This window comes from Malurus melanocephalus, unplaced genomic scaffold (assembly GCF_030028575.1).
Source record: "Malurus melanocephalus ecotype Western Australia unplaced genomic scaffold, MMel_1.1 scaffold_1222, whole genome shotgun sequence".
Classification (NCBI taxonomy): domain Eukaryota; kingdom Metazoa; phylum Chordata; class Aves; order Passeriformes; family Maluridae; genus Malurus; species Malurus melanocephalus.
Window position 1 is genome coordinate 1 of NW_026624454.1, and position 65,738 is coordinate 65,738.

At 43.0% G+C, this 65,738-nt stretch overlaps 2 protein-coding genes across 4 annotated transcripts; both read left to right on the plus strand.

Moving 5' to 3' along the window:
• The first annotated feature begins 710 nt into the window (after window positions 1-710).
• On the plus strand, window positions 711-23,708 carry LOC130586609 (M-phase phosphoprotein 9-like). 3 transcript variants are annotated; one of them, XM_057387478.1, is made up of 25 exons: window positions 1,099-1,163; window positions 2,346-2,431; window positions 3,091-3,223; window positions 3,462-3,612; window positions 4,787-4,876; window positions 7,794-8,290; window positions 8,538-8,661; window positions 9,306-9,396; window positions 10,555-10,661; window positions 11,071-11,196; window positions 11,966-12,402; window positions 12,967-13,125; window positions 13,525-13,612; window positions 14,432-14,647; window positions 15,488-15,535; window positions 15,888-15,952; window positions 16,385-16,486; window positions 18,014-18,151; window positions 18,790-18,965; window positions 19,683-19,847; window positions 20,163-20,283; window positions 20,593-20,696; window positions 21,503-21,708; window positions 22,087-22,155; window positions 22,732-23,708. In XM_057387478.1, the coding sequence occupies exons 3-25, from the start codon at window positions 3,117-3,119 to the stop codon at window positions 22,831-22,833; spliced, it is 3,489 nt and encodes a 1,162-aa protein (XP_057243461.1). In that variant the 5' UTR covers window positions 1,099-1,163; window positions 2,346-2,431; window positions 3,091-3,116; the 3' UTR covers window positions 22,834-23,708. The 3 variants fall into 3 exon arrangements, with proteins under 3 accessions (XP_057243460.1, XP_057243461.1, XP_057243462.1); XM_057387477.1 differs by lacking the exons at window positions 1,099-1,163; window positions 2,346-2,431 and adding an exon at window positions 711-856; XM_057387479.1 differs by lacking the exon at window positions 2,346-2,431 and having other exon boundaries at window positions 1,101-1,163.
• A 1,601-nt stretch (window positions 23,709-25,309) lies between these two features.
• LOC130586610 (atherin-like) lies at window positions 25,310-40,754 on the plus strand. The gene is made up of 4 exons (XM_057387480.1): window positions 25,310-25,355; window positions 25,538-25,588; window positions 25,911-26,331; window positions 40,660-40,754. The coding sequence occupies exons 1-4, from the start codon at window positions 25,310-25,312 to the stop codon at window positions 40,685-40,687; spliced, it is 546 nt and encodes a 181-aa protein (XP_057243463.1). The 3' UTR covers window positions 40,688-40,754.
• Window positions 40,755-65,738: the final 24,984 nt, after the last annotated feature.

Consider the following 65,738-nt stretch of genomic DNA (forward strand, 5'->3'; position numbering starts at 1 on the left):
AAATATTAAACATATAAAAAGCCAAAACAGAGGGGAAGAAAAGTTATTTCAGCCTTGCAGTCTGACCTTGCAGTATAGTTTCACTGGGAACATGATTTTTCCCTGCTTAATTCTCAACRAGCCTTAATTTAAYAGGTTTCRYACARCTCTACGCATKTATAGGAGCCCGTTTTGAAACCAGGACTGAAAACTCTTGATAAGGTTAAAAAAATCACAACCCCTCTCAGCCTATTCTTGCCGTTCGACACAACAACTCTAAAATAGGAGTAAACACAGAAGATACTGGAGAATTTACTCAATTTCCCTCAGCGCTGCGTCCGACCGCGGCCTCCCCCGGCTGCCGGGAACCCTGGAGGCTGGAGTCAGGCTCGCAGCGCGGCTCCCGGCGGGGCGGAGCGGCCCGGGGGAAGCCAAGAACCGAAAATTGAGAATCGAACGCCGAACAGACCCCACCGAGCCCCGCTCACCTCTGCCGGGCCGCCCACACTGCGCATGCGCACGCCGTGAGGGGAGGGCGGTACCGCCGGTTGATTGGCATGTGGAACAACCAATCGCTGAGCGAATCGGCGCGGGAGCCGCGCGCTTCGTCCAATCGGCTTTCTCGGGACGCGGCGCGGCGGCGCGCGGGCTTTGCCGCGCAGCGAATCAGCGCGGGAGGCGCGGGCTGGCGCGCGCTGGAGGCGGCCAATCAGCGGGCCGGGCTCACTGAGGAGCGCCCTCTAGCCCCCGTCCCCGCGTTCGAAACTCTCGGCCGCCAATCGCCGGGCGGGCGGGCGGCGCAGGGCCGCGCCTGTTCGTCGCCACACGGCCGTGGGAGGAGGCGGCTGCCGGGCACCGTGAGCTCCCAGCCATGCGGGTAGGAACCGGACGGGCCCGCGGGCAGCCGGCGGGGACAGCGCCGCTGCGCTTGGCCGGGTCCCGGAGCCGAGTCCCGGAGCCGCGAGGCCGCTCCCGGTGCTTCGCCCCTTTCCCCGCAGAGTGGCGGGCGCTGCAGCCAATCAGAGGCGGCGGCGCTGTCAACATCGCGGAGCGCGAGGGGTGACTGACCAATGGGAGCGCGGGGGCGTGGCTTGACCTGATCGGGGCGGTGTGGGCGGAGCCGCCGGGGGGCGCTGGTGAAGGGACGGGACCGTGAAGGGGCCGCGCCGAGTGAGGGGTGACAAGTGAGGGGTGACAAGTGAGGGGACAGCGCGGGGAGCGCGGCGCTTGTGTGCGGAGGGGACCACAGGGAGCCGGGGAAGGCGTCACGGACTGACCGGAGGCGGCCCCGAGGGTGCAGACGTGGCGAGAGGGGTCCCTGCGGGGGCTGAGCTCTTGGGGCGCGGGCGGCTCTTGAGGACACCTTGGGGCGCTGCCACCCCGGGGCTCGTTGTGCCTTCTGGGGGTCCCTCAGGGTTCGTGGGGAGATGGGGGCCTGGCGGCGGGGGGGACCGAGGCGCCCTGTCACCGCTTAGGGATCGGAAGGAATCGGGTCTGCCTCAGGAAGCGATGCAGAACCTCACGGGCTGTGTGTCTGCGCTGGCGCCGGCGTTTGCATCCACATCAGCGCCGATATTTCCCACTTAAAAACACCTCGCAGCTTGTTTTTGTCCAAACGTGCCCCTTTCTGCAGCGGCGTGGCCGTATAAGGTCCGTGCTGTGCTGTGGGGTCGATGGATGACAGCGCTCCCGCAGCACAGTTACAGCTCCCTAATATATTTTTTTTTTATTGCGAACAGACTTCTAATGAGGTTATGAAACGAGCCTGTGTCACAGCTAAGTCCCACCCATTTGCTGTGCTGCCGAGATAGGCCACCCATGATTCCATCCTGGGGATCCGGGGGTGACTGCTGCAACCCCCATTCCCAACCTCAGCTTTATCTGTCGGCTTAAATGCCTGACAACCTCCAAGTTTTGCAGGCGTCTGAAAGAAAAAGAGCCGTGTTTTTCTTCTTTTCTTTATCCCAAGATGCTCTGCCAGCGGGTTATGTGTGTCTTTGATAATTCCTTCCAATTCTGGCATTTTCAGCCCTACGTGGAGGAGATGGTGTGAGGGAATACCTGCAAAACATTTCTGCTAAAGCCAAGCAGGCTCCAGTAAAACAGGGAAAAATCAGACAGTTGTCCGTTCGTTTCCTTCTGGTGAAAATRTTTTATACTTCTGAAACTATTARAGATACATCTCAATGTACTTGTAAATAATGAAAACTTGAATCTGTAAAACCCATCAGAGTGCCTGTGTAAGCCCTGTAAAGAGGAATGGTCGTGCTTTGGAGGTTTTGTGCTTCTTTAAGGCAGCAGGAATTTATTCTTGGTGTTATCACAGGCTATCAAGATATTTCTTAATGTGTCTCTTTGCTCTCCAGCCATGAAATGATCATAAGGTTTTTCTTCAGTGTTGGAACACAGGCTGAATTCACCAGGGTGTAGAACATGCTGAAATAAGCCCTCTGTAAGAACTGATTAATTAATGGATTTCAAGTGTTTTCTTAGTGAAAGTATGCAAACTGGAAGAATATTTTAGTCTCTCTAAAACCAGTCTGCTTTTGAATGCTGTAAGACTATAGCAAAAGTATTGTATATTTATTTATTTATGATGCTTTCAGTTAACCAGCTGCTGGTTTTAACCACTGTGGGATTCCTGTTTGACTCCTTTTTTTTTGTTGTTTTATTAATTGGTCAGAAATGTAGCTCAAACCTATTTCAAAGCTTTCTGAATTAATGTTACATAATAACAATGAAACAAGTGATCTGCAAAAAAAGTAAGCCAAATATTACACACAGAAATAGCAGATTTGGTTGATTCAGTTGGTCTGAGTTTTATTATTTTTGGTGAGTTTCTTTCAGTGAAGGTTCAGATCCTCAATCATATTTAAATACATTGATAACAGGCTCTTTCACACCTTGCAAATGGTCTGTGGAGCCTCAGATTAAAAGAATTCAACCCAGTAGCACAGGAGAAGGAAAGGAGGGGGTCTGGCTGTGGAATATTTGCACTTTCTGGGATGGTTTGGCTGGAGCCTCTTCAACTCCCATTCTGTTTCTTCACGCAATAAAGTCAAATGCTTTTTTTAAAGAAAGAGGGTGATGCTTATTTCACTCTGTTTTCAGGGTGATGTCCTACTTGGGGCTGAGATATGGAAAACTGTGATGTGGTGAATTCTGTACAAGAAACGCCTTCATCTTCAGCAGACTCTGATGTCAGAAACACCCACAGCTCTGACTGTGACTTGAACTGCAGCAGGTATTGTGCTGAGGAATCACTAATATTTCTGTTATTTTGGTTTTGCTGAGTTAAAATGGCCTTACAGTAATCTTGGTATTAAGGTGAAATTTTTATTTCACCATGRTGAGAGTCCCAATGTAAATTGAGTGTGTAATTCTCTTCTGGCAGTCCAGCATATGTCACGTATTGTTTTGGCYGCTGTGTTGCACAACTGGCACAATGAATAATTGAACTTTTTTTCCTCGTGTTTCACTAGAAGTCCTTCATCCAGTGCCAATGGAGTTTCTGGTTACTCAGGGAATACCAGGTCCTCATTAAAGCCTGGTTCTGTTGAGCTGCTTGCCTCCTTTATGCAAGATATCCAGAACATTGGACATGCTCACTCGGAAAGTTTGAGGAACTGTGAGGTATTTGATGTTAAGGTTTCTTATTAAAAAATGATGTTAATGGATTTGCTTTGCATTTTGGAAGACAAATCTAATTATATAAATCAGCAACAAATCTGTATATGTGTTTATTTTTCATGGTGGGACAGATCCTTTTACTAAAAATGAACTAATCACCTGGCTGGATTTTACTAAAATTGTATCTTAGCATTTTACAGTATTTTATCTTTATATCTTAGTGTTTTGCAATACAGATCTGAATACTTTTTTTCCCAAATTACAATACTTAAAGATAGCAAGTTTTTGAACTGAAAAATTGAAATCGTGAAAATTGTATCGAATCAAACTGATCTGAAGAGATCCTAGAAATTAGTTTTTTTTCTATAAATGGTCCTGTTTTGCTTGATTTGTTTATGTATTCCATTTGTAAAGATGTGTAGATGATTAATTTGTTTCCAGATTTAAACTAATGCAAAAATAATGATGTAGTACCCATGAACTAATTCTTCCAAACACTTTTTTGAATGTTTTTTGTCCTTTTGTATTTTAAATTTTACCACTATTTTTAGTCATCATAAGGAACATCAGTTTTCCATACCATGGGTTTGTTCCTGCAGAATTTTTGAGCTTTCTGGCTGAGATCCATCCAAGTATCTGTTGACAGATGCTTAATTTGGGTTCTCTTTAACACCTCCAGGAACAGAATATTGATGTCTGTGTCCCGTGTCCTGTGCTTCGAGCACCAGGCTTCATAAACATCAGCATAAAACATTTTTTAAACATCAGATTTTTCCACATTTCAGGAATGTTGTATATTTGATTTTTTTTAAATGATCTCTTAGTTTTCACTGCATGATGATGCCTCATGGCCTTTAGCTGGATTTCTGAGGGGAAGAGTTCCTTATTGAAGTGAATGGACAAAGAGGTGTTTAATTCTCAATTTTGGGATTGCCTATAATTAATGGAACTGGAATCAACCTTTCCAGAATTTGACTGTTCTTTGCTGGCAGCTGTTTCTACTTTTAGTTTCCATTGATTGGCACAGTGGGGGCTGAATGTTGTGGGGTGGGCAACCACGGTGCTGTTACTCAACTTTGTGTTATGTCAACACCCAAAAAACCATTTGTATCCAGAGAAAAAGGTAAAAGGTGCAATGTGGCTGAGCTTTAATTATTTTTTTTTGGTGATTTAATAGGCAAGGTGGCTGCAGCTACTGAGACTGGCAGAAAAACAATGTCAGGAACAAATAGTTACCCAGCAAGAGCAGTTCCACCGTCAAATCCAAGTAAGTAATGACTTTTCATGGAGGTGGATGAGGCTGAATGTTTGTTTTCTACCCCACACTCCTCCAAAATAGTGCAGAGAGGCAGTTAATGGAAGTGGATGACTGGAGTGCTGTTTGGAGGATGCAAATTTGAGACAGCCTTGGCTAAATAACAAAGTAACTGGTGGGAACCATTTCAGAAGTGATTTGTGGATTATTTGTTTTCAACTGTTTTGTTTTCACAAACATTTGGTTCAGAATGCTCACGTGATAATGGGATTTTGTAGGTACAAGGTGGTTTTTATTAACTGTCAGACTGTGTAATTTCTAATTTTGAGACAATGTAGCTTTCTTTTCATTRAAAAATGTTAYACAAYTGATCATCCCYTCATCCAGGCAGTATATAGCCTAGGAAAACCATCACTGTAATAGCTGAACACTTACTTCACCTTCAGTTGAACAGCCTCCTTTCTAAGAATGAAGAATAACCATGTGAAGGTGGTTCCCATTTTTGCTGAACTGTATTTATCCATTAGAACAGGAGAAATGTGTATGTTTGTATAAGAGATAGTAATACTACAAATATATAATGCTTAATATCTTCATCATTTTGGTTGCTGTTTTTCCCTTCCCTTTCCTGATGCCCTCCACACTAGTAGTAACCAACAGTTCCTGAACTGAATTAACAAGAGGTACTGTCCTTTTATCCTATCTCCTGTTTCTCCTGCCTCACCTCCCCACCTTCCTCTCCTCCCTCCCATCTTGTTATTTTGTTATTAAGTGTTTCCTTACACCTGTATTTCCTTCCTTTCCTGTGGTGTTTTGATTCACTCGTTGCTGATCATGGTCTTTACTAATCCATTGTGTTGGCTTTGCTGGTTTTTGTCTTTTTTAATAGGAAAGGTTACCTCTGGAAGAGCTGGGGGTGTGGTTTCAGCAGGGATTTACTAACTGCATGGATTGCCACACTAAATAGAAAATCTACAGCTGTAACTGAGTTGTGTGAATGCATTAGATAAAATAGATGCAGCTATTCCAAACTTCAACTGGTGTGCCTGTGACCCAGTGAAAACACTGAAACGCAGGCTAGACACATTCTAGTGAGGATAATAAAAATACACAATAATAGTAATAATAATAATAATAATAATAATAATAATAATGATAGTCTACTATTTGTGGTAGAAAAGCAAGATGCTGACATGACTCTGAGATAGGGTTTGCTCTGTGCTGGGTTTTGAGACCAATTGTGCTTGTGAAAATCTTCATCCATGTGAGAACAGGGATCAAAAGACCTTGAGTTCATTTTGGATCAGTGGGGTCAGCCCTTGGCTTACATGATCTATGCAATAGAAGACAAGTGTGCCAAGGACAAGCTGTCACCACCTGTGGATGGTCTCAAGATCAGATTTTATCAAAGAGAATTTAAAAACAAAAGTTACCAGCCCAAAACGCCAAAAATCACATCTTACTTTCCTCTTTTTTTTTTTTAATCTCTTGCAATTATTTGTGAGTATTCAAAAATCAGTAAAAATGCAATTTAATTAGAATAGTAGCCTTTCACTTTTCCTGCACAGGGTATTAATGACAAAGATTAAATGTCAGCAGTGAATCTGATCTTCTTTCCCCCCACTCCAGTTCTGTTCTTTCCCTTCTCCCTTCCTTACCTTCCAGACTGAGTTGGATCACAGAATTGGAGCACAAATGATTGCTGCAGTCATGATTGAAATAGCAGAACACAAAATTTTGTAGTGGAAGGGAAACTTCATCCCAAGTTTTTTGTTTGTTTGTTATTTTTGGCAAGAAAGACTGAGCTGAAATTCAATTGTTAGTTCTATTGCAAGTTAATCAAAAATCTGAGGCTAGATCCTGACTAGCATTGCATATAGGTTCCTCTGAAATTAAGTTGTCTTTTTATTTCTTACTTTAGAAGAATAAATCATTTTTGTTCAATTTGTACTTTCCAATTGCTATTCACATGTGAGTAATGTTCTGTAGTTCTGTGAAAAAAACATGAGTTCCATGTTCTTAAAATTATTGCAAGTTTTCTTCTTGTTTCTTTCCTGAGGGAATTAGTTTGAAAAATGTTCTGGAATACAGCTTTATGCTCTCTCTTGTCATGTGCAAGAGTTGTGTGCTCCTGCAGTTCAGTAATCTCAGTTGAACTCTGCAGAAGTGCTGGCCATGGGCACAAGTGGGAATTCTCTTTGCAGCCCTTGGCAAAAGCATTAATTATTTCTCAGAGTTGCTTCAGTATTGCCAATGCACAGCTGTAAAATTTAGAACTTAAAAAAATTGCTCATCTAACATGCTGAAAAAACTCTTTTCAGACATTGCAGACTAAAGAGTAAGTGATCTGTTAAATTTAATGATCTGGTTATAGGTTTGCTGCACTCCATCAGACACCAAAACAATCAAAAGGTAGAACTTTGTGTCATGCAACCCTAATAACATAATATCTAAATTGGGTTTTTTAAAGTCGAGTTTTATGCAGTTAATCTTGCAGAGGTACATTATTCCTATTCTCATAATAGAGTAATGGTTAATTCTTTCATTAAAGCGTCCTTGCAATCTTTAAAAATGTATATCCAAGTGAAAAAGTGTTTCAGACTTAAATGTAGCAAAACAGCTGGGTAGTTTGTATTTCTTCAGCTGGGTGGTAGGTAACTATAGTTCTGAGGGCAATTAATGGATACATTCATGCATGGTTTTTACGTGAATAAATGACTACTGAGACTTGAAATTCACTGCATGGAATTAAGGATTGTTCCCATGGACATTTTACTGTTATGCACAGTATGTATTTAGCTACTTGATGCATGAGATGGCATAAACACTCTAAATCTCCCACTAACAACATGAATCCAAGATGCATCACAAGAGATGGATGTGATTTGTGGCAGGATGTGATGGGAATGGTGCCTTTTGCTCTCTGCAGCTGATTCAGGATGAGATAAGGCAGCTGCTGGGCTTGCAGAGCAGCACTTGGAGCCGGGGTTTGGTTGCTGAGCTCACAGACACTTCCTCAGCACCAATGGGGATGCGCTCAGAGCTCTTTGAGGAGCAGGAGAGCATCACCAGCCAGCTGAGATCCTGTGAATTGGAGTCCCAGGCCAACGCCTGCCATGTGCAGCAGGAATGTGCAGAGAGCGACGCCTCCATGAACAGCGGCTACGGCACCCTGTCCACCTCCGAGCTGAACCCTGCCACAGGCAGTGCCAGCAGGGACACAGACTGCATGGAGAACACTCCCCAGGGACTTGAAACCAGGCCAAGGCTGGACAGCCATGCAGGAGTGGATGATGTGCAAAATAAAAGAGAACTTTCACCAAAAAAAACAGAGGAAAATAGTTCGTCGGGAAGGAATGATGTTTTAGTTTTTCCTGCTGAATTTGAGCATAAAGGTGATGAAGATCAACGTGGGAAGAAACCCAGGTAAGTGATAAACTTTCCAAATACATTAATTTATTAGAGACAATTCCCATGCAGATAAAACTGGTGGTCACTGGGAACATGTATGGGTTGAATGGAACTTCTTGATGCTCAACTGCTTGATAGATAAATATATTTATTTAGCCTGATGTTTCTCAGTGATGCAGATCTGCATCTGCAGTGTTTAGCTGTTGTAGATACATTTGGTGAAAATACCCTAAGGTGTATGTGTGTGTTTCTTTCCATCCAGTAAATCTTTAACGTCATGGGCGCAAAAGTTGAGACAAACCCAACCAAAAAGAGTAACTGCAGATGAAGTATGTGCGACCTCTATGCAAGAAAATGAGAGAGTGAAGAGATTACCACTTGAGAATGTAAGTCTCTTCTTATTTCATTATGTTTTTTTCTTGTAACTGCTATTTTTTCAGAACTACAGCATGTTCTCATTCAGGATATACTTTCATATGTAACTTSAAGCATTTGAGTTCCCATTCACATATTTAAAGTTCATGTGGGCAAAGTTTACTTCTTGAATCATTCCATACTTAGGCACGTAGCTATTTTGGTTTCTTTTATTCATTGCCTGATTTTTGTCTTAACACTTCCCTGAGTGGCACATRTTCTTTSCTTGTAGAGAYAATGGCCACATTYTCAGCTGAGGCTTCAGGTCATGGYAATTCATTGTGCYCTGTAATTTTTGAAAGATCTTTGATTTCTGGTGATGCCTCTTTGGGCACACAGGATTCTTTATGTGTTAAGGCATTAACCACTTTGCTCAGAACAAAAAAAACAGGCATGCTTCATAGGAAATAGTTTAACTATGTGGCTTAGCTTAGTTCCCCTTTTGATTGTGATTACCCTCAATATAAATTGTGTAAGTTTGGATCATGCTGTATAATCTCTTTGCTTTAAAAGACTAATAACACTAAAATGCWGTTTTAAAAAACTATCCCCTTGCCTTTTTTCTTCCTTTCCTTGTGATTTTCTTTCTGAATTTGTTTTTCCCTTGTAATTTTAGACAAACCTTACTGATGCTGCTTTGCCACCGTCCACTTTTTACCTCAATCAACCGAAGGAAAGTCCAAATTCCATAGGGTCAGAAGCTTCAGGTGTAGTTAATTTCTTCTTTCTTAAATTCCCTTTCTTTTGAATTCTCATTTTTTAAAGCTCTTCCTGAAATGCATCTCCAATAACTTCAGGGAGGTGAGGAGGATTTAAGCACTGACAAGCTTTGCTATAGCATTAATTCTGCTTTTTGCTCCTGTTTTCAAACTGATGGCAGCTCCTGTGTATCYTGCTGGCAGATGTAGGACATGCAGCAGTTGGGGTTTTTTTTCAAAATTTCTCAGCATTTCAAAGCTGAACTTGGTGTTTAAAACTGTTTCATAATGGAATTACTGTTAATATCATGGTAGGGTATCAAATATTAGCATCAATGGTGTGGTAATAGAGGCAGAATTCCTGTAAGCCATGATTCAATAATTGTGTGGATAGACAGGAAAATAATGCTGTGTGTAATGTGATTCTTTCATTTTGGGGAGAGTTTTGTGTTTTGGTAAGGCTTGGCTTTGTTGTTTTGGGGGTCTAAATGAGGGGTGGTTGTCAGTTTTTTTTTACTTTTATGAAAGCCAAACAACTAATTCACATATTTTGATCATAACAGGGTGATTCATTTCAGTAACAAAGAGGGGCACAGAGATGCAGCCCTGCAAACTGTGTATAAATATTGCTTCTTCACAAGCCACTGAGAGAGGGACACATATAAGAAATTGRAGTGGGATTGAGGCTGTGTCTGTTCCTTTTGTCACATCCCTCTTAGTCCTGGTAGTTTTTATTTTTTTGCATGCTGCAGTGTGCTGCCCAAACTGAAGAGTTTGTAGCATCAAGTGGCTGCCTGGGATTATTCCTTGGGTGGTGCCAGTTTTGAGGTCTRTTAGAATTTTATTAGAAATATAAATTTGTGGTAAATGAGGATTTGCTCCTTGAACACCAAATCTGTGTGTTTTAACTGATTTGCAGCTTTTGTTGCTGGTGCTGTGTGATGTGATGCTGATTATGTTGCCTGTGCTTTGCATTGAGATTTTTGTAACTCCCGGCCTGGTAACAAATGCTCTAATGACATCCTAAAGCAGTAGATACAAATAATTAATACAGCATTCTTGTTACTGATGAAATAACATTTTACTAATGGATTTTGGATTCCTGTTCTATAGGTGTGAGATTAAAATCTGTAATTTTAATTTTCTTCTGGTGTTCCTTCTTAYCAGGACTTTCATACTGGAAGCTGGATGAAAAGGAGATGTATCACACTTTACCAGAGAATTTTAGAAGTGAGTTTCCTGATGTTTTCTCCACAAAAGTATCACCAGTTCAGGTAAACTTTGTACATGTTTAAAAGCTGTCATGTAGTTGCTTATCTTTGCTTTTTGCCTGTGATGGAAAGAACCATCCAGAAGTTCCATTCTCTGCGAGAAATCTTTTGTTATCTCAGTCTCTCATATCCTGGTTCTTCATTATTCCTGAACCCCCCTAACCTCAGCTGGAATTTACTGGCCTTCTTTTGTCATTCAAAAGAAACTGTATAGGAGATGAAAAGTGACTGACTAATATGCTAAAAGGTGTGTGTGCCTTTTTAGAGACCCTTTTTAAAGCTGGGTGCATTGAATAAAGCTGTCTGTTCTGAGCTGCTTTATCAGCTAAACCCACCCCAGAACTCGCTCATCTATATTGGGGGTGGAGGATTGTGTTCAGAAAAAGTAATGGAGCAATTTTTCCTGTTGAAGTTGTCCTCTGCTGATGAAAAGAAGTTGTCATCCCTGAAGGATATTTATCATAAAAGACAAAGGGAAAGCAAGCAGATGCCAGACCAGAGTTTTATGCCTTCTTGCCAGCCAAGTCACCCKCCAGAGGTAACACTGATTTCTTTACTTCACATCTGAGTTAAGGATATGTGGGGAGACAGGCTGCTTTCACATGGATTGGCCCCTGCTGCCACCTCCAGCGTTTTGCTGGAACAGCAATTTGAGCAGCCAGGGGATGAAGCAGCTCGGGAAAGGATCCAGCTTGAAAGAACCTCTAAGAACAGCCTGAGCACAGAGGAACCTTTGCTGCACAACCTTGAGGATGCTGCAGGGACGGATCTGCTGCTGCTGAGGCTGCACGTGGAGCTGCAGGGGCAGGAGCAGGGTTTGCTTAGTGCTTCCCAAAGGCAAGTTCATTCCACCTGTGAAACAGAACATGCACAGCTTGTGGAAATGATTCTTTATCGTTTCTATTTTTTTATACAGCTCTCAGTGCTGTACATTACYCAATAATGATGGCTACTCTGTGACTGTATTTAGATAACTGAAGTGGTTTTGTAACCCTGCAAAGTTACTGTTTCAACACACATAGTCCTTTAGTTTGCATAATTGAAACTTCAGAGGTTTTCTAGAAATACAGATGTTGGATATGGCCTTTATTAATTGGAACTTAGAAACTTAAGTTGCAATTGTTGGGAATGTGTATTGTCATTTCAGTGTTACAGGTGCCTTCGTTTTACTTGTCACTACCAAATGATTGTAATAATATTCAATAGAATGCCTGCAGTGTGCTGTCTGATTTACTGATGTCTGATAACTTTTGTTCTTGTAAATGAAGTTAAATCACARTTTTTTAGTGTTGCAATTTATTTCCTAGATCTTGACTCTGGACCCAACCCTGCACATGAAACCAGGTCAGCAGAACCAGGGACGCTGTTTTTTCAATACTCCTGAAGACTCTACTGCCTTTTCTCCAGACTCTATGGCAGAGCCMGGATTTCCAAGTCATTGTGGCACAGACTCTTTTTCACAGACAAGTAATTCATTTCAGTTCAATGATTCTCCAAAACTCCCTGSCAGCAGCAGAGCTGTGCACTTGGACCTGTGGAGAAATCACCCCTTCCAGAGTGAAAACAGGAGCAGCTCTCCCTTCCCAATGCCATTCAGGGATGCTGACAATGACAATTTAGTCAACACTGAGGAGGAAGAAACGCTGACTCTAACTCCATCTTCTGTTACTCAGTGTGCTGACAACAGTTTGCCAGATTACAGCCTTTCAGTGGCATCTGTTGAAGATCCTGTGGTAATGTCAAAGTAAGTGATTTTTTTCTTTTTTAAAAGGCATAGAGTTGGTACTTTSATAAAGAAATGAAAGAATARTAGTAAAGCAAACAAAATGTGTGAGTTCTCTTGCTCATGTCTATACATCAAAATAAAAATACATCCTTCCCTTAGAGGCTGTGTGAGGGAGTTCCTTTAGGCAGAGAATTTCAAAGTCCTGGGAGGGGGTTATGTTTTCCTTTTTAGAATCAAGTGGTGGGAGAAGCACAGAATTACTGTACTTAGGAAAAATAATTATCCTCCACTCACTATTGAAGCTCTAGGATTTGCACATGGACAAGCAGACAGGGCATATATTCCATGTATGAGGGCTTGGAAAAAAGTGGAGCTTTGTTTTATGTTTGTATATATTATTTGTACCCAATACTCATAATAACTCTTAATGTGAAGGCTTCTCTGCCTTAGATGACACAGCTGGTTTTGCTTTAGCTTGAATGCAAATWGAGTTTTATAAGAGACATTTATATGCTGAGTTCATTATGTGCAAATGATCATGTGGATGGCTGGAATTGTTAAAAATTCTTATTTTGAAAATAGGATTAGGCAGAACCTGAGGGAAAAACATGCTCGACACATTGCTGATCTGCGAGCCTACTATGACTCTGAGATACAGAGCCTGAAACAGCAGCTGGAGTCAAGCCATGGARCTGCTTCATCTGAGGAACTGAAGAAAATCAATCAAAATCTTGCTGACAGGTCCTGTTTGTCCTTATTTCTTGTCTTTCTCTTTACGTGGTGCTCTTTATGTTTTAAAGACTGAGTATCCTTGTTTGGAATATCTTGAGAAGTTTATGTCACTCTTCAATTCCAAAGATTCCATGCATCTGTGAATATTTCCCTGATAAATATAAATTTTGCATTATTTAATGCAGTTGCTAAGTTCTGGTTGCCCATCCCTACTCTTTATCCAGTGGAAGGTGTCCCTGYCTGTGGCAGAGGGGTTGGAACCCTGAAGTGCCTGAAAATTGTGGGAGGAGATCACAGGCTGGGCACCAAAATTCATGGGGATGCTTGAGGAAGAAAAAAAGGCTATAAAATGCAGATTTAATATTTGAAAATTTCAAGAGATTGGTGTAATTTGTATGTTCTAAATAGGTGTGACCAGTTAGATGCAGCTYTGAATGAAGCAAGTGCTCGCATAAAAACCCTTGAAAATAAGAATAATCTGCTAGAACAGCAAGTGGTAAGTGTATGTTCTTAAATCAAGTTGCTTTTTAAGTAAAAGGGTAAAATACATGAACTTTTTCATTAATAAGATGATCAGTGTTCCACACTGCTCTTTTTTAATTTTTGACCTTTTACCTTTCTCTTAATATATAACATCAGCCCACATTATCAGTGACTTTCCAATCTGAGTTTYTTAGGACTCCTTACTCAAGTCATCATCACTTTTGCTCATGCACTTYTTTCCAGGTTAGCAGGGACCAAACAGAGTCAAAGAGTGAAATACTGTGATGTRTTTATCAGGTTTCTCTTTAAATTTTCTTTATTTATTTTGTCTTAATTGCTTTCTTATTAGAGCTGTGATTAAAGWAATCTGACCTAGGCCTGGGGCAAAGATACTCTTTCTCTAGGTGTATTTGCAGTGTTTCCAGCTAGGCCAGACCTTTTTGTTTGTGCATAAATAAATGCACAGATAAATGCATTTATCAGTCAAGAAACAGGACACTGTCATGAAAGGTGAATGCTTTGTTGTCAAAGTCAGACACCTGCAGGGACTCTGTCCACCTTCTTTAGATATTTTTCTATGCTGGGAAATAATTTAATTAGATGGATTGGCAGCCTCACCTCTAGATAGTTTAAATCCTATGAAATAAATACATCTTTGGTGAGTTTAGTCTTCATTTTCATTATTTTTAAGTCAAACAAATGAGCAAAAACCTTGTTTAGTTCATGCATGGGTGTACCCTTGTTTTCTGTCTGGGTGATTTTTGATCATGCTTTCCACTGGAATAAATAATCTGCCAAGGAAAGGCTCTGAAGAACATTTTCTGTCCTGCAGGCAGATTGGAGGGAGCGTTTTTATGCCATCAGCAACACCTCCAAAGTGCTGCAGGAGCGGCTGGAGGAGACRCGCACGAGCCACAAGGAGAAGGACAACACCATCAGCCGCCTGAAATCCAGGCTGAGGGAGCTGGAGGAGGCTTTTGAGAAAGCTTACAAGTTATCTGACAATAAAAACACCAGGCTGCAGGAAGAAAACAAAATGTTTCAAAATGTGAGTAAGAAAATGAGCGATGGTGTTGGCACAACGCAGAGTGCTGGGTGTGAAAAATACTCTTGAGTTTACCACTGGAAAGTTTTAATGCACAACTGAGAAAACAGAAATTATTCAGCTGTCTGCTTACTAGGCTGGGTGTTGGGGCACACCACAGACCCAAAAGATATTTAAAAACAATTATTTAAGGCAGCAGGTGTGTACTTGATGTGGYGATGCTTGCAATACTCTCTCAAGAGTTTTATTATTCCACATGCTCCTAGTTGAATTTATTTTTGAAGATATTACATGAAATTATTTTTGAAAATAATTTTTCCTCTCTTAAGCTTGTTGGAGRTGGACTAAATTTTTCGTACCTCATGGCAACTTGTTAAAACAGTTTGTTGTGTATGATTTTAGACAAAGGAATTGTKCCTCTGATTCTGCAGGAAGAGCTTTATGGAATGTTTAAATGGATTGGCAGAATGGGTATTAGCTGGAAATGCTGCTTCATGCTTTAACTTCTTTTTCACAATGGAAATTTCAAAATACAAAGWCAATTTCAAAGCCACTGAGGAATTTTACTGGTTGATTCATTCAGTTTCTTTAGGGACAACTAATTTGAAAATTAGAAATACATTCTGTAAGTAGCTCTGTCTCCTCATCCTGTCCATAACTTTTTGTTCCAATTAGAAGATGATAAGAAGAATTTAACAAATACTATTAAAGTACATTTTGTATCCCCTGTAGTGCTCCTGCATGTGTTAGACAAGCTGTTGAGATGATTTTACAGCAGTCAACAAAACTGTTAATTGACTGTGGTCTCACTGTGGCTTTGTGTGTTCTTTTGTTTTGTTTTAGCTTTTAGGAGAATACGAATCCCTTGGAAAAGAACATGAAAGAGTAAAGGTAGGCACACATAGCTAATTAAAAAACCAAACCTGGAAACTTTTTGATAATGTGCCATGGAATTAGCTGAATTAACTTAAATGTTTTGAAAAAGCTCAAACAGAATGATCCATATTTATCTGTACTGATAACTTCCTTCCTCAGAGTCCTGGAGGGAAAAGGAAGGAAACTGGAATCTATTATTTTCCAGTTATAGACAGCAAAAATACTGCAAAGTCAAAGCCAAAGCAATTGAATGGACCCTTTGAAAGAGGAAGATGTATTTAATGTATTGGCTTTCAAGACTGATGTGGAGTTACTTGGGTTTTATTCAATATAATTTCTGGGTTTTTTACATTTTTCTTTCTTATAGGATACATTAAATACAACTGAAAACAAATTGCTTGATGCAAACACGGAGATTTCTGATTTGAAAAGGTAATTGTAAAACTTCTTAATGTTTTAACAATATGAAATACAAAACTGTGGCCTAAACATCTACCCCAGAGGGTGAGGGCTGTAGATTTTGCAAGCTTAATTACATTTTATGAAGCATTTCATGTTGCTTTATGTTATTGGCACAAACTAAAAATCTCATTAATTTAGGATATGCATTTTTTTCTACTTCATCTGCTTCCAAGGCAGCATCTCCTGGTCTTGTCTTTCTGGCCAGATTACCTGATTTATTTAACTTCAAATTCAAATACATATTTATATCCATATTTAGATAGAGATGCATAGACAGAAATGCAGCAGCTGCTCTTGTTCTTCTGCTTCATCCAGAATATCTGAATAAAAATGAGCAAACTCTTAAGAAAAATGATGTTTCTTCTATTCCATTTAAATCACCTCATAATGCATCTTTTTTAGGACAATTTTAAAACTTGAAGCTCAGCTCAAGCAGGTGGAACATGAAAATGCTCTGAAGCTTCGCCATATAAGYGAAAATCGTTTAAGAACCTCTTGTGCCAAGTAAGTGAAACCAGGTCATGTATTTTGGAATAGTTTTTAACATGTTTTGGCTAAAAATGGATCAAGATGAGGTCTCTCTGTGGGCTAAACTGGATTAAACACATGTGACATAATCCAGAGGCTTCACATGMCAAGAAATTATTAAACCCAAATAAATACTTTGGATAATGTATCCCTGACTTGGCAGACTTGGCCCTACTCTTCCCAAATGAACATTTGCTGGGTCTCAATTGCTCAGCTGAATTCCCACGAAGATTTTGGGAATACAATCTGATTAATAGTCCAATTAGACATTGGAGGTTTTTCTTTGTGTGTCATTGATTTGAAAGGCTTGGTGTGGTTCTAAATACAGTTTGTACAGGTGTCCTGAGAGTAGAGGGGAAGTTCAATTAGGATGAGCTCTGGTTTAAACTGGGAATTTATGTTAAAGAAATTGATCTGTGTTCTGGTTTTGTTTGTTTGTTGTTTRGGRATTTTTTTATGTTTTAAAGGCCTGAAAAGCTTTGTCCCCCTTTGGTTTTTATCACTCAGTTATGGCTTGTTCAGTGTCTTTCCCATTTCAGTACTGATGCTGTGAAGCCCAAAATGATAATTAATGTGATTTGTGGATGTCCATCTGGATGTAAATGAACAGGTGCATTTTGGGGAGATTTGAATKTTGATGATTACGAGGACAGGAATAATTTATGTATTAATATATTAGAGGGACAGATTTCTGTTTACAGYTCTTTTAATATTTATGAACCAGATCCCTCAGCAGGGAACAGAAAAAAGGAAGAGCTGGCCRTGGCAGACCATGTCCATCAGGGAGCAGGGTATAAGAGCCAATATGGATTTAGGAGTTAATCTGGCCCTAACTGATCCCAGAGGCTCAAGGAAAGCCTCGTTCCAATTGAATGCCCAGGGGATATATTTACAGAATAGTGCTTATAGTTCATAGCTTGGGTAAACAACACCCTTTGTTCCTAATCATTTGCTTTCCTGTGTATAGAAATCACATATTTCTTTTGATATTTCAAAATAATAATACACTAATTGATGCTTATTAGTTAATATTTATCGCTCTGGGGTCATTAGTTCTGGCTTTTTCTTGTTTTTTCTTTTTTTCTTTTTCTAATAATTGTTGTCCAAAGGAAAGCTGGGATCAGATGCTCTGAACTACTGCAGTAATCTCCACCAAATGTTTTCATTTAATTAGTTGAGATCTACTTGCAACCCAAACCTCRGTCTGAGTAAGCAGCATTAAATTACAGGATGATCTTTGTGGAGCTCTGCATTCTGAGCATATTGTGTTATTTAGACTGAAACCTCAACATATGATTTTCTTTTTCCAAATATTTTATTTTCACTTTACAAGMATGTTTTAAAAAGCAGTTATTTTTCCACAGTATTTACAAGTTTATTGTATATTTGTTTGTGTTTACTGGAATAAACGACAGGTTTTTCTTAAAAAACCAAACCAAAACCAAACAAAAAAAGCCCAAACTCCAAAGCCTTTCATAATTTTGAAGCTTTTTATTCCCACAGCAAGCTGGGAACTCCTGATGTCAGCAGGAGAAAGTGGTTGATACCAGGAGCTGAATATTCCATCTTCACTGGGCAGCCTTTGGAGGGTCAGGAAAGCCCCAAAGACAACAGGCTGGAAGAAACCTATATTCCTTCTAGGTGAGTTGGTTTCCTTCAGTACCCACCATGATGGAAAGTGGAACACTTTTAAAAATTTTATCCAGAATTGCCTGGATGCACGTTTCTAGATTTTKTACCTGTTAAATAGAGTTTTCAAAACAAATCTCAATGCTGTAGGTGCCATACAATTCCTTAAAACCAAATCACCACCTTCCTTCCCTCAGTTGCTCTGACACAAACAGGAGCAGCCTTCAGCACCTCCCTTGAAGGAGCAGAAATCCTGCCCTGCCTCCTGTGCTGCTGTTTCTGCTCTGTGTTTGTGTCCAAACCTGCTCTGGGTTTGTGCTGTAGCACTTCTGCTTGCCACCAGTGGGAAGTTGCAGGTGTAATTTGGGAGTTTGCCTTCTTAATCAGAAGTTTTTAAAGCCTCTGTCAGGACAAATTTAGTTTTAAGAACAGGTTGAGTCACCAAATTTAATTCACACTGTTCAGCTTTAGATTCCTGAGTTGACTATAGCACAACCCTATGGGGTTTTTGGCTGAAATGAAAAGTATCCTTATTGAAAATCTGAAACTAAAGTTCTCCAACTTTTGTTTATTCAGCTTGTGTTTAGTTATATGAAATAAAATTAAAAATTTGATCTTTTTTTTCCTTCTACTACCTCCCATTCTTTAAGGCACCATTCTCCTCCTCAAAAAGACTCCTCACAAGAAGATTCTTCAACAAACACAATTGAAAAGAAAGAAGATGAGATGTCAGAAGCACCAATTATAAAAGCCCTAAAAGAACTTGAAGAAGGAAAAGTATTTAAAGATTGGGGTACACAGACAGAAAAAGAAGATGCACCAGCTAGTAACTCTTATTTTTATATTCCTGAACATGTCTTTACTGGCTTTGCTTTKCTTGCATGTCTTTTGGCTTTGGGATTCTCAGCATTCAAGCCCATTAGGCTCCAGTGATGGGATAAAAACAGTTTTAGCATGCAAACTTGTGGAGTTCTCCTAAGAAAATTCAAAGTCGGCTAAGTGACTTGTTTAGAATAGGGGGAATGCAAAGGTTGTTGTTATGTCTCARCTGGAGACAGTTAATGTCCTGTTTTCTAAGAATATCTCAGTATTTATAAACAGTTAATGGAGTCCTGACAAAGCTCTGGCTGGCTGTTCATCCATTTGAGTTTCCATGGTGTTGGATGGGAATGGTGTTAAGGAAGTGGGACTGCCCTGAGCTGCTGTAAAAACACTGATTTAGAGAAAGCACTGAGTCTTTCTTTAAAGTTTATATTCTAGGCCTCAGGCCGGTATTCCAGCCTTCTTTCCCAAAAGATGCTTTTGTCCTGATTTCCACTGTATCTCTATTTAACAGTGTTACTCAGCATCATTTCTCCCTTACACTCACAAAGATCCTTTTTCATGAGTTAAACTGTCTGTTCCATGAGTGTGAAGAGAGACTTCAGCAAAACAGCACAAACACATTGATGTGAGGGAGAAAAAGCTGAGTTCAGGAGAATATTTKTGAGTTCTTGTGTTGAAAAGGGTTGATTAATAGAACAACTTTTTCTCTTTTAATTAGAACCATCGACTCGACGTCAGACTGTTGGCTTTGTTGAAACTTCTTTGGTCACAAACCGATCTCCAGAGAARGGGAAAGACCAGCACAGACCCAAACGGTTCAGCTCCCCCTCTGGCCAGAGGTCATCGTCCCTTCCTCCTGCAAACAGGAAATCCAGCACTCCCAGTCAGTGCTTTTCTCAACTTTGCTCTGTGTTACACAAAAAGTAGAATCAAACCACAAAAGGCTGCTCTAGAAGAAAGAAAAACAGAGACAGGATTTTTGCATTGTTCTGACAGTCTGAAAAAACRTTTCTGTAGTCACAGACTACATGAGAGTTCTAAGCTTATTTTCATTTTTCCATGTTGTGATGCACTTTTCATCTAATTTAGATAAACATGTAGACAGCTTTGAAGAGCATTCTTTTAAGCTGTAAGCACACGAGTGGGAGGTACTGCACCGGGAAGTTTAAGGTAGATAAACATGCTTTGTCTTTTGCAGCAAGAAGAGAGATAATGTTGGCACCAGTGTCTGTGACATACAGCCCTAAACGGTCTCCAAAAGAAAACCTCTCTCCTGGATTTAGCCATTTGCTTAGCAGAAATGAAAACACAGTGACAAGGTAAGATCTGGTGAACACAGTTGTGTTCTCATCGTTATTGGAGCAGCAGGGTGTTTATACAGACTCAGTGCTGCTGTTCCTTGCTCATTAAATGTCCTCAAAAATGAATCTGAAGATTTCTGAATATAAAGCTAAGTTGTGCTTCTTTTTAAATCCAGCAAGGAAAATGCAGAATGATCGAACAGGAATTACAATCTTCTTCTTAAAAAAAARTCGTTTATTGAACCAAAAGATGAAAAAGTAGAGAATAATGTATTGCTTGATATATGATTTCTAGTAAGTAATTGCTGTGTGCTTCTTGCTCTGTAGATTTGATATACTTCTAGATGACCTGGAAACTGGTCCTRCATCTACTTTACAGCACAATAATCCAAGGAAAAGGCTCCAGTTTCACTCACTAGATGATGTAGAAGGTAATGTGTCCAAGTGGAGGGAAGCTGTTCTTTATTTTTGCACCACAATTGTTTCCACAGTGGTAGAAGATTCCTTACTCTGTGAAGTCCAACTTTCAAAAATCCCCTAAATCTTGCCTTATTCCTGTAGGCAGAGAAATCCTGTTCATACAGTATTTTATTTTTATGTGTATGTGCACAAACACAACGGAACCAAAAAAATAATTAAATTGAGAGAGAAGGGTAATATATTCCCCTGTGCTTAACTCAATTACACAATGCATATCTTTGTGGGGTCTATATTAAGATRTACATACTGAGTCACACTAATAAAATTCTATTGCTAAACATTGCATTAAGGACAGCAAATAGTAACTGTAATAAAACCAGTTGTTTCAGATTTTTTTTAAATGATTGATCTTTTTTAAATGAMTGATCTTTTGCGATCCTTGTCCCAATGTTCTGCTGTTTTGGTTTTATTGATGCTCTTATTTAGACTGGTGTTTGCATGACAGCTGGTCAGCTTGGTCTTACTTAGAAATGTACCAGTGAAAGTAATTCCTAATTAGTCCAACACAGGAATCTGTTTGTTAACCAAAAAATATGCTGTGCTACAAAGATCACTTGACAGATGACCCATACAAATGTTTTGCATTCTTTTGGGAAGCTGTTTAAGGCAAGGGACTGAGGCTTTGCTCGTCCCTCTCTTAGTTCATGCACTGCCAAAACCAMACTGCTTGTGCTGTCATTAGCTTCTCTTTCTGTCCTATGCAACAATTTCCCAGATAATTCCAAAGCAAGTAAGAARAGCCCTGTTCTGTTGATAGGAAGGCAGCATTCGGGTGTCAGACACGGCCCTTGTGCCGAATCCGTCAATAATGGAACGAAGAAAACGGCAGCTTGGGATGAGAGGAGCCAGAGATACGAGGCAGTGCCATCACCTTGTGAGGAAGACTTCAAATATGCAACAAGGATTACAACTCTGGCTGAAACAGAGAGGCTTTTCGATGAGCTGACTCATGAAAAGCAACAGGCAAGTTGTTTTGGTTTTTTTTTTGTTTTCAAGTTGTGACAAATCGTAATTGTTGTATGAGAGGTGAGGGATGGAGCTTTGTGTCCATRCAATGCATGGCTGAAATTCATGCACGATTTAAGTGTCATGTATGGAATGAGCCATTATCCTTCCTTGCTCTATTTCCAGTCCTTCTCTGTTCCTAAATTGATTAAAGGAGAGTCCTTGTAACACGAACACAGCGTGAATGAGGGTTAGCACATTATTAAGGTGTTAAAGAACAAAACTCTGCATGTATCTGTAATCCATACACCTCACCTCTCTTTCTGTAAGAGGAGTTAGGAAGGCTTATATTGGCTCTTGGAACTAATTYACAGCTGAAGTGTTTTCTGTTACTAGATTGAGGCTGCACTGAGCCGAATCCCTTGTTCTGGTGGAAGAATGACCTTGCAAGCGAGACTAAATCAGGTGAGAAAGCTTCTCTGTGCTACTGTTCTCTTTTTATTTCCACAATTTGAGAATACATAATGTAGAGAAAAGATCCTCTGGGTAGTAAGTGTGATTACTGTGGGAATTTTTGTATTGTTTTTGGTTTTTACATTATGGTTTTCTGTTGTTTATGTCTTCTGGTTTTTGTACACGGGATGCATTTTGCCAMATTACTGCAAGAATGGTCTATTCTTGTGCTAACACTGGGAGGTGGATAAAGGCAATGCATTAACAAAATGCAGTGACTATGAAATAGATCCCTGAAGTGGCAGACAGGAAGGATATTGTGCTGTAGGAGAAATTGCAAAGTTTAGTTCTTGTTTGGTTGGGTTTTGTCTCCTTGAAAGTATAAAGAAGAAAGTAAGAAGGTAAAAATAATATGACAGGTTTGTGGGTCTGGCTCTGGTTTTTGGGTGATAACAGAATGCTGCTAAGGCCTCAAAAARGATACCAGGAACATAGGAATGATAGCAGTTTCTTAATTTTAGGAGGATCATTGGATTTTATGATATATTATTAATGYTTTTTGTTCTTTCTTTTAACTCTTCCTTTTAGGAAGCCCTGGAAGATCGTTTGGAAAGAATTAATAGAGATTTGGGGTTAATACGAATGACTCTGAAAAGATTTCATGTCTTACGAACCTCTGCGAATCTTTGACAGTTCCTTCTTGACTGCAAATATACTTTTTTTTGCACTAATGTATAATGATGCACTCAGTAAATGCAAATTGTTTTGTATTTTTATAAACCCTGAGAAGTAGTTTTACAACCATGTTACCCTTTACAAACAGCAATATTTTATACTTCAAACAGCCACCTCTATTTTAAACATATTTTTGTTACACCTGAGAAATCAATGTTTATCCTGTATTGTAATATTTTTAGAGATATTAATTATTTTTAAATAGTGATATTCAATTTATAAGAAGAAATTAAAAGGCAGCTTGTTTTCAGAAAATGATAGTGTTACCCTTTTGCACTTGGTTTTCCTCCACCATTTTATAAATATTTATGGTGTGATGTAAATATTAGCCAAGAGGATATTTTGGACTTTAATACAAAAAGCAACATGAGTTACCTGTATTGAAGAGAACTGCTGTTGTGTGGTAAATCCTTTTAATTTGAACCTTTAACATGGATGATTTTCCTTGTGACAGAACTGTGAGCAATACTTGCACTATGGCTGTGGCAGGAAAATACTGCTCTGACTTCTGAAGTGTCCCAGCAGTCACAGTGAGGGGTGTTTTGATACTGTGAGTACCAGGATTCACCTGACAGCAGCCTCTCTGTCTCCCAGTGAACAACTCCACTCCAGCTGATGCTCCAGGACTGGAACTCCTTACCTGGAAGTTACTGGTTCCATATGCCAGACTGGATTTCGTGCCAGTGTTCTGTTCGTGTACATTTCATGTATTTGTGAACATAAACGAATTTTTCTTGGTGAAAAATATGTATTTGCCAGTTGACATATTGTTGCATTACTGTCCAACATTGATATTTTGGTTTGTATTTTAATATTAAATAAATGTTTAATTAGATTCTTTCCTCCTGCCCAAGTACAATAATAGGCTCTGGGATATTACATCAGCGATAATGTAGGTTTTAATCATATTGTGTGTTTCAAATTCTGTCCTTGTTCGAGATGTTTAGCCACCAATGATGTGATTACAGGGCCAGAATAGCTGTCATAAAGGAAGCTTGAGAAGGTCTGATTCTAAAATTAGAGTGCTGTGGTTTAAGATATTTGATGAAAGACTGTCCTGCCCATGCACAGTCTTTTTGAAAATTTTGTGGTTTTTGCAACCCCTTCTGCCCTGTGGGTACATCCAGTGAGAGACCAGAGCTGGGGAGAAGTCAAGGCTGGGAGTTACTCATTTTCCCCTTTACTCTAAAAATGCAGAAATTGGGTCTGAATGCTTGGAGAGGACTTGCTCCAATGTATTTCCAGTCTCCCCATACAGATGTACAATTTTGAAGGCATTCCATGTTCTCACTTGGTAATTTTTACTTAGAAGGGGTTGGAGGAAGAGAAAAAGAATCTTTTCTTCCCTGCTTAGCTCTATTCAGCTGCAGTTTCCCCACCATTTTGTTATTAAAGGTACAATTTTAAAGCATTCTTCAGAAATATCAGTCAGCCAGCAGGATTTTTCCAAGGAATCCATCACAGGAAGATTTCATGAGTCCACTAATGGTCTTGTTTTCTTTCATCAGTGCTACAGCAAAACCAAAGAATTTTCCTGACAGACATTAGAGGCAAGTAGGTAAATCAGCTTCGCTCTTTCACTGCCTCTCCTCCTAACCTCCCTTCATCTCCACTCCATTCTTTCCAGCACTATTCATATTCATGGGACTCGTTTTTATTACATCCAGAAAACTGAATTGTGAGTCAGGATTTATTTTTTTAATCAAAAGTCCTCCTCCATCTGTTGGAGCTCTTTAGGCTATTTCCGTACTATTACAACACCGAAGGGGGGAAAAAAGTGTTGCTTTTAGTAAACTTCTAGGACAACCTTCTCAAATAACTGTGTGACCTGTTCGGTGTGGTGCCTTTGGCCTGATTCATCAGAGGGGTAGAGGCTCTGCAGTTCCAGATTAAATCAGTGGGAGGCCTGAATGCTCAGTGCTCCTGAAAATCAGACCCGAAGCACCAAAAACTGGGGCACAGGGAGGATTTACTGTGGGAACCAGGACTCTGCTGGCCCTGCCCTTTGCTGGACACTGTCCGTATGTTTTTAATCCTCTTTAAACTTCCCCTTAACACGAGAAAATTGCCTTGTTCTCTCTTGCAGGAAACATAAGGACTTGCAGAGAAGCTTGTGCTTCCTCTGCAGAGGACTTTAGTCATGTTCCTCTTCTCACCTGACACCTCCCAGCTATGTTGGCATTTATCGCTTTTCCAGATCTACCAGCTCTTGCCTGGAGCCCCAGGCTCTCCTCTGCCTCACTCTGCCCTTGCAAGACACTCCCATGCATAGTTTTCTCTATGATAATAAACATTTCATCTCCTTCAGCTCTAAGATTTAAACTTTGGAAATGAAAATTTCTGTTTGTTCGCATCTCTAGAAAGCAAATTAAAAACGTGTCTTGTAGCACTGATAGTTTTAGGCATAATYGGCCTTGCACAAAGCTGTAATATGGGCTATAACTTAGTGGCAATGCAGGGAGCAGTTATAAAACAAAGTGCGAGTGTTTTGCCTTTGGAGAGAAGGAAAAAGCGCTGGAAAGATGCATCCTGAATAAAAAACAACCGCAGGAAATCAAGGGATGTTTCAAAGGCCACGGCAAATTTCATTGCAGGGTCTTTTTCTGAAGCTTCTGAATCAAACCATCGCTAAACTTTTTGAGGTTTTTTTCCCCCCCAGTTTTTGCAGAGAGTAAAGCTGGAGGAGTCACCAGCGCTGCTCTGGGGGCAGGTGAGGGCAGAGCGCGGGCTGGGACACTCGGTAACCGCCCAGCGGGCACCGGTACCGGCACCGAGCGGGCGAACGAGTCCAGCAGGGGCCGGCGAGCGGAGAAAGGCGGTTCCAGCCCCGGGGAGCCCCGCACCGTCCGTACCTTCCYCTCACCGTCCGTACCTTCCCCTCACCGTCCGTACCTTCCCCTCACCRTCSGCKCYTTCCCCTCACMGTCCGCTCTTTCCCCTCACAGTCCGCGCCTTCCCCTCACGGCGGGGCGGTCCCGTTGCTCCCCACSGCGGCCGGCAGGGGGCGCCCCCGCCCCGCCCGCTCGGCTGAGGGAGCGCGGGGTGGCGCGGGGAAGGAAGTGGCGGCTCCCGGTGCTGCCGGTGCGCGGGGCTCGGCTCGGCTCGGCGGGCGGATAAAGCCGCGGGACCGCCGTGGCACGGCAGGGCAGGGGCAGTGCCGGCGCGGGGCTCTTCGCCTTCCACGCTCCCTCCTCCCCCGCAGCTGCGGCAGCCCGCCCGCCCGCGCCTCCGCCCGCCTCCGCCGTCCCCGCGCCGCGGCAGCGCCGGCGGGCGAGGAGCTGCCCGCGCCCGGCCCGCCCGCGCCGGGGATTATGCCAGCGGCGCGCGGGCATGCCGGCAGGCAGCGACCCGTAGGCAACGGCAGCCGCCGAGCCGCGGCGGCATCGGGAGCGGCAGCAGCAGCAGCAGCAGCAGCAGCAGCGGGAGCCGCGGCCGCCGCGCCGGGAGCAGCCGGTGCGTGCCGGGGGGTGCTGAGGGCGGGCGGGGGGCGCTGAGGGCGAGCACCGGCACCTGGCGGACCCCGGGCCGGCCCGGCCGTGCCTCAGCGGGGGTGGGAACCGCGGCGGGCCCGAGGGGAGCTGAGGAGGGGTGGCCGGGCCCGCGGGGCGGCTGCGGTTCCGCGGAGGGGCCGGTGCGGCGCGGGGGCCGCTCCCCGGGGCCGTGGAACGGATCCCGCGGGCCGCGGCGGGTCCCGGTCGGCACCTCCGGACTGCCGCGGCCTGAGCGAAGCCGGGCTGTCCGTCCTTGCCCGGGATACGGCGGTAAAAGTTTCCCGATGGAGCAGTCGGTGACCGGGAGGGCCCCGCGGCCATGGCAGCGCCCGGCACCGCACGCCAGGGACGGGGAACCTGCAGCCCCGCGCTGCCGGGGTCCGGCGAGTGGCACCGCCGSTGTCGGGCTCTCGCTCCGCGGGTGGCACACACCGCTGTGTGCCCTCAGGGACAGCCGGGGACGAGCGGACGGACGGACGGAGCACCCTCCGCGCAGAGTCTCGGCACCCGGAGCGTTCGGGGGCGGTCACGGCTCGAGGCCGGAGCCAGCCCCCAGGAGAGCTCCATCCTGGCCTCGTTCCTCGGGTACCGCATCTCCCAGGCTTGAATTTCACCGAATTCGGCTCTGGTAGAGGCTCCCGGTAGAGGTTTTGTCGTGCGGTGGCCCACGATCCCCTCGGACGGGGCCTGGCCRTGGGGAGGGGTGAAGCTGCTCGGGGGTGCCTCCCATCCCTGTGGGAGAAGAGGGCGAGACCCGCAGCAGCCTCAAAGAATAAACGCCGGTGACCGATTACAGATGAGGGAAAACCCCGCAGGCTTTCGGGGCTGGAGACCCTCCTGTGTCTGAGCACTGCCGGGTGGCGGCTGGGAGCGGGCCGTGCTCCTTAGGCGCTCCTTTTCCTTGCGGGAGTGTGAGGAAGAGATTTTTCCCTTTGGAAGGAGCAGAATGCCCATTCCTTAGCTGGATGATGGGCTGCAAGAGGGGATTCTCTTTGCTGGGCCTAGCAGTCCCTTCTCCTGGCCTCCCCATCCCTTTGCAGAAGGGGGTCCTGCTTGGTGCTCCTGAACAACCCTGAGCTCCATCCCGGAGCATGCTGCTGCCCCACGGTTACARTGTGAACAGCTCCAGCTTTTTTCTCAGCTGTGGGAGGGTTAAATCCCTTCCCTCACCTTCTCCCCAGCCTCTCCTGCTCCACTGAAGAAGCAGAAGCAYGGAGAGCATTAAGGTGCTCAGCCTGGGGCTGGAGCATCATTCAGGGAACCCCTCAGAGTAGCGCCCTGTTCAGTCAGTCCTGTCACATTTCATGTTTAAATGCCACGACTGAGGCAAAGTTTATTTAAACTCTGTGTTTAAGCAAAGAAAAAAAGTTTCTTTCTGTGTTGGTACCTGCTTTAAAGTGAGAGCTTCCATCTTCTGTGTGCTGCATGCATCTGGAAGCTGCTAAATGGGAAATTAGATGTCAGCAAGCATCTTCAGTCTTTGAAGACATAATCTGTGAGTGCTCAGCTCTGAACATGACAGCAGTTCAGCAGGACAGAGGCAATAGATCAGGCAATAGATCTTTGKGCACATCAGAGCTTGAATAGGCAGAGGTTTGTGTGCAGGTCAGAATATCTGTGGCTGCASGACTCCTTATCCTCTGATGGCACCGATTCCCGCTCCGTGCCCACATATTTTTGCTCGTGCTGTATTTTTATCACGTAGTTTATTTTTGTCATGACTGCGTTGTGCTCCCGAGTAACACAAGATGAGTGACTGCCTTACAGAGTTCAGCACTGGCTTCTGGGTGAGGTTTTTCCACCCCCCCCTCCACTGTTGAATAGCAGACTGCTGTTTGTAGGGSAGCCCTTTTCCCTCTTTTCCTGTGGCAAACCTCGATGGTCGATGGATCTCAGAGTGCCTGATTATTCTGACAGGTAACCAGCTCCTTGTTTTGGCCACGGGCTGCTCGGTAATTGAAACGCCTCCTCGGGATATACAGAATAAAGGATGGCCAAGCATGAAAGCACAGTTGCAGACTTGTCCTGGCTTGCTGTTTGTCTCAGAATTTCTGCTTTGTGGTCCTTGCAGTGTGTTCTGGTTGTGGCAGCATCTCTGAGAGGGGAAGAAATGAGCAGCAAGGGTTGRGAACGCAGCTTGTGCTGCTTCCTTTTGATGGAGCAGACTTCTGGTAGGCTGCTGGGCTTCATTAATCATATTTAAGTTTCTGTCACTAACTTTTAATTAAAAGCATAGTTGATACCACTTTAATGAACGTACAGATGTTAGCCATCTTCATGCATAAAAATGCTTTTTAATTCCCTTACTATTCCCTTTATGGCCCTTAGATGCTTTTGTTGCCATCTAAACCGTGTACAGTAGCAGCTGTTTATCTTCTTAATAAAACTTTTTCTTGCATCTGTGTTCAGGAAACAATAATGGCTTGAGTAAACAATTCCCTGGTATCCTTTAACAATATTTTTTTTAAASAACTTGGCAGAAAGGGTCAGAAGTAGTGTCTAAATAGTGAACTCCAAGGCTCTTGCTGACTGTARCCCTGAACCTAATATAAGTCACCTGAAACTGTTGGCTGTTCCTCAGGCTTATGTGAGGTGATGAAGAAAATAAGAAGCCCTAGGTGTATGACTTTTGATTCTGATGATCTTAACGAGGATCTTTTCCCCAAATGACAACTTATTAAAATATCTTTTCTATTTTGGGTTTGCTGCTGATGGTATGTGTCAATGCTTTGTCGCTTGTTGTGCATCTAACAGCCCAAGCGTTTATTGTGATTTACCATCTGGCACGTGGGAGTTTTATCTAACTTCTCATTTTTCTTGACAGCAACCAGTTTGGAAAGACCTTGTCCTGATTTTTTTTTTTCCCCTAATAGAAATTCTCAAAACTTAAAACTGACAGTGGGGCTAAAAGGTTTTGAATTGAAATAATTAATCTCYTTTTATTCACAAATTGTTACTGCTTCTGCGAGTTGGCCAAATAGAGAAGCAGCACATCTTTCAAGTGAGCTAATTTAAAGAAGGGTCCTCCAATTAGTCCTAAGGAACATTAATCTCCCCTCTGCATTCAAATAAAACCCTTGTYATTCAGTTGCTGTCTTGGCAGCCTGCGTGGAAGGCTTTGGAAAATGGCAAGTGAAAGCTGATGCTTGCTCCCCAGTTCAGTTTGACTCATGCCTTTCATGCATATTCACCATAATGTCCTGTTCCAGGACCGGCAGGATCCCTTGAGAAACTTTGTTTTTTTAAGGTGTTTTTCTTTTAGGCTTCCTCTTATTAGACACTCAAGTAAGAGGATAGAAACAGGCATTGATGTGTCTCTTTGCATTATTTTTATTTTCTTAGAAGGAAAAAGCAACATCTAAACCCCCTGGTTTTCTTAATAGCCAATTTCTCTAAATGGTGAAGATGCCTTCTCATTTAATTTTGAAGCTGGCTGACGTAGGGTGTGATGCAATTAATATTTGTTTGTCTCTTCAAATTGGTAAAATATGTCTAAACTTAATTTTGAGCCTGAAAGCATCTTATAAACAAAAATGTTCTKCAGTTTTCAGTGTGAATGGGAATGGAATAATTAATGTGGAGGGGAAGGAATAAACAAAACACTTTTTATTTATAACTTTATTTCCTGGGTGTTGGAGGAAATCCAAGTGCCACAAGATTGTGCTGGGGCATAGTCTGAGCTCACCCACGAACTGAAAAGGGAACGTGGCATCTCTAATTGTAATGTCCATGCCAAGAGTCCTAGGAAATTTTAAATGAACAAAGTAATGGATGATATTTGAATGTTCTTAATGTAAGAAGAAGAAAACAATTTAGCCTGGGGCTGGCCCAGTTCCTGTGACTACAGGGAGTTCTAATCAGCACGATGCCAAGCCAATAGACAGAGCTCCTGAAGTCAGGCTTGTGCATTTTTTCATAGGAAAGAGAGTTTGCTGGTGTGACTGGATGATGGTTTTAATTTTTTTTAATTAAAAATATACTTCTTAGAAGTTGGCAGCAAAATATTTTAGTAAATCCCACTGGAGAACTCAGAAACCAGTTGGAAGGAGATGTCTTTCATTTTGGAGGGGGGAGGTCCGGCAGGATCTGGAGGCAGAGCTGCTTCCCGTTCCTGCCRCTCTTCCTGAGTGTTTGACACAGGGTCGAGCTTCAGAGGGGGGAWGAAATAAGAGATTGCTCAGGCAAGTGGAGATAAATAGTTACTGGGCAAATTCTGGGTGCAGGGAAGAAATCCAGTTGGCACAGGGCTAAAACCTACCCTGGGGAGCTTGGCATGGCTGAGCTGATCCCAGCAAGGAGGTGCTGGCTTTGCAGGGAGAGCCCATCCAGGAGGGGAAATGGGAGGGCAAACAGCCTCTGGGTTTCCCTGTGCCAGGGATGCTGAAGAGGATGTGCAGGACTCTGGGGTTTGGTGGCTGGGTCAGTGAAGGGTGGGGGCCTGGCAGGGCTGTGGGGTCATTGTCCCAGCGGCCTCGTACCTGGCACCAGGCAGGAACACACATGCCAGCGCCCTGAGTGTGCCCAGGGTGCCACCGAGGGCAGGGACAAAGCAAACACCTCGGCTGAGAAGGAGTGATAGGGCACCCACAGCAGACTCTGGGTCTCCCAACAGCAGCACAGGCTGATTGKCAGCTTCTCCTTACCCAAGCAGTGCTTGACAACTCCAAATTAGATTTTTTTTTTTATTTCTGGCTTTAAACAGCCTCCAGAAAATCTTGCTCAGACAGATCTGAAGACCTACRACATCCAGAAATCTGCACCCCTGTGGACTTCAAGTTGTTTTCCTGCAAATATAACCCAACCCTGAGCATTGAGTACCTTGGATAGCGAGGACTGCACAGCTTTCACCGCCCTGACTTTGTGTGTTTGGRCACACAAAGCTGAGTTTGATGTGTGCTGAGATGTTGTAAGCAGGAATTTAAAACTTGCCTGGGTAGGAAAACAGGTGGGATTAGGTAAATTGAAGGGAGTCCCTCGATGTGATGAAGAAAAGTGATTTGCCATTCATGGTTTTCTTTAAACAGCTCAGTCTCCTGTCAGAGACCAGATATTGAGATTTCTACTCAGGGGTTTTCCACCAGCTTCCATGGTCTCATCTTGGTGGGAGGATGGAACGGAGATCCAGAAAATCCAGTAGTGGAACCAGGGTGCTTTGCTGCAATCTGGGAAGGCAYGTCTGGTCACTGAAGTGAACTCTGATGACTTGGGGAAGAAAAYAGTGAATGAACTGCTGAAAGATTCATAATTCATCATCGGATTCCTGTAGTGRACAGGGAAATTAACTGTGATTTGTTTGGATTGCTGGCTCTTACATAACCATCAGGGAGCTTTGGGACACTAATTCAAGCTTAACCCTCAGAGCAGTGACCTGGGAAGGCATTTTAATGGCRCGATAACCAATTTGGAGGGTGGCAGTGTGTAATCACATCAGCACGCTGAGGTATCTGGGCACTGCAGGGGCGAGGCCGCGTTATCTCCGGCTCCAAGGAAGTTTGGTATTTGCGTGACTTAACTCTGGATGTGTAGTGGGGCCTTAATTCCATTATGTGCTTTAGAAGGTTATGGAAGGATTTCAGGTTTTTCTAGTGCAGCCATGGTAAAGAGCAGTTCACCTTCAGCTGTGTTTTGTACAGGTGCTCGTAAGGAGTTGGGTTTGGATCACTTTGGGTCTCTTTTCAGATGGTTTGGATCACTTTGGTTCTCTTTTCAGAGTTATCCTAGCAAAACCTGGAGGGCTGTGGGCATTTCTGAAAAGGTGAAAAAATAATGGGCTGCCATCAGCCATTACATGTTTGGAACTAACATCCAAACAATTTCACGTATGCATTTATATATAAATGTGGTGTAATGATGTTTTATATACATCAGAGGACAATTCAATGGGAATGATTTCACTTGTGATTGTAATTTGTTTCAAGATCAATACCATAACTTAAATAACCTCCTCCTAAAGGTACAAACACGGCAGAATAACTTTCTCTATGTGGGTAGCTTACCTATTTTAATGTTGCTTTTTTTTAAAAAAAGAAGGAAATAGAGATTTTATATTTATCAGATCAGATGAAATTGAAATCTAAATATTTACATCTTTTCACTGGATCTGAGGTTGAGCACCAGCTGTAGGCGTTGCCAAGCTGTTTAGTTGTCTCCTCCACAGAGCAGGTTGATATTTCCAGGGTGGTGGAGAGACAGAGCCTCGTGTTTYTGGCTCTTATTTTCTAGGCAGTCTCTGCATCTGGAAATCCTTCCCTCTGTGGGCTCTGTGACCTGGCCTCACGTTCACAGGGTGTTCCAGCCTAAACATGCTGAAAGCTAAACATGTGTTGTCTCCATCAGAATGCAGAGTAAATGCAAGCTGTGAAACTGGAGGGGGAGTTTGGGATATGAGGATGTAAATAACTTGGAGATATTTGGTGGAAWAGAGCAGGAGGGGGAGGAAGGCTTCTTACTTGCTTTTTCTCTGCCATCCCCATCTCCTCAGTAACATTCTGTGTGCTCATCACAAGCAAAGGTGGGGGATCAGTTCTGCCTTAAACACAGGTAAACCAGGAGCAGACATAGGAAATGTTGCAGGCCCAATTCCTGCATTTTCTGTCTCCAGTTTTACTTTGCTTTCCATGTTTTGCTGTTAATTTCTCGAGCAGGCTTGACATGAGGCTTTTAGGCTTCTGATCCACCAAAGTGAACTGATGGAGAACACATAGCCTGCTTTGTTCTCCCCCTCTTGCTTTTAAGGATCATTTATCCAGACTCATGGGACTCATTGTTTGTCTAACCTGTATCTGGATTGTAAAACATTGTTCCGTGTTTTAACTTCAACAAACAGTAAACATCTTCCATCAGATATCCTCAAAAATGTGTTTACCYTGGGCACAATTGTTTCTACTGGAACTAAAAAAAAAAATTAATGCTCTCTTGCTTACATTTAATACCTATAAATAAGTTTTTCAGAAGGGCACCTTTATCTAACATGCTGCCACTGGGAGAAGGAAGAGCATATTTGGACAATCCTTCTTGAAGGATTAAACATTTTTGCTTCTGTTGCTCTGGCTTTCCAGTTTTCATTTGTCCTTTTGTTTAGAGCAGGGAGAGATGGTTTGACTTGCCTTGCTGAGGGTGRGCATTTTGGTATCTTTAGGTCGGATCTTCTGCATCAGGTCTGCCAAACGTGGGCAGAGAGGATGGAGAGGATGGAGAGGAAAGAGCCTTCTGCTCTCCTGCCTGTTCCTTTGTGTAGGTGCCCCAGCAGAAAAAGGAGCTTGACATAAAGGGGAGATTTATTTCACTAATGGAGCATCTGTATTATCAAAGGTAGATATGTCAGAACACTTACCCCCTCCTTGCTCTGTGTTTCGTTGTCTGAATGTCATTGTGCTGATAGAACTTGTGTTTTATTCCTTGTTATCAAAGTAGAACTGAAAAAAAAMTGAGATGATGCTTTGTCTTAAATGTTGTTACCAAAATCATCAACTAAACCATGTTGAGTGAGGATTTTAATTCCTGGTTTAAAGACTTGAGTATAATTTGGCTTTTAGACCTCCCATTCTTCCTTAATCAAGTTTATGGCAGCAGTAGCCATGAGCGTCAGCTTCTGATTATAAACAGGTTTGGAGCCACTAAAAACCTCCTTGAAATCAGTTTGACAACTGTCTGAGAACCACCTTTTTAATATTCCCATCAAGTACCCTGCTGAGGTTTCTTGCAGCAGCCTTGTAGATCTTGTAGATGTTAGTCTTCCCTGCATATTTTAACTTGCTCTTAAGCTTCCTAGAAGAATGCACATGAATGAGCTTTCCAAAGCTTTTTTAAAATTCATTTTTACATGGAAACCTGGGCTCAGCGAGATGAGAGTGACTGGAARCTGGTTGTGCTGTGCTGGGGGAATGCAACATTTTGGTGCTCAGAGTACCTTGCAGGGAGGTGCTTTTTGCTTTTGTTCTGGTTTTCTTGAGGCTAAATCCCAATTTCTCCCCAGTTTCTGGCTCCAGGTGGGTCTGTGGACCTGCAGGGGAGTGGAGAATCCATCACTGTGGGAGAATTGGGATGGGCTGGGGGGTCCCAGGGTGCTCAGGTGGGAGAAGGGAAGGGAGATTGKCTGGTGCTGGATTTTATTCCTGCATCCCCTGACAGCCCTTGGTCCAAACCATCAGGCTCAGAAAACCTGAGCAGTTCCTAAGGCAGCATCACCCCAGGCCTGCACTGCCTGCCCAGGGCTCTGCACTGCAGGGATCAAGGGATATTCCATCTGGAGGTGGGAAAAACAAACCTTACAGCCTTTCTTTATTCGAGGCTGCAGCRGGAGCAGAGTGAGGGACATATTTCCATTTGACTCACCCGTTGTTGAAATGGTGACACCCTTGAGTCGCATTAAAAACGAGACCTTGTAGCTGAACTGGCACATCGTGGAGCAGGTGTTTGCTGGGTTTATGGGGGTTTGTCCTTGTTAAGAAAATTATTTTCCTGTTCCCTGAGATGGGATGAAGTTGATTAATGGTRTTGCTGATCTCCTGGTTAAAAATAACAGGAACACCAGATTCGGGTGGAATGCTGGAAGTTAGCTGTCACGATAACCTACTTGAAATAGTTGTAAAGGCCTAAAAAATAAAATAAAAGAATAAAAAAGATGAGTGCCCAGTAGCCAGATGGTTGGAAGAGAACACCCCACGATCAGTGAGGCGATATGTAAATATTTTCGATCATTACCACAGTACTGCTGTGTTGACATTGAAATTCAGAGTGTTATTCTGTGGGACTCCTCATTGATCAGCAGATGAGCTCTGATAAAACAGAGGATGAAAGCACAATGCTGAGCATTATTATGGATTGTGGATTTCATTGACAAGGACAGGCTTCCATCGAGGGCTAGGAATGGATTTCAAACCCTCTTTAAGCATGTTACTGAGCCACTGTGTTCCTTCCCTGGCTGTCAGCTACCAATTAAATGGTGTTTTATTTCTTGAGCTGCTTTATTTAAGGTGAAATACTGCATAGTTGGCTAATTTTTCTGTGCTAATTGCCACATTTTTATGGGAAGGGGAAAGGTGGAAGCTGACATAGAGTTCTCTGCTTGAAATATACCTGGCTAGAAACGACTGGAAAATAATATCAATCAAACAGCTGAATTAGAATGTTTTTTTAATTTTTTTTTCAAAAAAGATCCTTCTGAAAGCTGGTTGTAGAGACCCTGTCTGTCTGAGTCACTTAGAAACCTTCACAGGGTGATAACATTCTCATGCATAAAACATAAAGTGCCTTTGGCATACACAGGTGCTGAACCCACCCAGAGGCTTTTTCTTTTGTTTTTGGGTTTTTTTTTTTCCTTCTCCACTTTTGTGCTCCTGGAAAAAAAAAAAAATCTCGTAGGTTTTACTGCTCACAGAGGGGAGTCTGAAGCTTGATTAAATAGACTGTTTCCAAAGCCTCTTTTTAAGATCTGCCCACACCAAAGCAATCCCAGCAGGGGATTCTGCTGCTGGTGGTTCCTGGGATCCCACCCTGGAGGCAGGAGGTCACCCTGGTTTGGGAAGGTGATGTGTGTGGCTACCACCTTTAATTATTAAATGTGACTCTTCCTCTTTTACACAGAGTGGTGTGAGGTGCCTAACAATATTGTAAGGATGCATAGAGAGTGTAGGGTCTGGGTTTTTTTTTAAAGGTTTTTTTCTTTCAGTTAGTCAGAGCAATTGGTTGTAATGCTTTGCATTTCATATAAGGGAATAAAAACTTTTAGGAAAGGATTAATGACTTCTAAGGAAGGAGGCAGAGGGCTTTGCAAATGACAAGCTCATTATAGCTACAGCAGGGTCCAGAGCCCAGGCAGCTTCTGGAAGCATTTCTCTGTTTGTTTTCCCTGCCTTTCCCTTGGGTCTGGCTGCTTACAGTGAGGCCAGGACCTTGTGCTCCTTTGGGAATGTAACCCCAGGGCACTTGGAGGGTCCAGATGCTRCAAACATCAGAGAGGGAAAAATGGTCTCGGTGCCTTTCCAAGCTGCTCGTATTTTCCAGTTAACTGCTGCATTTATCTTGCATGTTGATTAATTTCCTGGCATGTCCTGGAGCCTGTTCCTCATATTAGAGTTCTTCAGGATTCTGAATTTGTTTCTCTGTAGTTTGTTGATTTTTAGTTGCTCACTTATATCCCCTTAGTGCTTTAGGGTGGCTGACAGGAGAACAGAAACCACCTTTTCTGAGGATAAAGGGCTCTGGAGACTATCTGTGGTCTGAAACTGATGCTCCCAAACCATGGGCATGTGGTGTTTGACCACAGCTTACACTTGGAAGGGCTTAGAATTTATTCATGMATATTGGAGGCTGAGCTAGATGGGCTGTGGTGGTCATGGGGAAGAGTTTTGTTGTTCATTTCTCCTTGCAGGACGGTGCTGTCAGTGCCTCTGAYTTTGTAGAAGCCTTTTTATTGCCTGTGCTTGGCAGGGCTGTGGTTCCCGAGGTTGCAGGGCTGTGGTCTGGGGTTGTCACCAGGTGTGTCTGTTCAGGCAATTGGATGAGCTCAGCTGGTCCCAATATAAAGTGATTTAGTGGTGGCTGTTATGGTGCCTCTTAGACGGACTGAAAAGTGAAGTGCAGCACATCGGTTCAGCAGAGAAGCCTTCAGAAGCCAGCAAAAAGGATCTTATAATTAATTAATCATCCTCCATGGAAAGGTAAATGCCAGCTCTGTTAGTGCAGTGTGGTGTTTTCAACATTGGTGCTAAAAATGAGCTGTGTGGCACCTCTGCCTCTTTGCAAAAGGTGTTTACATGTGAATTTGCCTGTTAATAGCTGTGGTCTGCTTTTCTGTCCTCGTGTACTGCTGAGCTGTGGTGCTGCTCCAGAACCTTACGTGGTTTTTGATTCGGTTCCGAGCTGCTCCAATACCCAGAGGCTTTCCTGGGGAGATTCTTCCCTGAGAGCCTTTCGAGAAAGGGAGGGACTTTGTAACGTTTCTCTTTGCAAATCACCCATAATAAAAATGTTGTTGTAGCCTTTTGGGAGCTCTTGCATTAACTCACATTTCTGTGTTTTTGTTGAGTTGCTTTTTCCTGGTGGTTTGGACGAATGTGCCCTGTGTTTAACGATACTGAATCCTCCCACACTTCAGGAGTTTAATTTTAAAGCAGAAGGACTTTTAATTGTGCAGTTGATTTCCACTTAGCACAAAATGTTTCTGAAATGCAGACAGGGTTAATGATTATAAAAGAGGCTGAAAACCTGACGATTTTTAAATTTAAATTTTGCCTTGGTAATCTGTTCTCACACCTAAAAATAAGTAAATTAAGAATAGCATCAGCAAGGCYTCTGCAAACTGCAATGACTTTAGAAAGTGATGACTTGGGAATACAGTGAAGGTGAATTGTTTATGATTATTCCAGAAAACAAGTTTTATAAATGTCATAATGTCCTAGGCTACATTAATTATCTATTACTTTTAGTGTTTGCTGCAGAGAAAATGCCAGTGTTTCTGTTTTCCCAGAGGCAATACTTTSAGTTTCTCTTGTACAGAAATGTTCTTGCTCTTAATCACTTTTGATTGCAGTACCATTAACACGTGTGCAGAGAACTCAGTTTTTCTATTTAGGAGAWTTGCTACAGACTTACTGTTACTGAAAATAAGAACTTTTTTCATCCTTCCCTAATCTACAACACAGGGAAAAAACCTAACCCTGGAAGAAAAAAAGGATAAAGCAGGTRGGGAGGTTGATTTTTCTTTACTTGAGGAACCTTTGTGGCTGTTTTTGCAGGTACTGTGCTGGCCCTGAGGTTGGCCTCAGCCAAACACTGAAACCTCTGAACTTTTGTGTCCAGGCCCTGCTAAGGCTTAATCAGACTGGATGTRGACTGAGTTAAAAACTACATAGCTRTAACRAWTCCTTTTAAARGAGAAAGGTAATATGAGGATTCTTGTTTACTTGCAAATCAYAATGGTAGAATGGCTAAAAGGACTAATGAGATGCTTGCTTTCATGAAAAAGCATTTAAAAATTCAAAGGCAAAGCAAGATTAGAATGTTATATTTAAATGTATTTCCATCATACAGATTTGAATAGTTGCTTTAGAGAGAGCGCCCTTTGGGTTTTAAATCATCGTTTTGAATATTGAAGTAGGGGAAGGAACATTTACGTTTCTTTTTATGAAAACCATTTTTACTTAAAGCATTCTTTAAGAGTTTAGTGGGTTAATTCTGCCCCAAAGTGCACACACAAAATATTGACACAGGTATCAAATYATCAAATATTTTTTCCTCCGTTTATAAAGAAGATGTAATTTTAAAAGTAGTGGTGATTTTCAGTTTGAATTTTGTTGTGAGCCTGAAGAATTTATTTTATTTGTCTTGTGGTCTTGACGTATTAATGTTGGCAGCAAGATGGATAGTCAATGAAAGAAAAGAAAACTAAGTTTCAGTTTCAGATAAACTCTGATCGGATCCTGAACCACAGGACCACAGACTGGACCTGTGGTTTCCAGTTCTTATAGATCCAATATAAAAGTTACATCATGGAAGGTTTTGAGATAGGTTAAGCACCTTAATAGTTGAAAGTGTTGGGCCTCATTATTATTATTATTATTATTATTATTATTATTATTATTATTATTAATTACCCAGCGTGGGAAAGCAGAAGTGGCATTTGGGCTCTATGTTCCTGGCTCAGCTGTGAATCAGCAAATGACGTTAATAAGCATTTGTGGACTAAATATATTTTTAAGCTGTCTGGCTGCTTGCTCTCGGTGAGATTTCTGAGATTAATRGTCCTGAAACGTTACTCGCATTTGCTCTTCCTCCAGGATGAGTCTGACCTGTGCAAGCACTATTATATTTTTTTAAATTGCTGTGCAAGAAATTACAACAGTAAAGATCAGTTACTGGWTTTTTTGAGCTGTTGGCAAGACATAAATTTATCTATTAGTGTTTGCAGCTAAAGGTATTGATAGTTTTTCCAAGCATTTCAGGTTCTTTAGTGGAAGGAACAGAGTGTATTGCTGTTTTGTTTATTTTTTGTATAACACTTTGATAGTGGGTGCTGGGCTTAAGGCTTGGATCCAAGTCCCAGTCAAGGGGATGTGTTTTTATTTGTCTGGTTGTGGAGCCAGATTTGTGTGTTCCGGTGCAAAACACAGCTCCTGCTGCTGGGAAGGACAACTGTGCCCTYCCTGACCTGAAGGGGAAAGGGATATTTCTGCTGATGGGAAGTTCAGTGAGATTGAGGCAATTTTAACGTTAGCATGTGGGTTTTGGGGATCCTTGGGTGACTTGTGGGATGTAACCCAACCTTCCCTGCTAGACCAGTSCTGTGAGAGTCCTGGCTCTGTTCTGGCTGCTGTTACAAGGATAAATCAAGATATTAAAAAAGACCTGAAGGAACCTGGATATGCTTGGGGAGATCAACAGTAGAGATGGRATTTGGGATACACGTGTGTGCCCTTAAGTGCAACCCAGCTGCTTTAAAACCAGCATTAAAAGCAGTTTGCAGTGGTGGGGGTAAAGATGAGACTCTGCCTGAAGGAATCTCTTGGGAAGGCAATGGGACTGTTTGGAATGCTGAGGAAAGCACAAACCCCACTCCACAGGCAGCGTTACAGGTTCCTTCTGGCCCTCAGCCCTCCTGACAAAAATCAGCCTTGGGGCAGAGCAGGTGGCTGGAATAGGAGTGTAAAGGGGCTGCCTGGGCTTTCCTGAGCTGGGTTTGCCCTGGGGTGCTGCTGGTTCACCAGCCTGGTCTCTGTTCCCTGTGGGAGCTGCTGTCTCCTCATTCCTGCAGGTGTGGAAGAATTTGAGGGGATACAAGGGCAGCTCTGGCCCTGCTTCCACACTCCAACATGGGATCGTGCCCAGGCTCTGGGGGCTCTCTGGAACAGCTCTGTGATGTGCTGGGTTTGTCTGTGGTGTCTCCTCTGTGGAAGTCACTGAGCTTCCAGTTCAGAAGGGAAATGCTTTAAGGGGAAGTGTTGTACAGAGGGAGCACGTGAGAGTGGTCAGTGCAACGCGTGTGTTTTTGATTCTCTCTTTTTTTTCCTTCTTAATTTCCATGAGTTAGAGATGACGATGACTCATGGCTTGGAACACACTTTAAATCCCTGAGGTGCTCATTGCCGCCTACTATCACGTATTGAATTTCTGACATACCGGAGGGATGTCTGCAGAGAAACTCTGATGTGCAATTATAAAATGTTGTAGCTTTATGTTGTTTGCATAGGAGCCATTAGCATGGTATAACTGGGAAAATAATGCAGCTTTATTCTTGTTCTTGATTTCCCATGGGCATGGCAGTTCAGCAACTGTGTTCTGTCTTTTCTAGGATGTTGACACATGTGGACCAACAGTGACATCCTTTTTCAGCAATGCTGTCTTTGCTCCCTCCTGCATTCAGAAGCATCTAGAGAGATTTTTTGCAGAAGGTAGGTTCTGACATTTATGCTGGATGGCTGTTCTTTTTCTTCTGGGTTAGAAAAAACCATTTAGATGTTACTAGGGAGAATGGTAATTAATTGGAGGGATGCTAACTCGCTGCTGGGGAGAGGGGATTAACCTTAGCTTGGGTTCCACTTGAATAAATGGTTGGGGAAAACGTGATAAAATGGAGTCTGGAGAATGGCTGCAGGAGCTCTRTGAGAAGGGCTTGGCAGTCACAGAACATGGTTGGTTTAAATTGCATAGATGTGTGCATTGGTAATAAACCTCTTTTTAAAGAAAGCTCACATTCCCTGCCTTTTTCTGCTTTGTCAGCATCCTCGTTTATTTAAAATCTTTCAAATAAATAAATTAAAAAGGAGAATGGCAGCACAGGATGTGCAATTAACATAATTTTTAATTTTTCCTCAAAAAAATCCTTAACCTTGTTGATTTTATTTGTATTGAAGTAAAGAGTTGTGCAGCCTCATTTACAACCATCAAATTGTAGTATCTTCCTTTTTTTGTCCTCTGAAYTTTAAATTTGTTTTACGTGGCTAATAGGATTGAGATGCAGAACTTCCCAATAAACTGTGTGGAAGGGGAAGCAGTTACCTCTGGTGGTTTTTAACAAGTAAAAGTGAAGAGATTATGTTTTTGATGAATGTATGTACTTGCTGCTCCCTTCTGCTGTAACCTTTGGAGTGTTGCACGGGGGTTCAGTGTGTGTGTCCCATTCTATCCAAACCTTTTGTGTGAATTCTAGAAAAGTATCTCATAGTGGGAGCTCTCACTACAAAATTAGTGGCTGGAGTTTTTTGCTAGACAGGGTGTCAGCCTTTAGCCTGACTGCAGAGCTCTGCATCTTCTTTTCCTCCAGTACGTTCCTCAGCACTTAAATGTTTTTTTCCTTCATCAGAAAGGGTCTTTTTAACTCTGCCAAACGTTTCTTTGGGGTGATACTGTGGTATAGAAACTTTTCATTTTTGCTGCTGGATGCTTAAACTCAACAATTGTCAGGTTTTGCTTCAAGAACAACGGATTATTGGGAGGAAGAGAAAGAATAAATGAGTTTGGATCTGAGACTGTTCACTTACCAGACTGAAATATGTTTTCAGTCTCTTTGGGTTTATACCTTGGGGTCCCAGAAGTTACACTGAGACTGCAGTGACACCAGCTCTGTATTAAAATGCAATATCTTTATCAAAAATTGTTCAAAAATTGTTCAAAACTAGGGGTGATTTCAATCCTTAATTGTCTCCTGTCGGGATATTGGCTCCCAGTGAGTTCATTGCAGTTCTTCACATCAATTCCCTTCCTGAATTCCCTCTCTCTGGGATTAGCAGAGCCAGGCTGGGTAAGCTGTTCCCAGTGCTGTGTCCTCTCCCTCTGTGGAATACCTGATTTCCTCCAGAGACAGCTCCTGCCTGCCCACTGCAGCTCTGAAGGAGCTGTGGCCAGGTCTCTCTGGGATCAAAAGCTGCCAGCAGCAGCTTTAACAGAAGAGTTTATGCTCATAGAAGCATTAATTGCCATATGAGTTTGTGCTGCTGTGCTGAGAGGGAACATCTGTATCCTGAGAGCTTTGCCTCCTGTTTTAGGTCACACACTCCCCTGTAGACTGTTGTAGCAGGGAGCGTTTTTCTCTGAATTAGCAGTAACAGCACAGAAGAAATGCAATCCTTGGCAGAGCTTAGGGTTTGCTTTGCCCCAAGGCTGAAGCTTCCCTCATTTCACTTGCCTGAAGGATTTTACAGGGCTGATGAGGTGCCCGAGTGGTCATTAATTCTCTGGGCAGGTGAGGGAAATTGCCTCCAGAACAGCGTTCACAGGAAAATGAATCCCTGCTCTTGCGTCACCGGAGAGCGAGTAACGTCTGTGAGTTGGCAGGTAGGGAATGCAAGGAGAGAAATGGGTTTTAAACCTTGTCAGGGAATGCAGTGTTCATGAAGACAGAGAGCTGAATTCGCCATGTCCAGGAAAAAGCTGTAGGCACTGGATAATTTCCCCCACTCTTCTGCCAGCATTGCTTTGCAGCCCTTTGTTTTTCCAAACCTRGAGGCTTTGAATCCAAATTGCTGGACAGAATGAAAATGTCGGGAGAGTGCTCCTCTGCAAGTCATCTTGGGAGTGTTTTGCATAGAACTATTTCAAAATCTAGGAACGTGTCCTCAATCCCTGCTGTGAGCAGARCCCAGGGGACGCGTGTGCGGACGTGAGCCGTGTGTGCCGGTGCTGGGGGAGCCATGAGGGGATGGGGAGATGGAGGATGTTGATGTRCAATGGGGAGGGACCTGCTGCTCTGTCCCTCAGCATCCTCACTTCCAGCTCTCCAGGGCCTCTCTGTGCTTCCACTGCTCCAGCAGCTGCAGAAGTCTTGATGGGATGAGTGTTTCTGTTTGTAAGAAGAGGCAGAGGAGGATAAGAAGGGAAGGCAGATGAGGGGGAATCCAAGGGTGCCTGAGAAGATGTGAGACAGGGGGAGTGACGTCCCATCTAAGCAATTTGTAACGTCACTGAAGGAATGTGTTGTGTCCTGTCAAAAGGAAGCTCAGCTTTGCTTTGCAGCTGACTCGTTCTAATGTCCTTCCAACACTCCCTGCCTTGCCTGCAGCACCTGTCCCTGCGCCTGTGCCATGCTGGGCTGTGATTTTCCACCCCTTGCTATGTAATGTGACCAGCTTTTCTCCTTCCAGAGTCTTATGTCCTTTTGTATGGATACCAGTTGGGCCTAAATCTTACTTTTCTGCACCTTGTACTTACCAGGGGACTTAGTGTGGGACCCATAACGTGAGAATCAAACCCCTTGTAAGGGGTGAGTTTGTGGAAAACAGCTAAATGCAGAGAAATCTGTCTTCATGTTGGATCCTTTATCAGCTAGATTGAAAAACTCACTGTGAAGAGTTAGATCAAGGAGATAACACTCCATGTAGCTGGGGGATGGCTGCTTGTGTACTGGCAAGGAGAGGAACCCTGTTTGGCAGCGAAATGGAGCAGCACAATTGTGACATTCCCCTGTCTCAGTGTGTAAAGGTTGTGGGTTAGTGTGGCACTTGTTACTGTGCCAGGCAGGGAGAAGGGGGAACTGCTGACAGGTGAGGAAAGGGGAATGGGATCGTGCAAAGGTGGGAGATGGTTACGGATAAACCTGGTTAGACCTGACAGACAAAACACAATTGTTTGGAAAGGTACAGAATGATCCCTCTTCAAAAAGAAGGGATCTAGAATCTCCTGTATAATCAGGAGCTAGGAAATTTCTCATGGAAACGGGTGAGGTTTTCTTTTGGTGGTTTTCCTCCTTTTGCAATAGAAACACAAGACACGAGGAACTGTTTGGACATACGTCTTTAACTGGGGGGAAAGAGCTGTGACGCTGCTGTGGTTGTAACCACAGACTAACTGGCAGTTTCCTGCTGCAAGTAACTTTCTATAGATCTAAACCTCCTTCATTTGTGTTTGTTTTTCTGTGCTGGTTAAATATCTGAGGAAGATTCTATTGCTACTAGGCTTCTATTTTTTGTCAATCTTTGTTGTGGTAATTTTGGGGAATGGTGGCATGAAGAGAGATCATTACAGCACTGATACAAACTCAGGTGGAGTCCACAAAGTTTGTCTTTTACAGTCTGGTTTAATGTAAAAATGAAGAAGTAACCCCATTAAATGTGTGTCAGACTGGTTTTGCAGTTACATTTGCATGCGCAAAGTTCTGTTTATTTCTGAGGAGAAAGGATGTCATCATGTGAACCTTCCTGTGTGGCTGAGACTCTTCATGGCATCATTACTGCCTTCTAATTCTTCTGCCTCCTTCCCACCCTTCTMCCCTGTGATGTGTTAAATATCACAGCTGCAAAAATGAGGGCACGTTATTTCCCTGCTGTTCCCATTCCAGCTGGAAAACTTGGACACAACCTTCCCTTGTGGTTTGTGATACTGTAAATAAAGGCTTGGGAGGTCACACGTTTTCCATCTCAAGTTATTTTGATTCCAGTGCTGGAATGGGAGAGGAGGAGGGAGGAGAGGAATAAAAATAAAAACAAAAACAAAACCTCAAACTGTTGTAGCTTATTGTGGGAAAAAGAACTCATTAATGCAGAAGGGAAGCAATTGGAAAAACGGCCTTTGCAAGGAGGACTTAGACTGAAGCTGTGACTTGGATAATTAGGGTCAAAGATTTCAAAGGAGTCTTCTATAAAGCTTTGAAATAGAAGTTATCTCCAAAGCAGAGGCCCTGAACACCAGCTCCTGTGATCTGGGGCTGTTTCTGTCTGGCCTGACTCTGTAGGCATGTGGGTGAGTAATTTTACCTGTGTCCCTATGAATATGGTTMTTTCTATGCTTAAATGTCAGCTAAGTGGGCTTTAAGTGTGGAGTTGAGAWATTGTGGTTTTAAGGTCTCTCTGGCTGTGGTCGGGTGAGTTGGAGTCACACTTGCAGCCCGGGCAGTACCCGTGGGCTGGGGCATGGGGGTGAGAAACTTTGCACATTTTCTCAAGATAAATGGTGCAGTTCAATCTTCTGAAAATCCCCTCAGACCGGTGGCTGTTTCTGCTGCTGTTCACAGCTGGTGTCCTACATCTGCAGGCTTGCTCTCCTCAGCTGTCCCTTCTCATGTTGGTGTTTGAGGCTTCGTGTTCTCACAGAAAACACTGTTTAGGCTTAACGTTATCGCATTTTTCTCTTTTGATATTTGTATAATCATGTTTTGGATTTASTAAGAAATGAGCTCAGGACAAGGTCCACTGGGTTTTACTACTGGGCGGTGATATGCTGGGTGTGATGAATATTRGCTTACAGAGGAGACACATTAAACACTTACTGGCAACTGTGTCGCTCACTTTTGTTGAGTTCTGAAGAGACCTTTTCCTGGTAATGATTTTTTTCTGTTGGGTTTTTTCAAAACAGGATACAAATGTGAATATAATTTGTCACTGCAGAGCTCTTCTTGTACCTTGACACTACAGAAGTTTTTTCTTTTTCCATAAACTGTTATATTTAAAATGTAAAGCAGGAACAAAAGAGGAACATTCCACATCTCGGTGTTAATCTCTGCACAGAGTAGTCTTTTGATTCAATAACTTTTCTTCCTTGATCTTCTTTTGCATTTTTTTTGTCTTTAATAGGCACAGGACATATGGACATAAAAAATAATGGCCCAATTTCACCCCTGCTGTAGCTCATTGACGTCATTAAAGCTACAGCAGGGATGACTTGGCCCAGATTCTTTAAAAATAAGACCTGATGAACAACCCCTCCTGGAAAAGCTCTGTGGAGAAGGTTGTCCTGAGCACAGCACAGAGCAGATGCGGTGCAGCTCACCCTGACTTTTGATAACATTCCCATTGGTGCCATTCCAGTGAGATGCTCAGCCCTTCCTGGAGGGGACAGAAGGCTACAGATGTGTTCCAGATGTGCTTGTCATAATAGTGAGATAGAAAGGGGCAATTAATGAGGTGAGAGAAGGGTACTTAGGGCCCAGGCAGGTCTGGGTGGAGACCTCCTTGGAAATTGTGGGAGCTTTTTTCTGCCTGGGGACTGAGCTTGGCACATAATGAGGAAATGTAGAGTTATCTGTGAAAAACTGTTGCTTTGAGCAGGTTTTTAGGAAGATGGTTTGGGTGTGTTTTGTATTTTTGTACTTTTCACTCCCATCCTCTGCAAAGTCTGGGTATTGCCACACAAGATCAGCCATCTGAGCATGGCAGTTCCTGGCATAAAGGAGCTCTGCAAGGTTCAGGATCTCGGTGTGGGTCTAAGGTGCAGCTGCTTTTGCAGGGCATATTTCCCTTCTTATAACTGAGCATAGAAATAGAAATTCTAGATAATGTAGATAAAAAAAGGCAACATGGATCATGGTGAAAACAGTAGATTTGACCTGAGTCTGAATTAAGCTGAAAAATGTGCTTTCAGATCTGAACACACTTAAAATAGAAAGGTGAAAGTGTGACAGGTTCTCAAGAGCTGTTGACTACTTTCTGTTTACTGCAATAGTGMCAGCAATTCAGGGATGGTGACTTTGAAAATCTTTAACGTACAAAGGGAGTGTTTTGCTCACTGTTGTTTATAACTGCAGGAAGAAACACCTTTTACAGAGCAATCAGAGCTCCAAAGCTGTGTCTGAGGTGGGTAAATGCTCGATCACTTTTTGTACTGCCAGAATTCATGGCCCAGGATATCTTTAATTTCCCAGATTCTTGGTGGTTATAACTRTGTCTGGCCAAGACAGGTTCTCTTGCAGTGAGTCCAAGAAATCAGATAGTTCTTTTTCCCATGCCAGACTCTTCTGGTCCACTGAATATAACTGCAAGAACACATAGTTCCCAAGAAGGAAAATGCTTACTATGTTTTTGGTGACAGCTGAAGCTAACTTGGGGGAGGGCAAGATGGAGCGAATGGCACTCGTCTGCTTATGAGAGCCTGTTCGTTTTCAGGGAATTCAAGTTGGAAAGTTTTTTGCAGTGAAAAGCCAGAATAGTGTCAAAGTGACATTGACTAGTATAAATAGTGAAAGGAGAATTAAATCTTTAAAATATATTCAGTCCTTTGATTAGTCATCCAAAACTCTGCTGGTAAGACAGGGAAAGAAATCTGGGCTTAACCTGATAAATGTCCTTCTAACAGTGGAAAAAGTCAGAAAACCAGGAATTTAATTCATGATATCCGGAGAGACCATGTAGCAGCAGTCATGCTAAGGAAGACTGCTAAGGAAGAGTGTTAATCCTAGAGGAAACGCTAAGGAAGAGTGTTAATCCTAGAGGAAACGAGGGGAAAAGGTAACTGAAAACTCTGCAGCCTTAAGGACTTTTGGAAATAAAATATATTTGATGTAATGCAGATAAGGGTGTTTAGTTTATATTATTGCATAATTATACCCTTGTCTGATTAAACGATCTTGCTTTGAGGTTCTCTTTCCTTGTGTTGTCTTCATCCATTCCAAGCTGTCCTGTGTCATTGTGGATGGACCTATTTAGGGTCTGCCCCTGCTCCCACTGAGGCCAAAAGCAAAATTTGAATTATGTGAAGAGAACCTGCCCCAGGACTTAAGGTAAACCCCACCATCTCTCTCCAACCAGACTGATGAGCAGCATGGGTTGAATTTTTATGCCAGATCCTATAAAACCTTGATGATTGCAGAGAAGGGTTGAAGAGAGGATTCTACCTGTGTACAAGAATGTATAAAAATTTTAAATTGTGTATCTTTGTGACTGATCCAAAGCAGTTAATTTTCCAGAGCCAAGGCTACATCGTCACGGGTTTTAGCAGTGTAGAGGAATGATTAATTCCTGGAGTATACAGAGATCTTTCTTAATAATCAGAAATGTATGATCTGGTTGAAAATACAATTTTTCAGGAAGGTGGAAAGCTCTAAATGGGCAGCAGCTCATTGTTATGGATGCATTTACACAGAGCACACACATCCCTGTAAACTAAACCCRACTCCCTCTCTCCAGCACTGGGGCAGTGCTGGGAATGATGAGCTACAGCCAAGTCTGATTTCCCATCCTCTGGAACGTCAGCACGTGGATGTCACACTGCACACACATCCCCAGGCTGAGGGGGGTTATCAGGGAGATAACCTGGCTGAACTCAGCACTCAGGGTGTCTCGGGGCCACTTGGGATGGTATCTCAGCTTCACAGCCWCACTGGGAACTGCAGGAAATTCCAGTTGTTCCTGAGGCAGTGTGTTCTGCAGTGCTGGTGTGTGTTAATCCCTGTGAGGGGAGGAAAGGATTCACCAGCAAATGCACTGACAGACTCATGTACCCGTTTTATGTATGAAGAGTTACGAGTTGAAATCGATATGCAGATCAGGAGTACTCTGAGTACCTAAAGAAAATCCTTTGACTGTGGTTTCTGCGTCATCTTAGCGGTTTATTAAAAAAATAGAATGAAAAAGAGGGGGATGCAAATACCGTCCGTATTTATTCAGATTAAAAAGGAATATTGGGATGGAGCTGTAGGGAAAGGGGAACTGTTCAGTGCTGAAGGAGAACTTTCAATTTATTTGATGGGAAATTTTAATCTATTCTGGATGATTTAACTGTTAAGCTCTAGAGAAAAAGACTCACTTCAGCTCACCACCTGCTAAGTGCTTGGGTTCCACTGGGTGYTCTCAAGTCCTGTAGAGGCCCATAAGATCCAGCTCTGTTCTTAAGAGCTCACAGAGAGTAGGAAAGAATGAGGTAAGGGAAACTTTTTAAAAACACTGTTTGTGTTTATAAAAGAATAAAGAAAATAACCTTGAAATTAATTTGAGCTATCTCCTTGATCAATGACTCTAGTTTGTCCACTAATTCTTCTGTATATATAGCTAGAACGCAGCCTGCCAGTGAAAGTTCTTTTAGTTTCTTACTATTTTGAGGTTTATTTTGATGGATTATGTTTCTAGGTAACTGTTGAAGGTTATTTCTGGGAAATGCTGCCAGAATGTTTATTAACATGTGACCAGACCCAGGTAGAGTCCCTTGAGAAAATCTGGCTCTTCTGTGCACTCTCAGCGAGGGGCAGTGACTGTGCTGAAGGGTGCAATCCTCCCAGTTCCCTGCCCACGCTGGGCCTGGAAATAACTCTGTCAATAGTAGAAATGTCACAGCAGSAATGACTCGCTGGATGTGCCCAATTCCATTTATCTAAATGAGCTGTGATCCTGGATTTAACGTGCTGTTTCRCAGTGAAGATAAGAGTCACATGAATTAGATTATTGTTGGGAAAAAAAAATAGAGGGGTGCTGATATAAATACTTCTGTGGGAACTTTGGAGAGCATTARCAAGTCTTTTTAGTTTTATGAACAGCAGTGGTCAAAGCAGTTTCCTGCAAGAGATGCTTTCCACATGATAGGAACTCCAGTCATTAAAAAAGCATGAATTGGATTAAGGAGTGTAGGGTTATTTTAATTTGCCTTTGAGTCTTCAGATGTCAGTGCAAGCTTTAATGAGCAGCTGTGCCAGTGAGGAGCTACCACATGCAATGGAAAGGGAGGAYGTGGGCAGGGATGCTCCTGTGTGAGCAGTTATGGGGTTCCCTGCACCCCGAGGGGTTCTGACCTGCAGGTGCTCACTTCTCCAGGATTATGTGAGCACTCGTGATCTTTATCAGTGTAAAAGTGGAGTTTGGGGGAGTGCAGGRTGCCTGCTGGTTTGCTCAAATGTTACCTGGGCTGTTCCCAGTAACCCCTGAGCTATGGGCTGCTGCATCCTGATGTAAAAGCAGAGCAGTCACTCTGGCCAGGGGCTAAACTACATTGAGCTGTGCTTTCGGAGCTTAGGCTGATTGTAGATCTCTCATAAATAAATCTTTCTGTATTAATAAATAAATGCCTGCAATAGTTGCATTATTACAGTTCATGSAAGCTTTCAGAAAGAAAAATTTCCTGAATGAGCCATTTCTGCAGTCTCAGCTTGCTTAAGATTGGTGTCATTAATTGAATTTTGGCTTTTTCTTTGGAATGGAGCCTGTGCTCTTTGCTTGAGCGTATGGTTGATGCATGTGAAAGAGAACGGGAGGAGATAAAGTATTTCAGAGCTATTTGCATGGCTTCTGTGGCTGTCAGGTTCCTGGGAAGGGTGTGCAGCCTTTCAGTGGGGCCACCTTATAYCTGGGTCTTTGAGGGTGTGAGGCTTTCCCCACTGAAGCCCATGTCATGGCTGGTTGGCTGTAGAGACCTGGCTGCTTTGTCTGCTGCTGACTCATTCTTCCTGAAAAATTTCTCTTAAAACCCCAAATCATGGTCTATATGTTACAACTAGCCAGGTTCTTCTTTCTACTTGTTGGAAATTGATCTTGCCTAATGCAGAGCATTGCAAATGTAATAATTAAGTTCTACTTAATTTCCATACTCATTTGGTGGGGAGACAATAGCTTGTTCTTTAGAACTGGGCATTCTCTTTTGAAAGTGCTCTGACCATATTGCAGCCCACCCTTAATAGCCACTGATTAGAGGGTCCTTTGTGAAGTGTTGTCTGTTTCTGACATAAATTAATTAGTATGGAACCAGTAAAATTCCTATGGAAACAAAACAGAAGTAAATTTAATATCAGATAAATGCGTGTTCTGGGCTATGAAAGGGATCACAAAACTCAYTTAACAGGACCACTAGAAGAACAAACGAATCTACAGAGATGTGGTTGTAAGCCCCAACTAGAAATGTACGTTTGTGGATATAATTAAACTTCAGTTAATAATGTATTGTCCTCAGTCTTGGCAGAGAACTGTGCATGGGCTGTGGCTACACGTCCAAAGCACTTTTACCAGATTAACTTCTCTGTGCAGCCTGGTCTGGAGCTCTCAAAGCACTTGCAGCTCTTCAGTGACTGCTCTGCAGCTCTGCTCCTCTCAGCTCCCAGAGCACATGAACCGTTTCCTGTAGCTGTGGGTGGCTGTCCCTGTCCCTGACCTGCTCTGGAGAGGCAGGGGGCACTTGCAGAGACTTGAGRAAAGGTGAAGTGTGTGAAGGTGATGCTTCACGATTCACTTTTTGCGTTGCAAATCCCGTTTCGTAAGTAAGCCGCTTCCACCGATACCTTAAACAATTTATTATTGCTCAGGGCTTTTCTTCACCCTGGAAAAAAAAACAAAAGATGATTGGTGTGTTTGAATGTGCTGAGCATTATATGATGAAGTTGTAATTTTGAAGTGATGCRTTTGGGCGTATAATTTTCACGACCATCTTTGCTTTCAGGGGTCATAAATATTGGTTCCAGCTGTAATGAAGTGCTGTGCTACTTACTATGTTGCTATCATTGTGTGTGTCTTTTGTTTAAATTATTAAATCACAGTGGCAATGGCCATAATAATGTGGTTGTTTTGTGTCTTGAAACAGGCAAAAATAATTTTRTTTAGTTGGAATAATGTAATTGTGACATGCCTCTGGGTTAGAGTTAAAGGGGGAGGTGGTGCAGGTGGCTGGCAAGGCAATGCTGTTCTCTTGCTTTTCTGCAGCAAATTCCACAGCCATGGAGTGGCAGCATATTTGTTTTTAATGGAACAACTTGTGAGCAAACACTGGGATGTTTATGATGACAAGGACAGCACTAGAAAAATCGAGGCTATAAAATCCCACTCGTTAAGGGCAGCGCATGGATAATTGGCTCAGTCAGGTGCATCTCAGGGGAAGAGATGTGGATCTGAGATCTGGCCCAAGCCATTACAGGCAAAACACTTGAGCTCTTTTCACCTCTGAAGGCCATCTGTAGGGTAGGCAGCTCTGCCTGGGTGGTTTTGTGAGGCAAAGTGCCAGGGAAGGACTCGGAGATCCTCTGATGGAAACTGCTTTAGAGATAAGGTGTTTATTCCCCCCTTTGAAGGGAAAAGAAGCGTGAATCAGGATGACTGCACCAATTCAGATCTAATTTGATAAATGAAGTATAAAGGCCCAGTGAATGACCTTCTGTAAAATACAAGACTGCCTGAACCATTTGTTCTTTAAATCTTGCTTCACATCTCTGTATTCCTGCTCATGCTGTTCATTAGTCTGCTGTGCCCTGTTGTTTTGGGGCTGATAATGGATAGCTAAGCGGTGATGCTGAAAAGRAAGCTCCTGTATAAATAACCTGCTTTTCTTGGTATAAATTCTTGTGGGTATGGGGCACAAAATGCTTCTCTTTTTCCCTTTTCTYGTGTTTGTAGATGGGCCCTGACGTGTATTAGTGCTTCTTAGGTAGCCCCTCGAAGTCTGGTTGATGGAGGCATCTCTTCCCCTGGTGAAACCTTACACTGCTGTGGCTGCAGCACAGACCGTGGTTTCTTTCCAAATGAATCATGAGGGTTTTACAAGCTGTAAAACTTCTCTGGAGARCTTAAGGGTGTGACCAGCKTACAAGTGTGGGTGAWTTTTTTTTTTCTTTTTCTGGTTCGAGGCTGAATATATCCTGAATATCTCCTTGGTGTTTTAGATTKCCAGCAGGATTTGTTTTTCCTTCAGATGGGATGCAGCACAATCCCAGACTTTTGTGGCTGCCTGCAAAGCTTTGCTGGGACTCCCTTGGTGACTGGGTATAGGAGTGATAAAACTTCATTAGTGTAAGTTCCTCCAGCCAATGTAAACCTTTTATGAACAATAAGCTTATGCATTTGGAGGACAAAATTGCCCATTTCTCTGGCTGGCTTTGCTTAAGGTRAAYAYGTCCTTTTGCCTTCCACAGCAGCTYTTTGCCCAGGCCTGGGGAGGCAGATTTGGCCAGTCCAGCTTAGTCCAAACCACTTCTCTCCTGAGCCGTGTGTTCTCCTGGCATTGTTTGGTGGAACAGCCCTGCAGAGAGGACTCTGGGCTGCCAGAGTGTGTTCCTTGAGCTCATTCCTTGACCTGGTGGCCTCTTCTGGCAGTGGGGTCACAGCTGGGAGGCTTTGCCATGCTGAGGTCTGGGATGTGCTGTCCCACACCACTCTTGTCTCTGGCACATGTGCTGGGCTGGGAAAATCTGGGAATTAAATGTGTTTGCAGTAGTTTTGAGCTCTGGGTGGGGTCTGCAGGAACATTTCTTGCACAGTRTCTCCCAGGGCTCATCCCAGTTCCCCCAGCCGTTCTCTCTGCACTGACTCAGCCTTGGCTGCTCCAAAAGAGACTTTCTTCAGAGCAGGGCACTGGCCAAGAAATCTGGAGCTGGCAGTGATGTGGAGCTGGCAGAGGACAAACCAAGCAGGTAGGAGCTGTCAGGAGCTCTGGAAAATCAGAGRGGAATATATTTTTTTCTCATTTTTCAAGCATATGCCAAGGGTAGGTGGTTCAGAARGGGAATACCTGGCACAGTATGATGGCAACTTACCCAGCTGCCCTAACAGGATGCTTTTGCCAGGAACCTTTGGACCTATTCTTCTTGGTGTAAATAAAATCAAATAAATAAAATACTAGTTACTATAAATAAAACTGAATGAGGGTGATTACCTGGASTCTCTGGATGCACCTCACACGGTCAGCATTTGTTCCCTTCTCCCTCTGCAAGCAATTACTGGAGAARGAGGGAACCATCTCTGTGCACAGGCATCAGCCTGGCAGCATGGAGGCTCATAATAACTTGCTTTTATGATAAAGGAGATATTTTTATAGTCTGAATTTTTTATTTTACTTTCCCCCTGGTGGGAGAGAATTACTGGTGATGATAGTTGGTAGACCAGCTCCTGTTGGGAAGCACAGAATGGAGGAAGGATTTATTGAAGGGAATGTGTGGCAAAATTCCTTTATAACACACTTTCCCCCCCCTTTATTTAAAGAGGTTGTTTATAACTAAGAGACCATTAGTGCCCAGGAGGTAATTTTGTTGTAGCAGTGCCTTATTGAATGAAAGCTTGGTTTCTGGATGGAAGCCTTGGGAACAGCTCCTGTATAATGCTGTACCTAAGCTTTTTTTTTCTTTTCTCCTTTTTTCTATTTTAAATTGCGGTTGGTGCCGTTCCTTCCCATGCAGTTTAATGAACAGCTTTGTGAAGTACATGTCAGCATTTGAATTATGCTTTTCATTTACCGTAGCCAATTCCAGTCCACTCCTTTCACCCCCAGGGTTTCTAGAAGGTTTCTTGACAAATCTCCCTTTTCACCCCCAGCAACCCTGAGACAAAAACCCAGGAGCTCCTTTGTGTGCTGCTTGGCTGCTCTGCCTCKCTCGCTGATGCTGTTAGAGAAATTCTGTGATTTTTGCAAAGGATACTAAAATTGGGGTGCTCTGAAGAGTCCTGGTCAGATTAGTGCCCACAGCTCTGCCTGTACTAAGGAGCAGTCAGAAYTTATCAGTGTAAAACCTTCTACACCAAGGGAGTAAACAACASAGATTAACTGGTATGGGATGCTGAGCACTCAGCATCACTTGTTGTGTAAAGTGGGGTTTGTTACCTCTGACTTGAATACTGACTTCAAAATTATAATCCTGTGTTAAAGCACCTGCCAATCTTGCCCCACTGTAGCAGTTGAGAGAGAGAAGTGTATGGCAAAGACTGAGGATCGTTGCAGGAGCAGTGTTCCTGTTTGGTTTAAAATAATCTTTCATGTGATCAAAGAAAGGGTGATGTGTTCCTAATTATCTCCACTGTAGAATCTTTTGAGCTGTTGCTGCAGGATGTCTAATCCAAAAACCTCTTCTAGTGATAAAAACAGTGAGGGAAGGTCATGTGTGTTTTGCATCTTGCCCCTTTTACCCTCCCTTTAGTTAAAGCATATTTGGGCTGGAATACACYGAGCTACCCAGGTGCAGAGGATATTACAGATTTCCATATTGCAGCCCTAATTTTAGCTTCACTCTGCAGGGTTCATGCCAATATTCACCCACTTGCATTTGCACTTTGGGTAGCACTCATTACACAGTGTGAGCTTCGCACATGTGCTGCTCCTCCTGCAGCGGTGATTTGTGTTCCCACTGCCAAACAGTGGGGTTTGTTTGGGGAAGGGGCTGCTGGGAGGATGCTCACAGCTGTGGATGTGTCCCTGCTGCAGCCTGGTGGAGCAATTGGATGGGAGGAAGGGAAAGAGAGCTCTGTAATTCCCTTCTCTCTTCAATGAAGTGGAGAAATGGCTCTGCATTGCACGTTGTGCACTTTGACTGTGGAAGGACTCCCAGTCCAATTTGTCAAGGCAGAGACTTGACATGAGTCCAAATGTACTTGACAATAGTCTCTCTGCTGTCAAAACCTCTCCTCCTCCTGTGATAAAAACACARCTCCAAGAAACGCTCCTCTCCTTCCTTCCTGTGGCCCTTAAGAAAGACTCCGCATCCCAGAGCTGCTCTGGGGAGGAAGTTTTTTCCTGGATTCAAAGCACTTACCCATTTCCCATTAAAAAGATTTGACAGAGCAGCRTAGTCAAAACAAGATAGCCACAGAGAATTTGGATTTACGCTTTCTTTAATTGGCCCACATAAGATTTTATTTACTGATAGTGTCCAAAGGGAGCTGTCGAAATATTGCAGGAAGAGTGAATGCATCCATTGTGGTAATGTGCTTTTGATAAATGCATTATGGCATAGTTATGAAGTCAGGAAGAAGCCTTAATTACTGTTATGAAGCCATTAGAGTCTAAAGCAGCAATTTGAGCTCTTGTTGCAATTGTGTTTTGTATTTTTTCACTGCAGACTTCACAAAAAAAAGTGCTTGTTTTAGAAGGTAATTTATGCCTTTTATTTCCTTTGCCTTTTTAAAATGGTGCAAAAGTGACTGGGATAGCAGTGAGCTCCATGGATTCACATAAWTTAAAAGATCCCACAAATTTTGTTCAGTACATGTAGGGAGAATTTGTACAGGGAGGTAATGCCATGTGACCTGCTGATTRTTTTCTTCTGTTATCCATATGGCATAAGAAATCACTGAGCTTGATTCTCCCATCATAAGAAAAAAAACAAGAGGGAGAGAGGGCAGGATTCGTCTCCAGGAATCTCATGTAATTCTTCCTCTGGGGTGAGGGAAAGAGAAAGACTGGTCTTGAAAACTTTTTATTAATGAAAATTGCTTTGGGAGATCAGTGWGTGTTATAATAACCTACAAACGGGGTCAACAAATTGTCTGTCCCTGGAAGCCTCTGTTTTCCACATCAGCTGTTCCCAGCTCAGCCAGAGTCTCTCTTGGGTCTCTCCTGACAGCCACCACAAAGCAAATTATTTGGGCTGACTCTTCTACCAAAAATGTGTGCAAAAAAAAGTTACGTTTTCAGATGTTTCTGTTCTTTTTATCTTTTAAGTTATTCAGCAAAAGACTGTTTAATGTTCACTCACCTGTTTTTAGTGCTTTGTAAATGTTCTTTGACTCTCGTGTAGCACATTATTTATAGCAGATGTTAATTTAATGGCAYGAACTCTGTTACCCTTCAGCATACAAGCATCTTAATTTYAAAAACAAAACTGACAAACGGGGTTGTAAATCAAAGGTTAACAGGCATAGCAACACCAAGGCATTGTTTGCTCTGCTGTTAAACTGATACTGAGCTGTTTTCTTAAATGGAATATTTCTTTAGCGACAGGAAGGCTAAGTACAAGTTGTACTGTTATGAGAAAGGAGGAATGAATGTTACTTAGTGTTTTTCCAAAGCTGATTGCTTAAAATAATTGCAGGTGCAACACGGTAGTGCTGATGGTTTTTACAGCAGCTGTGGGAAGCAGCTGTGGTGTCTCTGACCACTCCATGCAGGTTCCAAACTGGCTCTCACTCGCCCTCATTTTGGCCTCTGACTCTTGCCTGTTTCTTGGAAAAGGTTGCCCAGAGAAGCTGTGGCTGCCCCATCCCTTCAAATGCTTGATATCAGGTTGGATGTGGCTGGAACAGCCTGGGACAGTGGAAGTGTCCTGCCCATGGCAGGGGTTGGAATGAGATGAGTGTTAAGGTCCCTTCCATCCCAAATCATTCAGTGATTCTAGAGAGCAGTGAGGCTCCTGGCTCATGAGCTTTGTTTAGAAAGCACCAGTTGAAAGAGTCCTTTCCAAGAACAGGAATATCTCTGGAGTACCAAACCTCCCAGTGCAGGCAGGCTGGTGCCTCCACACCCAGCATTGTGGGGAGTCTTGGATCATAGTGTTCATGGCCACTCTGGGATTCAGACCCTTCACCTACACTCAGAAGATAATGTCAGAGATGTCAAGAATGTCTGCTTGATATGCTGGATCAGTTTTTTACCTGTCCAAAAGTGTGTTTATCTTGCTGTCCAGGGTGGTTTGTGAGATCTCTGCTCTTGGGCTGGTTTTCTGGTTTGATTCAGTTATGAGTCTTTAAAAAAAGACAGCAAAAAACCTCCCAAACTAACCCCCACCAACCCCTCCAGCCCCAACAATTAACTATTCCAAGGCTGTGTGGTTTTCCTCTCCATGTGCTTTCAGCAGAATGAGCTGGGAAGGTGATGATGGTAAATATTGCTGCTTTGTTTCCAAAAGCTGTTGGGTAAGATCTCTCACTGCAGCATCTGAAGTATTACTGGAAATACTCAGAACTGTTACAACAWCATCTCTGGTGTTATTTTCCTTTTCCAAAAGTCTTTCCCTTGCCTTAATTTTGAGTGGAAGACRCTAATTAGAGAGATTCAGGTGTCAGCAAATGTTCAAGGCTCCTGAATCATTCAGCAGAGAGCGAGTGCTGAGACATTCCCCTTCCCTTCAGATGGCAACATCAATTCTCAGAGTGCACTGGTATTGCTGCTATCATCATATCTGTGTATTTTGAAAGGAAAAGTGCCTCCAGTTATGATGTTTGTCCTGATTGACTATTGTCAGAGGTGTTCTGAAATTTGGGTTGACTTCTTGAAGTCTGACACACAGTGTAAAAATTCTCAGTGTGCTACATCTCTGTRCAGTGACAACACTCCAGATTAACCCCAAGTGTTACTACTCCCAAGGAGATAGGCTAAGTGTTTTTGCCTCTCCAGAGTACTCTTCACTGAATAGCTCTACAATTAAAATTGATATACCTTTACCTGCTTAATCTAATACCTATTATTTCTTCTTTGTTTCAAATTTGAGCAGTTTGGGGCAGTTCATGCTTCAGAGATCCAATTTAAATGAATCTGTTCACAGCTGTAAGCTTGTAGATGTTTTAATCAGGTAATGTRAAGCTTTAAAGAACTGCTGGAAGAGTCCAGAGGAATTTAATGAGATGATTCCTCTGTTCTCCAGGCATGGTTCTGTAGGGTTGTCATTGTTCCATTGGTGTCACCATCCTCCAGCACAGCCCTTCCACAAGTGTGCCTGTATTTATTTATTCAGATCATTTGTTTTCAATGTCTAACTTGCAGCCTGGTGCCGTTTGACCATTTTCTGGTTTGTTAAAATGTTCCCCACRAGGTGTCTGGCATTACTGCAGCTGCTGAATCTGCATTTCCACTGACAGGGGCTGCCCAGCTTTGTCTCTGSCTCAGTGAGGGGATTTTAACCAGTTCAGCTCTGTCCCTTGAAGAGTTTCCTGGGAAGTGTTYCACCCCAGCTACACACACACTTTAGTAGATGTTGAAACCAACCATTTGTCTTCAGGCATTTGGGGCAAATGCCACCAGAAAATGGCACAGAGGACACAAAGTAAATTTGCCTTCTAAAATCCTTTTAGCTATTAACTATTACAGATATAATTAGAAACACAGGCAAGGATTATTATCCTATAAATGCCTTTCTAGTCTGTTCTGCTTTTGTAACCTTTTTTTTTCATCTGTCATCCTGCCTTGCTGCGTTGTTTCTCCTTGCAGCCTGGCGTCTCCACCATCATGTCCCATTGCTGCCTCAGWGCTTTGCACTGACTCTGTTTGCTTTTTGCCTCTATTTACGTCAGAGCTGTCGTCGCTTGGCTCTGCACTGATGTTCTCGTGAAGCCACCATCACTCAAACAAATAGGTGGTTCTTATTGCTGCAGGAAAATGAAGAGCTGCTCTGTGYGATCTCTCTCTCCCCAGGCTCCACATCTTCCCCCTTTGCCACTTGGTAGATAAAGATTTTTGGGGTTTTTTGTTTGATTTTTAAAGTGCCTTGGAAAGTTGAAGCTTTGTGTAAATTGGTCCCTGTGGGTGCTGTTGTGGGAGGGCACAATGGATCCCTTGGAGCAGAGTGCAAATCTGTGCTGGAAAACCTCCAGGAGCTGCCTGGACACGGTGGGAAGGAAAGCCACTGCTTTCCTGTAAGAACACATCCCAGTTTGCCCAAACCTCCAAAGGTGATGCCTGTGAATTCTTGAGTAGGCAGGGGATGTGCTTTCAGCTCCTGAAAGTGCTCCTGAGCTCAGATGGCCAAACCCTTCCCTACCTGCATGCTGTGATGTGCTGCAGCACTAGAGAACCTGGGCAAGGAATCATCTGACATGATGTAAGGGTGAAAAAACCATGGTGCTGGCCTGAAAAACCCTGAAAAAGCCACTCAGCTTTTCCTCCCACRGGTGATCACCTCAGGCAGCAGCTCTGTAGTGTGATTTTATATTTGCACTTCTGCATGCCTGAGTCAGTGAGAGCTGAGGGTGCTCAGTGCTCAGGACTGGGATCTGAGGTCCATGGGCAGCRCCTGGTAAAACAAACCAACCTCCCCTAAAATCCGTGCACATCATCTCCCAGACACAGCTGAGATGCTCAGCCCTGCCCAAAGGGAGATCGATGGTGTGTTTGGACTCCCTGTTGCTYTCCGTGGAGGTGAGTGTGTTTATGTTATTTAAGGAGTTGGTACATAATCAGTCTTTAAATTAACTGCCTGCCTGTTGACTTGTCACCCTGTRAATGAAAACACATTGCTTGTAATTTGTTTGACATTATTCTGTCCTGTTGTCAGGCTTCTAATTACATTTAGAACATAACCCAGATGTCTGTCTGTCTCCTGTCTCTTTTTTTTTAATTATTACTATCATCATTATTRTTATTTATCTTTTTTATTGTCAGATATGGAAGGAAGTATTTCTCTGAAGTGATGGAAGTCTGTTTGCTTCTCTCTGTTTACAAATTAGTAGGTGGTTGTAGGCTCATCTCTTAAAACTGTTCCTTTTCAAAGAAGGTATCACTCGACATCCAAAATTGCTGACCCCTTGTGACTTTGGACTGACCTTCTATGTGCTTTAAGGATATTGAAATATGTTTCTCTCCACATTAAAGTGTTGCTCTAGGTACTGCTTTCTCCATACAATCGCATCCCCCACCTTATTTATTTTTAAAGAAGAGATAAATTGCTTTTGCTTTTAGAAGTTAAAATATTAATGTATTTAAGTATAACAGTGAAAGACAGGCAAGGCARAAGGGGTTGCCCTTTCAGAATGTGCACGAGTGAGCAATTTGTATGGGAGCCATTGGATAAGCCTGTCACACTCCTTGCCAACAGTGGCTTTTGATGATTAGCAAAGGAAACTCAGGCTGCTCATTGTGAGGTTTTACTGCTCCAGCTCTATCCTGTAGCTTGAATTTTCCTCGAACCACAAGATTTTAAGCACCAGAACCACAATTTTTCTGTAGAATATTGGATCACCAATGTAACCAAGCCCAGTTTTACAAAAGCATTAAGTCACATCATAATGGGACTTCTGAACAATTTACCTCTGTTCCCACTTGGAGAAAACCATATTGACCACTGCACAAGCTCCATTCCCCTTGTGGTGGTTCTTTTTAAACTGATTTAAGTTTGCAAAGCAACAGGAATTTGTGGTAACTGTTTTTAGGGATTAGAAGCCTGGCTCTTGGTCCCTGCTGTCTTTGGTTTCTTGGTATTATTGATCACCAGCTATCGTAGCTCTGAGCTGTGGAGGATTACTATTATATTTGGACACTGATTTCTTAGGCAAAAGAGTCAAATCCGCCTAGTTGCAGCAGGGGACAGATTTTTCTGTTCTGAAAAAACCTGTTCAAACAGAGTTCATGGTAGGGGAGAAGGTGMAACTGTATGAAAGGCACAGTGGGCTGCCATAAGAGAGAAAAACTGGGAAGAAAGAATAAAAGAAATAAAGCAAGTCTTCAATACAAGTGATACATGTGAGCCTTAGGCACAGAGACTGCAAATTATTATGTGTTCCCTGTCATTAGTACAGATACAGCCCTGATTTTTCCCTCTGCATCCCAGCCAACRGGATCTTAATGAAGGACAAACTATGCAAACAAATTCCCTGAACCTCTTGTGCCTCAGCTTGAGACAAGCAGTGTTCTGTATCGCCTGTGTTGCTTCGTGTCACTGTGATGGTGCTTTTTGATCTACTGCTGTTGTTCCATGGGGTCTGGGCATCTGTCAGTCCTGCCACCTGTGGAGAAGGCTCCTGGCTGTGCTGCCAGAGGTCGTTTGAGTCTGTAAAACTGCAGAGACACAAACTAAACCTTGTTTTTTTTTATGATGGAAGAGCTGCTTCCCCAGAGGGACAGAACTGGTGGGCAGTGTTGAGTTTGGCTGAAATGCTGCTGGAGTTTGCAGTTGGGAGAGAGGCTGGAGAGGGGGATGTTGTCCATTGAAGTTCTTTCTGATCCCTTTTTGCTTTTGTTGGCAGCCAGCAGTTAAAGGGGRAAAAGGCATTTCTGGCTCTGGGTGTCTGGGCCCAAGCCTGGCTGCCACCTCACTTGGCCTCAAACGCCTCTGAARATCTTGGCCCTTATAGGAGCTGACAAACAAGAATGAATTGGTGACTCACCAGCACAATAATATCAGAAGTGCTGGTTTTATTTTGCTGTTCCTGCATGTTCTTCAACCTGTATTTATTTTATACGTTTTTTAGCCTGAAGAGAGGCTCTTGTGTCCATGTACAGCAGAGGATGAAAATGCAGAGTGGGTGCTTTTGGAAGAAAAGTCTCTTTGGCGCAGTGGGATGAGGCAGGTGGATGGCTTGGCTTTCACCAATAGAGGGAGGGTTGGCAAAGCCTGGTTTTAGTTCTAGTGATTGATGGAGTCAAAAAAAGGTTTCTCTAAAGGTCTGGTGTTTGGTTTTCTCTCTTGTTTTTTTCTCCTGAAGCACCAGAAGACAGAGCTGTGTTAACTGCCTACATTKAAGTTCAGGAAAGGTCTGTCCTTGTGTGTTTTCGCAGGTTGGGGCTTAAAGTGGCAAGTTACTTCTTGGATTGAGGGGGAGAAAAATCTGTGGAACAGCAATGAAGCTATGTCAGTTTTGGGGAGGGGGGAATAAAAGATCTTCACAGAAGCGGAAAAATATGCTAATTTATAGCCTAGCTAATGAAGTAAGAAATTGAGAACATATAACGACATGCATTTCTTGAGCTGTCTTGTATTTATTAGTTGCCATAGTTCACTGAGTGTGGTTTCCAACGATGAGAAGTTATCTTAATAAATTAAAAGATTTATTAGCAGGAGCCATGTGTTTTCCAGCCTTCAGCCAGGATCAGCTCTCGAGGATGTGTGAACCCCCTCACATTGCTCTTTGAGCGCAGAGCAAAATGGGCATTGTTCCTGGGTGTGAGCACATTGCACAGCTCCCTCCTCAGCTGTGGGGACTTTCTTCTGTCCCTTGTGACAATGTCTAAACTGTATGGATTATGCATGTGAGTGATTTAGGGTTTTTTGTTCCTGGTTTGACTTTCCTTCTCCTTTTAGCCATACTTTCTTGTTGTTCCACAGTAAGCTTGGATACTAATCATATGGTATTCACCCTCTCCCACTGTGACAATAACAGCTGCTTGATCATTTTGGTAAGAATTTTTCCTTTATAACTACAGCCTTCCAAAAGAAAAAAAAAAAAAAAAAAACCAACCAAAAATACCCCAAATAACCCAAGCTATGAAAAACCCAGTAAGGCTTTGAAGAAATGTCAGTGTCATTTAAATATGCAACACTCATACTCTCAGGCTTTCTCTCCRTACCTGCTGTCTAATTTCCCTTCTCTCAATAGCTCTGACTAATGCTGGGATCGTTCCCTGTTGGAGCTCCACTATTTCTGAATAGAGCAGGTCCTGTCTGTAGGCTCATGAATGCTTGGAGTACGTGGTGAGCTCAGATTGACAATGTGCATAAATAGCAGAGACTYGAAGGACCGAGTTCTCGGAATAACAAAGGGGAAGAGACGACCCTTTTGAATATGTGATGAAGGAAACAGCTTTCCTTTGGTTGCTGCTCCACTGAGGGTGAGGGTGTGTTTCTGTTGCAGGATTTGCCATGTAGAGTCAAGTTCAGCACCCAGAGGTGATCTCCCCATKAATTCTGTTCTTACCAGGGTAATTTTTCCAATTGATGCTGAGGGTACTTGCAACAGAAACGATGATTTATTTTCCTTTATAATCATARWATGGCTTGGGTTGGAAGGAYCTCAAAGATCATCTTGTTCYAWCCCCCGCCATGGGCAGGGTCACCTTCCACTTGACCAGGTTGCTCCAAGCCCTGTCCAGCCTGGCTTTGAACACTTCCAGGGATGGGGCAGCCACAGCTTTTCTGGACAGCCTRTTCAGTGCTCTGAGTGAGTTATCCTGCTGCTGCTGCTGTGCTTTCTCCTCTACAACAGGCTGATTTTGTAGAGTAATCCTGAGTGYGCTCTTTTGCARAAGGCTCRTAGGACTGGCTCYGTCTTTGACACAATTATCTCTAATGCTCTTCCTCCTCTTACTGCAGCCCTCCTGTGTGTGTTCACCAGATGTTCCCATCACACTTCATGTTCCCCTGTATCCCTGAGCTATAAAGGAGAAAACAAGAGTGCTGTTAACCTGTGTAGTGCTCCTCTGGAAATGGAGAGCTGCCTCTCCATCCTCAACAGGAGGAGAGAGCAAAGCTGCACCTACATGGTTTCCTGACAAAGGCTTTGAGTGCTTTCCAGCTCTTCAGTGGAAGAAAAATCCTAGTAGCACAATGCTGTTGCTTATTTAATTACTGTTACTACCTAGTGCGTTTAGGGCAGCATTTTAAGTGTAACTGGCATAAGGGATTTGCTAAACTCATTACTTGTTCTGCGTGTAACAAATTCTGTGTCTCCCTGGCCTTTCTTGGGGAAAATAATCCACTTAAAACATCTTGAAAGAAGGGGTGGAGAGAGCCTGCTGAGGCCAGGGCAGTTCTAAGTATGTGGTGGTGATGTCGATGCTCATTTTCTGCTGAGTGTCTGGAACTACTGTTAGCATAAAAGATTTGATACACTGGTTTCAGTGCAGAATAAGCATAGAAGTGCCCTTAGCTGTGTTTCCAGGAGGCAGCTGACACACAGACCTTATCTCTGTAGCATTTCAGCAATGATAAGGCATCTGTAGCTCTTTCCATGACACAGTTTAGTAAATCCAGCAGCAGCCCTTTGCCTTTCTGACTCGCAGAGATGATGTGGAGCTGCTTTTTGACTTTGTTGCACAGATTGGTGTGTAATGAATACTGTAAATTCGGCTCATTTTAACACTGTAAATTCATCTGTTAAGTGTGAGCTCTGATTTCAGTCTTGCTGGCCTCTGGTTTAGTTTCCTTGGCCATCCTTGCACAAGGATGTGCTTCATTGGCCAGCACAGGGGTAATACCTGGCACCTTCTGGTTGTCTCTTTGCACATCTCTTGTACAGGCAGTGGGAGAAACGTGCTCCTGGTGTGCACAGGGACATGGTGCTGCCAAGGGAATTCAAACCTGATTGGGAGCAGTGGTATCTCAGCTTATCCTGGGCAGGTGGGGSTGTTCTCATGCGTGTGCTGATCACACTGCAGTAAAGATCAGTATCTCTGCATGATGTTTCTGGGATTGTCACGAACTGGTGCAGCTCCATTATTAATGTTGACCTTTTCCCTGCCCGATGAGACATCCATCTGCAGCATCCACTGCAGAGGCTCAGGAGAGCAGCATCCTGATACCTGCTGTCAAAAACTGTCCCTTTTCCCTTCGTTGTGAAGTGTCTCTTGTGATGTTTTCCACATGGCAGCCCCAAGTATGTAAAGACGTGTGTGTTTTCTGTGAACACAGCTGYTGCTCTTGACCCATCTGCCAGGAATTCTGCTCTTCAGACACAGCTTGCTTCCTCCTGGTGTCTGTCTCCCTGTTCCATCAGAAACAAACATTTTATCACAGCTTTGCTTAATGCAAAAGAATAACACACTCTCCTTTTAAGGGCATGGTTCAGAGCATGAATGAATCCAAGGATGGGCTGAATCTTCTGTCAAATGGGTGTTTTAGTTTGGACAGCTGTATGGACAAAAACTCTTCTTCCACTGCATAAAAATTCTCTAAGCAAGTATGTCTAGGCAGTGCCAAACCTGGTTACTGTATGGTGAAGCTTCTTGAGGGTCTCTGTCCTTCCTGCTCAAAAGAAAACCAAGTCCRTGCTTCATCTTTAATTGGGTATTGCTCTGCTAAATGAGCTTTCTCAGCAGCACAACCAGTATTGGTACAGGAGAAAAAACAGCAATTTGTTTTACTATTATAAAGAGGGAGGAAAGAAAATGTTAAAAACCCCTCAAACACAAAACAAACTTAAGAGCAAGCTGCTTTTAAAACACCTGCCTCTCACCTCTGCTAAAAGGGACACAKAACTGAATTACAGAGGGCCTGGATCATGCAGTCGGGAGCCTTTCCACATCAGGGTCATCCTGCTGCCAAGGGCTCAYGAGATGTCCTCTAATCCCGTTAGAAGTGCTCTTCCAGGAACCACATCATTGTAGAGCTGGAAATTCTGGAAACTGGGTGGA

What these genes read in the sequence shown, in the direction of transcription:
- LOC130586610 (XM_057387480.1), top strand. Translation starts at nt 25,310, where the DNA reads ATGGGCTATAACTTAGTGGCAATGCAGGGAGCAGTTATAAAACAAA. An exon ending in CAGCGCTGCTCTGGGGGCAG is followed by an intron (nt 25,589 to 25,910) that starts GTGAGGGCAGAG and finishes CGCTCGGCTGAG; the next exon opens with GGAGCGCGGGGTGGCGCGGG. An exon ending in CGCCGCGCCGGGAGCAGCCG is followed by an intron (nt 26,332 to 40,659) that starts GTGCGTGCCGGG and finishes TGTCTTTTCTAG; the next exon opens with GATGTTGACACATGTGGACC.